The sequence below is a fragment of the Salmo salar genome, chromosome 18 (genome assembly GCF_965601325.2).
Source record: "Salmo salar chromosome 18, fSalSal1, whole genome shotgun sequence".
Taxonomy (NCBI): domain Eukaryota; kingdom Metazoa; phylum Chordata; class Actinopteri; order Salmoniformes; family Salmonidae; genus Salmo; species Salmo salar.
This window is the reverse complement of record NC_138308.1, coordinates 100,946,839-101,018,927: the sequence shown is the minus strand read 5'-3', so window position 1 is coordinate 101,018,927 and position 72,089 is coordinate 100,946,839.

Here is a 72,089-nt window from a genome sequence, read left to right as displayed (position 1 = left end):
TCATTAGCCCATGTGTTCTGTCTCGTGCCTCCATTTTGAATCATTAGTCCATGCGTACTGTCTCAAACCTCCATTTTGACTCATTAGCCAATGTGTTCTGTCTCATATCTCTATTTTGACTCATTTGTCCATGTGTTTGGTCTCGTGCCTCCATTTTGACTCATTAGCCTTTGTGTACGGTCTTGTACCTCCATTTTGACTCATTAGTCCATGTGTTCTGTCTCGTACCTCCATTTTGAGTCGTTGGCCCATGTGATCTATCTCGTGCCTCCATTTTGAATCATTAGTCCATGTGTTCTGTCTTGTTCCTCCATTTTGATTCATTAGCCCATGTGTTCTGTCTGGTGTCTCCATTTTGAATCATTAGCCCATGTGTTCTGTCTCGTACCTCCATTTTAACTCATTAGCCCATGGATTCTGTCTCGTGCCTCCATTTTGACTTATTAGTCCATGTGTTCTGTCTCGTGCCTCCATTTTCACTTTTTAGCACATGTGTACTCTCAAACCTTAATTTTGAATCATTAGCCCATATGTACTGTCTCGTACCTCCATTTTGACTCATTAGTCCATGTGTTCTGTCTCGAACCTCCATTTTGATTCATAAGCCCATGTGTTCTGTCTAGGTTCTCCATTTTGACTCATTAGTTCATGTGTTCTGTCTCGTACCTCCATTTTGATTCATTAGACCATGTGTTCTGTCTAGTGACTCCATTTTGACTCATTAGCCCATGTGTTCTGTCTCGTGCCTCCATTTTGACTCATTAGCCCATGTGTTCTGTCTTGTACCTCCATTTTGACTCATTAGCCCATGTGTTCTGTCTCATATCTCTATTTTGACTCATTTGTCCATGTGTTTGGTCTCGTGCCTCCATTTTGACTCATTAGCCTTTGTGTACGGTCTTGTACCTCCATTTTGACTCATTAGTCCATGTGTTCTGTCTCGTACCTCCATTTTGAGTCATTAGCCCATGTGATCTGTCTCGTGCCTCCATTTTGAATCATTAGTCCATGTGTTCTGTCTTGTTCCTCCATTTTGATTCATTAGCCCATGTGTTCTGTCTGGTGTCTCCATTTTGAATCATTAGCCCATGTGTTCTGTCTCGTACCTCCATTTTAACTCATTAGCCCATGTATTCTGTCTCGTGCCTCCATTTTGACTCATTAACCCATGTGTTCTGTCTCGTACCTCCATTTTGATTCATTAGACCATGTGTTCTGTCTCCTGACTCCATTTTCACTCATTAGCCCATGTGTACTGTCTCGTGCCTCCATTTTGACTCATTAGCACATGTGTACTGTCTCGTACCTCCATTTTGACTCATTAGCCCATGTGTTCTGTCTCGTGCCTCCATTTTGACTTATTAGCCCATGTGTACTGTCTAGGTTCTTCATTTTGACACATTAGCCCATGCGTACTGTCTCAAACCTCCATTTTGACTCATTAGCCAATGTGTTCTGTCTCATATCTCTATTTTGACTCATTTGTCCATGTGTTCTGTCTTGTTCCTCCATTTTGAATCATTAGTCCATGCGTACTGTCTCAAACCTCCATTTTGACTCATTAGCCAATGTGATCTGTCTCGTGCCTCCATTTTGAATCATTAGTCCATGTGTTCTGTCTTGTTCCTCCATTTTGATTCATTAGCCCATGTGTTCTGTCTCGTGCCTCCATTTTGACACATTAGCCCATGTGTTCTGTCTCGTGTCTCCATTTTGACTCATTAGCCCATGTGTACTGTCTCGTGCCTCCATTTTGACTCATTAGCCCATGTGTTCTGTCTCGTGCGTCCATTATATTTCATAAGCCCATGTGTTCTGTCTCGTGCCTCCATTTTGACTCATTACCCCATGTGTACTGACTCGTACCTCCATTTTGACTCATTAGCCCATGTGTTCTGTCTCGTGCCTCCATTTTGAATCATTAGTCCATGCGTACTGTCTCAAACCTCCATTTTGACTCATTAGCCAATGTGTTCTGTCTCATATCTCTATTTTGACTCATTAGCCCATGTGATCTGTCTCGTACCTCCATTTTGATACATTAGACCATGTGTTCTGTCTCGTGCCTCCATTTTGACTCATTAGCCCATGTGTTCTGTCTCGTGCCTCCATTTTGAATCATTAGCCCATGTGTTCTGTCTCGTGCCTCCATTTTGACACATTAGCCCATGTGTTCTGTCTCGTGCCTCCATTTTTACTCATTAGCCTATGTGTTCTGTCTCGTGCCTACATTTTGACTCATTAGCCCATGTGTACTTTCTCGTGCCTCCATTTTGACTCATTAGCCCATGTGTTCTGTCTCGTGCCTCCATTTTGGCTCATTAGCCCGTGTGTACTGTCTCGTGCCACCATTTTGACACATTAGCCCATGTGTTCTGTCTCATACCTCCATTTTGATTAATTAGCCCATGTGTTCTGTCTAGCGCCTTCATTTTGACTCATTAGCCCATGTGTACTGACTCGTACCTCCATTTTGACTCATTAGTCCATGTGTTCTGTCTTGTTCCTCCATTTTGATTCATTAGCCCATGTGTTCTGTCTCGTGCCTCCATTTTGACACATTAGCCCATGTGTTCTGTCTCGTGTCTCCATTTTGACTCATTAGCCCATGTGTACTGTCTCGTGACTCCATTTTGACTCATTAACCCATGTGTTCTGTCTCGTACCTCCATTTTGATTCATTAGACCATGTGTTCTGTCTCCTGACTCACTTTTTCACTCATTAGCCCATGTGTACTGTCTCGTGCCTCCATTTTGACTCATTAGCACATGTGTACTGTCTCGTACCTCCATTTTGACTCATTAGCCCATGTGTTCTGTCTCGTGCCTCCATTTTGACTTATTAGCCCATGTGTACTGTCTAGGTTCTTCATTTTGACACATTAGCCCATGCGTACTGTCTCAAACCTCCATTTTGACTCATTAGCCAATGTGTTCTGTCTCATATCTCTATTTTGACTCATTTGTCCATGTGTTCTGTCTTGTTCCTCCATTTTGAATCATTAGTCCATGCGTACTGTCTCAAACCTCCATTTTGACTCATTAGCCAATGTGATCTGTCTCGTGCCTCCATTTTGAATCATTAGTCCATGTGTTCTGTCTTGTTCCTCCATTTTGATTCATTAGCCCATGTGTTCTGTCTCGTGCCTCCATTTTGACACATTAGCCCATGTGTTCTGTCTCGTGTCTCCATTTTGACTCATTAGCCCATGTGTACTGTCTCGTGCCTCCATTTTGACTCATTAGCCCATGTGTTCTGTCTCGTGCGTCCATTATATTTCATAAGCCCATGTGTTCTGTCTCGTGCCTCCATTTTGACTCATTACCCCATGTGTACTGACTCGTACCTCCATTTTGACTCATTAGCCCATGTGTTCTGTCTCGTGCCTCCATTTTGAATCATTAGTCCATGCGTACTGTCTCAAACCTCCATTTTGACTCATTAGCCAATGTGTTCTGTCTCATATCTCTATTTTGACTCATTAGCCCATGTGTTCTGTCTCGTACCTCCATTTTGATACATTAGACCATGTGTTCTGTCTCGTGCCTCCATTTTGACTCATTAGCCCATGTGTTCTGTCTCGTGCCTCCATTTTGAATCATTAGCCCATGTGTTCTGTCTCGTGCCTCCATTTTGACACATTAGCCCATGTGTTCTGTCTCGTGCCTCCATTTTTACTCATTAGCCTATGTGTTCTGTCTCGTGCCTACATTTTGACACATTAGCCCATGTGTACTTTCTCGTGCCTCCATTTTGACTCATTAGCCCATGTGTTCTGTCTCGTGCCTCCATTTTGGCTCATTAGCCCGTGTGTACTGTCTCGTGCCACCATTTTGACACATTAGCCCATGTGTTCTGTCTCATACCTCCATTTTGATTAATTAGCCCATGTGTTCTGTCTAGCGCCTTCATTTTGACTCATTAGCCCATGTGTACTGACTCGTACCTCCATTTTGACTCATTAGTCCATGTGTTCTGTCTTGTTCCTCCATTTTGATTCATTAGCCCATGTGTTCTGTCTCGTGCCTCCATTTTGACACATTAGCCCATGTGTTCTGTCTCGTGTCTCCATTTTGACTCATTAGCCCATGTGTACTGTCTCGTGCCTCCATTTTGACACATTAGCCCATGTGTTCTGTCTCGTGCGTCCATTATATTTCATAAGCCCATGTGTTCTGTCTCGTGCCTCCATTTTGACTCATTACCCCATGTGTACTGACTCGTACCTCCATTTTGACTCATTAGCCCATGTGTTCTGTCTCGAGCCTCCATTTTGAATCATTAGTCCATGCCTACTGTCTCAAACCTCCATTTTGACTCATTAGCCAATGTGTTCTGTCTCATATCTCTATTTTGACTCATTTGTCCATGTGTTCTGTCTCGTGCCTCCATTTTGACTCATTAGCCTTTGTGTACGGTCTTGTACCTCCATTTTGACTCATTAGTCCATGTGTTCTGTCTCGTACCTCCATTTTGAGTCATTAGCCCATGTGATCTGTCTCGTGCCTCCATTTTGAATCATTAGTCCATGTGTTCTGTCTTGTTCCTCCATTTTGATTCATTAGCCCATGTGTTCTGTCTGGTGTCTCCATTTTGAATCATTAGCCCATGTGTTCTGTCTCGTACCTCCATTTTAACTCATTAGCCCATGTATTCTGTCTCGTGCCTCCATTTTGACTCATTAACCCATGTGTTCTGTCTCGTACCTCCATTTTGATTCATTAGACCATGTGTTCTGTCTCCTGACTCCATTTTCACTCATTAGCCCATGTGTACTGTCTCGTGCCTCCATTTTGACTCATTAGCACATGTGTACTGTCTCGTACCTCCATTTTGACTCATTAGCCCATGTGTTCTGTCTCATGCCTCCATTTTGACTTATTAGCCCATGTGTACTGTCTAGGTTCTTCATTTTGACACATTAGCCCATGCGTACTGTCTCAAACCTCCATTTTGACTCATTAGCCAATGTGTTCTGTCTCATATCTCTATTTTGACTCATTTGTCCATGTGTTCTGTCTTGTTCCTCCATTTTGAATCATTAGTCCATGCGTACTGTCTCAAACCTCCATTTTGACTCATTAGCCAATGTGATCTGTCTCGTGCCTCCATTTTGAATCATTAGTCCATGTGTTCTGTCTTGTTCCTCCATTTTGATTCATTAGCCCGTGTTCTGTCTCGTGCCTCCATTTTGACACATTAGCCCATGTGTTCTGTCTCGTGTCTCCATTTTGACTCATTAGCCCATGTGTACTGTCTCGTGCCTCCATTTTGACTCATTAGCCCATGTGTTCTGTCTCGTGCGTCCATTATATTTCATAAGCCCATGTGTTCTGTCTCGTGCCTCCATTTTGACTCATTACCCCATGTGTACTGACTCGTACCTCCATTTTGACTCATTAGCCCATGTGTTCTGTCTCGTGCCTCCATTTTGAATCATTAGTCCATGCGTACTGTCTCAAACCTCCATTTTGACTCATTAGCCAATGTGTTCTGTCTCATATCTCTATTTTGACTCATTAGCCCATGTGTTCTGTCTCGTACCTCCATTTTGATACATTAGACCATGTGTTCTGTCTCGTGCCTCCATTTTGACTCATTAGCCCATGTGTTCTGTCTCGTGCCTCCATTTTGAATCATTAGCCCATGTGTTCTGTCTCGTGCCTCCATTTTGACACATTAGCCCATGTGTTCTGTCTCGTGCCTCCATTTTTACTCATTAGCCTATGTGTTCTGTCTCGTGCCTACATTTTGACTCATTAGCCCATGTGTTCTGTCTAGCGCCTTCATTTTGACTCATTAGCCCATGTGTACTGACTCGTACCTCCATTTTGACTCATTAGTCCATGTGTTCTGTCTTGTTCCTCCATTTTGATTCATTAGCCCATGTGTTCTGTCTCGTGCCTCCATTTTGACACATTAGCCCATGTGTTCTGTCTCGTGTCTCCATTTTGACTCATTAGCCCATGTGTACTGTCTCGTGCCTCCAGTTTGACTCATTAGCCCATGTGTTCTGTCTCGTGCTTCCATTATATTTCATAAGCCCATGTGTTCTGTCTCGTGCCTCCATTTTGACTCATTACCCCATGTGTACTGACTCGTACCTCCATTTTGACTCATTAGCCCATGTGTTCTGTCTCGAGCCTCCATTTTGAATCATTAGTCCATGCCTACTGTCTCAAACCTCCATTTTGACTCATTAGCCAATGTGTTCTGTCTCATATCTCTATTTTGACTCATTTGTCCATGTGTTTGGTCTCGTGCCTCCATTTTGACTCATTAGCCTTTGTGTACGGTCTTGTACCTCCATTTTGACTCATTAGTCCATGTGTTCTGTCTCGTACCTCCATTTTGAGTCATTAGCCCATGTGATCTGTCTCGTGCCTCCATTTTGAATCATTAGTCCATGTGTTCTGTCTTGTTCCTCCATTTTGATTCATTAGCCCATGTGTTCTGTCTGGTGTCTCCATTTTGAATCATTAGCCCATGTGTTCTGTCTCGTACCTCCATTTTAACTCATTAGCCCATGTATTCTGTCTCGTGCCTCCATTTTGACTCATTAACCCATGTGTTCTGTCTCGTACCTCCATTTTGATTCATTAGACCATGTGTTCTGTCTCCTGACTCCATTTTCACTCATTAGCCCATGTGTACTGTCTCGTGCCTCCATTTTAACTCATTAGCCCATGTATTCTGTCTCGTGCCTCCATTTTGACTCATTAACCCATGTGTTCTGTCTCGTACCTCCATTTTGATTCATTAGACCATGTGTTCTGTCTCCTGACTCCATTTTCACTCATTAGCCCATGTGTACTGTCTCGTGCCTCCATTTTGACTCATTAGCACATGTGTACTGTCTCGTACCTCCATTTTGACTTATTAGCCCATGTGTACTGTCTAGGTTCTTCATTTTGACACATTAGCCCATGCGTACTGTCTCAAACCTCCATTTTGACTCATTAGCCAATGTGTTCTGTCTCATATCTCTATTTTGACTCATTTGTCCATGTGTTCTGTCTTGTTCCTCCATTTTGAATCATTAGTCCATGCGTACTGTCTCAAACCTCCATTTTGACTCATTAGCCAATGTGATCTGTCTCGTGCCTCCATTTTGAATCATTAGTCCATGTGTTCTGTCTTGTTCCTCCATTTTGATTCATTAGCCCGTGTTCTGTCTCGTGCCTCCATTTTGACACATTAGCCCATGTGTTCTGTCTCGTGTCTCCATTTTGACTCATTAGCCCATGTGTACTGTCTCGTGCCTCCATTTTGACTCATTAGCCCATGTGTTCTGTCTCGTGCGTCCATTATATTTCATAAGCCCATGTGTTCTGTCTCGTGCCTCCATTTTGACTCATTACCCCATGTGTACTGACTCGTACCTCCATTTTGACTCATTAGCCCATGTGTTCTGTCTCGTGCCTCCATTTTGAATCATTAGTCCATGCGTACTGTCTCAAACCTCCATTTTGACTCATTAGCCAATGTGTTCTGTCTCATATCTCTATTTTGACTCATTAGCCCATGTGTTCTGTCTCGTACCTCCATTTTGATACATTAGACCATGTGTTCTGTCTCGTGCCTCCATTTTGACTCATTAGCCCATGTGTTCTGTCTCGTGCCTCCATTTTGAATCATTAGCCCATGTGTTCTGTCTCGTGCCTCCATTTTGACACATTAGCCCATGTGTTCTGTCTCGTGCCTCCATTTTTACTCATTAGCCTATGTGTTCTGTCTCGTGCCTACATTTTGACTCATTAGCCCATGTGTTCTGTCTAGCGCCTTCATTTTGACTCATTAGCCCATGTGTACTGACTCGTACCTCCATTTTGACTCATTAGTCCATGTGTTCTGTCTTGTTCCTCCATTTTGATTCATTAGCCCATGTGTTCTGTCTCGTGCCTCCATTTTGACACATTAGCCCATGTGTTCTGTCTCGTGTCTCCATTTTGACTCATTAGCCCATGTGTACTGTCTCGTGCCTCCAGTTTGACTCATTAGCCCATGTGTTCTGTCTCGTGCTTCCATTATATTTCATAAGCCCATGTGTTCTGTCTCGTGCCTCCATTTTGACTCATTACCCCATGTGTACTGACTCGTACCTCCATTTTGACTCATTAGCCCATGTGTTCTGTCTCGAGCCTCCATTTTGAATCATTAGTCCATGCCTACTGTCTCAAACCTCCATTTTGACTCATTAGCCAATGTGTTCTGTCTCATATCTCTATTTTGACTCATTTGTCCATGTGTTTGGTCTCGTGCCTCCATTTTGACTCATTAGCCTTTGTGTACGGTCTTGTACCTCCATTTTGACTCATTAGTCCATGTGTTCTGTCTCGTACCTCCATTTTGAGTCATTAGCCCATGTGATCTGTCTCGTGCCTCCATTTTGAATCATTAGTCCATGTGTTCTGTCTTGTTCCTCCATTTTGATTCATTAGCCCATGTGTTCTGTCTGGTGTCTCCATTTTGAATCATTAGCCCATGTGTTCTGTCTCGTACCTCCATTTTAACTCATTAGCCCATGTGTTCTGTCTCGTACCTCCATTTTGATTCATTAGACCATGTGTTCTGTCTCCTGACTCACTTTTTCACTCATTAGCCCATGTGTACTGTCTCGTGCCTCCATTTTGACTCATTAGCACATGTGTACTGTCTCGTACCTCCATTTTGACTCATTAGCCCATGTGTTCTGTCTCGTGCCTCCATTTTGACTTATTAGCCCATGTGTACTGTCTAGGTTCTTCATTTTGACACATTAGCCCATGCGTACTGTCTCAAACCTCCATTTTGACTCATTAGCCAATGTGTTCTGTCTCATATCTCTATTTTGACTCATTTGTCCATGTGTTCTGTCTTGTTCCTCCATTTTGAATCATTAGTCCATGCGTACTGTCTCAAACCTCCATTTTGACTCATTAGCCAATGTGATCTGTCTCGTGCCTCCATTTTGAATCATTAGTCCATGTGTTCTGTCTTGTTCCTCCATTTTGATTCATTAGCCCATGTGTTCTGTCTCGTGCCTCCATTTTGACACATTAGCCCATGTGTTCTGTCTCGTGTCTCCATTTTGACTCATTAGCCCATGTGTACTGTCTCGTGCCTCCATTTTGACTCATTAGCCCATGTGTTCTGTCTCGTGCGTCCATTATATTTCATAAGCCCATGTGTTCTGTCTCGTGCCTCCATTTTGACTCATTACCCCATGTGTACTGACTCGTACCTCCATTTTGACTCATTAGCCCATGTGTTCTGTCTCGTGCCTCCATTTTGAATCATTAGTCCATGCGTACTGTCTCAAACCTCCATTTTGACTCATTAGCCAATGTGTTCTGTCTCATATCTCTATTTTGACTCATTAGCCCATGTGTTCTGTCTCGTACCTCCATTTTGATACATTAGACCATGTGTTCTGTCTCGTGCCTCCATTTTGACTCATTAGCCCATGTGTTCTGTCTCGTGCCTCCATTTTGAATCATTAGCCCATGTGTTCTGTCTCGTGCCTCCATTTTAACACATTAGCCCATGTGTTCTGTCTCGTGCCTCCATTTTTACTCATTAGCCTATGTGTTCTGTCTCGTGCCTACATTTTGACTCATTAGCCCATGTGTACTTTCTCGTGCCTCCATTTTGACTCATTAGCCCATGTGTTCTGTCTCGTGCCTCCATTTTGGCTCATTAGCCCGTGTGTACTGTCTCGTGCCACCATTTTGACACATTAGCCCATGTGTTCTGTCTCATACCTCCATTTTGATTAATTAGCCCATGTGTTCTGTCTAGCGCCTTCATTTTGACTCATTAGCCCATGTGTACTGACTCGTACCTCCATTTTGACTCATTAGTCCATGTGTTCTGTCTTGTTCCTCCATTTTGATTCATTAGCCCATGTGTTCTGTCTCGTGCCTCCATTTTGACACATTAGCCCATGTGTTCTGTCTCGTGTCTCCATTTTGACTCATTAGCCCATGTGTACTGTCTCGTGCCTCCATTTTGACTCATTAGCCCATGTGTTCTGTCTCGTGCGTCCATTATATTTCATAAGCCCATGTGTTCTGTCTCGTGCCTCCATTTTGACTCATTACCCCATGTGTACTGACTCGTACCTCCATTTTGACTCATTAGCCCATGTGTTCTGTCTCGAGCCTCCATTTTGAATCATTAGTCCATGCCTACTGTCTCAAACCTCCATTTTGACTCATTAGCCAATGTGTTCTGTCTCATATCTCTATTTTGACTCATTTGTCCATGTGTTCTGTCTCGTGCCTCCATTTTGACTCATTAGCCTTTGTGTACGGTCTTGTACCTCCATTTTGACTCATTAGTCCATGTGTTCTGTCTCGTACCTCCATTTTGAGTCATTAGCCCATGTGATCTGTCTCGTGCCTCCATTTTGAATCATTAGTCCATGTGTTCTGTCTTGTTCCTCCATTTTGATTCATTAGCCCATGTGTTCTGTCTGGTGTCTCCATTTTGAATCATTAGCCCATGTGTTCTGTCTCGTACCTCCATTTTAACTCATTAGCCCATGTATTCTGTCTCGTGCCTCCATTTTGACTCATTAACCCATGTGTTCTGTCTCGTACCTCCATTTTGATTCATTAGACCATGTGTTCTGTCTCCTGACTCCATTTTCACTCATTAGCCCATGTGTTCTGTCTCGTGCCTCCATTTTGAATCATTAGTCCATGCGTACTGTCTCAAACCTCCATTTTGACTCATTAGCCAATGTGTTCTGTCTCATATCTCTATTTTGACTCATTAGCCCATGTGTTCTGTCTCGTACCTCCATTTTGATACATTAGACCATGTGTTCTGTCTCGTGCCTCCATTTTGACTCATTAGCCCATGTGTTCTGTCTCGTGCCTCCATTTTGAATCATTAGCCCATGTGTTCTGTCTCGTGCCTCCATTTTGACACATTAGCCCATGTGTTCTGTCTCGTGCCTCCATTTTTACTCATTAGCCTATGTGTTCTGTCTCGTGCCTACATTTTGACTCATTAGCCCATGTGTACTTTCTCGTGCCTCCATTTTGACTCATTAGCCCATGTGTTCTGTCTCGTGCCTCCATTTTGGCTCATTAGCCCGTGTGTACTGTCTCGTGCCACCATTTTGACACATTAGCCCATGTGTTCTGTCTCATACCTCCATTTTGATTAATTAGCCCATGTGTTCTGTCTAGCGCCTTCATTTTGACTCATTAGCCCATGTGTACTGACTCGTACCTCCATTTTGACTCATTAGTCCATGTGTTCTGTCTTGTTCCTCCATTTTGATTCATTAGCCCATGTGTTCTGTCTCGTGCCTCCATTTTGACACATTAGCCCATGTGTTCTATCTCGTGTCTCCATTTTGACTCATTAGCCCATGTGTACTGTCTCGTGCCTCCATTTTGACTCATTAGCCCATGTGTTCTGTCTCGTGCGTCCATTATATTTCATAAGCCCATGTGTTCTGTCTCGTGCCTCCATTTTGACTCATTACCCCATGTGTACTGACTCGTACCTCCATTTTGACTCATTAGCCCATGTGTTCTGTCTCGAGCCTCCATTTTGAATCATTAGTCCATGCCTACTGTCTCAAACCTCCATTTTGACTCATTAGCCAATGTGTTCTGTCTCATATCTCTATTTTGACTCATTTGTCCATGTGTTCTGTCTCGTGCCTCCATTTTGACTCATTAGCCTTTGTGTACGGTCTTGTACCTCCATTTTGACTCATTAGTCCATGTGTTCTGTCTCGTACCTCCATTTTGAGTCATTAGCCCATGTGATCTGTCTCGTGCCTCCATTTTGAATCATTAGTCCATGTGTTCTGTCTTGTTCCTCCATTTTGATTCATTAGCCCATGTGTTCTGTCTGGTGTCTCCATTTTGAATCATTAGCCCATGTGTTCTGTCTCGTACCTCCATTTTAACTCATTAGCCCATGTATTCTGTCTCGTGCCTCCATTTTGACTCATTAACCCATGTGTTCTGTCTCGTACCTCCATTTTGATTCATTAGACCATGTGTTCTGTCTCCTGACTCCATTTTCACTCATTAGCCCATGTGTACTGTCTCGTGCCTCCATTTTGACTCATTAGCACATGTGTACTGTCTCGTACCTCCATTTTGACTCATTAGCCCATGTGTTCTGTCTCGTGCCTCCATTTTGACTTATTAGCCCATGTGTACTGTCTAGGTTCTTCATTTTGACACATTAGCCCATGCGTACTGTCTCAAACCTCCATTTTGACTCATTAGCCAATGTGTTCTGTCTCATATCTCTATTTTGACTCATTTGTCCATGTGTTCTGTCTTGTTCCTCCATTTTGAATCATTAGTCCATGCGTACTGTCTCAAACCTCCATTTTGACTCATTAGCCAATGTGATCTGTCTCGTGCCTCCATTTTGAATCATTAGTCCATGTGTTCTGTCTTGTTCCTCCATTTTGATTCATTAGCCCATGTGTTCTGTCTCGTGCCTCCATTTTGACACATTAGCCCATGTGTTCTGTCTCGTGTCTCCATTTTGACTCATTAGCCCATGTGTACTGTCTCGTGCCTCCATTTTGACTCATTAGCCCATGTGTTCTGTCTCGTGCGTCCATTATATTTCATAAGCCCATGTGTTCTGTCTCGTGCCTCCATTTTGACTCATTACCCCATGTGTACTGACTCGTACCTCCATTTTGACTCATTAGCCCATGTGTTCTGTCTCGTGCCTCCATTTTGAATCATTAGTCCATGCGTACTGTCTCAAACCTCCATTTTGACTCATTAGCCAATGTGTTCTGTCTCATATCTCTATTTTGACTCATTAGCCCATGTGTTCTGTCTCGTACCTCCATTTTGATACATTAGACCATGTGTTCTGTCTCGTGCCTCCATTTTGACTCATTAGCCCATGTGTTCTGTCTCGTGCCTCCATTTTGAATCATTAGCCCATGTGTTCTGTCTCGTGCCTCCATTTTGACACATTAGCCCATGTGTTCTGTCTCGTGCCTCCATTTTTACTCATTAGCCTATGTGTTCTGTCTCGTGCCTACATTTTGACTCATTAGCCCATGTGTACTTTCTCGTGCCTCCATTTTGACTCATTAGCCCATGTGTTCTGTCTCGTGCCTCCATTTTGGCTCATTAGCCCGTGTGTACTGTCTCGTGCCACCATTTTGACACATTAGCCCATGTGTTCTGTCTCATACCTCCATTTTGATTAATTAGCCCATGTGTTCTGTCTAGCGCCTTCATTTTGACTCATTAGCCCATGTGTACTGACTCGTACCTCCATTTTGACTCATTAGTCCATGTGTTCTGTCTTGTTCCTCCATTTTGATTCATTAGCCCATGTGTTCTGTCTCGTGCCTCCATTTTGACACATTAGCCCATGTGTTCTATCTCGTGTCTCCATTTTGACTCATTAGCCCATGTGTACTGTCTCGTGCCTCCATTTTGACTCATTAGCCCATGTGTTCTGTCTCGTGCGTCCATTATATTTCATAAGCCCATGTGTTCTGTCTCGTGCCTCCATTTTGACTCATTACCCCATGTGTACTGACTCGTACCTCCATTTTGACTCATTAGCCCATGTGTTCTGTCTCGAGCCTCCATTTTGAATCATTAGTCCATGCCTACTGTCTCAAACCTCCATTTTGACTCATTAGCCAATGTGTTCTGTCTCATATCTCTATTTTGACTCATTTGTCCATGTGTTCTGTCTCGTGCCTCCATTTTGACTCATTAGCCTTTGTGTACGGTCTTGTACCTCCATTTTGACTCATTAGTCCATGTGTTCTGTCTCGTACCTCCATTTTGAGTCATTAGCCCATGTGATCTGTCTCGTGCCTCCATTTTGACTCATTAGCACATGTGTACTGTCTCGTACCTCCATTTTGACTCATTAGCCCATGTGTTCTGTCTCGTGCCTCCATTTTGACTTATTAGCCCATGTGTACTGTCTAGGTTCTTCATTTTGACACATTAGCCCATGCGTACTGTCTCAAACCTCCATTTTGACTCATTAGCCAATGTGTTCTGTCTCATATCTCTATTTTGACTCATTTGTCCATGTGTTCTGTCTTGTTCCTCCATTTTGAATCATTAGTCCATGCGTACTGTCTCAAACCTCCATTTTGACTCATTAGCCAATGTGATCTGTCTCGTGCCTCCATTTTGAATCATTAGTCCATGTGTTCTGTCTTGTTCCTCCATTTTGATTCATTAGCCCATGTGTTCTGTCTCGTGCCTCCATTTTGACACATTAGCCCATGTGTTCTGTCTCGTGTCTCCATTTTGACTCATTAGCCCATGTGTACTGTCTCGTGCCTCCATTTTGACTCATTAGCCCATGTGTTCTGTCTCGTGCGTCCATTATATTTCATAAGCCCATGTGTTCTGTCTCGTGCCTCCATTTTGACTCATTACCCCATGTGTACTGACTCGTACCTCCATTTTGACTCATTAGCCCATGTGTTCTGTCTCGTGCCTCCATTTTGAATCATTAGTCCATGCGTACTGTCTCAAACCTCCATTTTGACTCATTAGCCAATGTGTTCTGTCTCATATCTCTATTTTGACTCATTAGCCCATGTGTTCTGTCTCGTACCTCCATTTTGATACATTAGACCATGTGTTCTGTCTCGTGCCTCCATTTTGACTCATTAGCCCATGTGTTCTGTCTCGTGCCTCCATTTTGAATCATTAGCCCATGTGTTCTGTCTCGTGCCTCCATTTTGACACATTAGCCCATGTGTTCTGTCTCGTGCCTCCATTTTTACTCATTAGCCTATGTGTTCTGTCTCGTGCCTACATTTTGACTCATTAGCCCATGTGTACTTTCTCGTGCCTCCATTTTGACTCATTAGCCCATGTGTTCTGTCTCGTGCCTCCATTTTGGCTCATTAGCCCGTGTGTACTGTCTCGTGCCACCATTTTGACACATTAGCCCATGTGTTCTGTCTCATACCTCCATTTTGATTAATTAGCCCATGTGTTCTGTCTAGCGCCTTCATTTTGACTCATTAGCCCATGTGTACTGACTCGTACCTCCATTTTGACTCATTAGTCCATGTGTTCTGTCTTGTTCCTCCATTTTGATTCATTAGCCCATGTGTTCTGTCTCGTGCCTCCATTTTGACACATTAGCCCATGTGTTCTATCTCGTGTCTCCATTTTGACTCATTAGCCCATGTGTACTGTCTCGTGCCTCCATTTTGACTCATTAGCCCATGTGTTCTGTCTCGTGCGTCCATTATATTTCATAAGCCCATGTGTTCTGTCTCGTGCCTCCATTTTGACTCATTACCCCATGTGTACTGACTCGTACCTCCATTTTGACTCATTAGCCCATGTGTTCTGTCTCGAGCCTCCATTTTGAATCATTAGTCCATGCCTACTGTCTCAAACCTCCATTTTGACTCATTAGCCAATGTGTTCTGTCTCATATCTCTATTTTGACTCATTTGTCCATGTGTTCTGTCTCGTGCCTCCATTTTGACTCATTAGCCTTTGTGTACGGTCTTGTACCTCCATTTTGACTCATTAGTCCATGTGTTCTGTCTCGTACCTCCATTTTGAGTCATTAGCCCATGTGATCTGTCTCGTGCCTCCATTTTGACTCATTAGCACATGTGTACTGTCTCGTACCTCCATTTTGACTCATTAGCCCATGTGTTCTGTCTCGTGCCTCCATTTTGACTTATTAGCCCATGTGTACTGTCTAGGTTCTTCATTTTGACACATTAGCCCATGCGTACTGTCTCAAACCTCCATTTTGACTCATTAGCCAATGTGTTCTGTCTCATATCTCTATTTTGACTCATTTGTCCATGTGTTCTGTCTTGTTCCTCCATTTTGAATCATTAGTCCATGCGTACTGTCTCAAACCTCCATTTTGACTCATTAGCCAATGTGATCTGTCTCGTGCCTCCATTTTGAATCATTAGTCCATGTGTTCTGTCTTGTTCCTCCATTTTGATTCATTAGCCCATGTGTTCTGTCTCGTGCCTCCATTTTGACACATTAGCCCATGTGTTCTGTCTCGTGTCTCCATTTTGACTCATTAGCCCATGTGTACTGTCTCGTGCCTCCATTTTGACTCATTAGCCCATGTGTTCTGTCTCGTGCGTCCATTATATTTCATAAGCCCATGTGTTCTGTCTCGTGCCTCCATTTTGACTCATTACCCCATGTGTACTGACTCGTACCTCCATTTTGACTCATTAGCCCATGTGTTCTGTCTCGTGCCTCCATTTTGAATCATTAGTCCATGCGTACTGTCTCAAACCTCCATTTTGACTCATTAGCCAATGTGTTCTGTCTCATATCTCTATTTTGACTCATTAGCCCATGTGTTCTGTCTCGTACCTCCATTTTGATACATTAGACCATGTGTTCTGTCTCGTGCCTCCATTTTGACTCATTAGCCCATGTGTTCTGTCTCGTGCCTCCATTTTGAATCATTAGCCCATGTGTTCTGTCTCGTGCCTCCATTTTGACACATTAGCCCATGTGTTCTGTCTCGTGCCTCCATTTTTACTCATTAGCCTATGTGTTCTGTCTCGTGCCTACATTTTGACTCATTAGCCCATGTGTACTTTCTCGTGCCTCCATTTTGACTCATTAGCCCATGTGTTCTGTCTCGTGCCTCCATTTTGGCTCATTAGCCCGTGTGTACTGTCTCGTGCCACCATTTTGACACATTAGCCCATGTGTTCTGTCTCATACCTCCATTTTGATTAATTAGCCCATGTGTTCTGTCTAGCGCCTTCATTTTGACTCATTAGCCCATGTGTACTGACTCGTACCTCCATTTTGACTCATTAGTCCATGTGTTCTGTCTTGTTCCTCCATTTTGATTCATTAGCCCATGTGTTCTGTCTCGTGCCTCCATTTTGACACATTAGCCCATGTGTTCTGTCTCGTGTCTCCATTTTGACTCATTAGCCCATGTGTACTGTCTCGTGCCTCCATTTTGACTCATTAGCCCATGTGTTCTGTCTCGTGCGTCCATTATATTTCATAAGCCCATGTGTTCTGTCTCGTGCCTCCATTTTGACTCATTACCCCATGTGTACTGACTCGTACCTCCATTTTGACTCATTAGCCCATGTGTTCTGTCTCGAGCCTCCATTTTGAATCATTAGTCCATGCCTACTGTCTCAAACCTCCATTTTGACTCATTAGCCAATGTGTTCTGTCTCATATCTCTATTTTGACTCATTTGTCCATGTGTTCTGTCTCGTGCCTCCATTTTGACTCATTAGCCTTTGTGTACGGTCTTGTACCTCCATTTTGACTCATTAGTCCATGTGTTCTGTCTCGTACCTCCATTTTGAGTCATTAGCCCATGTGATCTGTCTCGTGCCTCCATTTTGAATCATTAGTCCATGTGTTCTGTCTTGTTCCTCCATTTTGATTCATTAGCCCATGTGTTCTGTCTGGTGTCTCCATTTTGAATCATTAGCCCATGTGTTCTGTCTCGTACCTCCATTTTAACTCATTAGCCCATGTATTCTGTCTCGTGCCTCCATTTTGACTCATTAACCCATGTGTTCTGTCTCGTACCTCCATTTTGATTCATTAGACCATGTGTTCTGTCTCCTGACTCCATTTTCACTCATTAGCCCATGTGTACTGTCTCGTACCTCCATTTTGACTCATTAGCACATGTGTACTGTCTCGTACCTCCATTTTGACTCATTAGCCCATGTGTTCTGTCTCGTGCCTCCATTTTGACTTATTAGCCCATGTGTACTGTCTAGGTTCTTCATTTTGACACATTAGCCCATGCGTACTGTCTCAAAACTCCATTTTGACTCATTAGCCAATGTGTTCTGTCTCATATCTCTATTTTGACTCATTTGTCCATGTGTTCTGTCTTGTTCCTCCATTTTGAATCATTAGTCCATGCGTACTGTCTCAAACCTCCATTTTGACTCATTAGCCAATGTGATCTGTCTCGTGCCTCCATTTTCAATCATTAGTCCATGTGTTCTGTCTTGTTCCTCCATTTTGATTCATTAGCCCATGTGTTCTGTCTCGTGCCTCCATTTTGACACATTAGCCCATGTGTTCTGTCTCGTGTCTCCATTTTGACTCATTAGCCCATGTGTACTGTCTCGTGCCTCCATTTTGACTCATTAGCCCATGTGTTCTGTCTCGTGCGTCCATTATATTTCATAAGCCCATGTGTTCTGTCTCGTGCCTCCATTTTGACTCATTACCCCATGTGTACTGACTCGTACCTCCATTTTGACTCATTAGCCCATGTGTTCTGTCTCGTGCCTCCATTTTGAATCATTAGTCCATGCGTACTGTCTCAAACCTCCATTTTGACTCATTAGCCAATGTGTTCTGTCTCATATCTCTATTTTGACTCATTAGCCCATGTGTTCTGTCTCGTACCTCCATTTTGATACATTAGACCATGTGTTCTGTCTCGTGCCTCCATTTTGACTCATTAGCCCATGTGTTCTGTCTCGTGCCTCCATTTTGAATCATTAGCCCATGTGTTCTGTCTCGTGCCTCCATTTTGACACATTAGCCCATGTGTTCTGTCTCGTGCCTCCATTTTTACTCATTAGCCTATGTGTTCTGTCTCGTGCCTACATTTTGACTCATTAGCCCATGTGTACTTTCTCGTGCCTCCATTTTGACTCATTAGCCCATGTGTTCTGTCTCGTGCCTCCATTTTGGCTCATTAGCCCGTGTGTACTGTCTCGTGCCACCATTTTGACACATTAGCCCATGTGTTCTGTCTCATACCTCCATTTTGATTAATTAGCCCATGTGTTCTGTCTAGCGCCTTCATTTTGACTCATTAGCCCATGTGTACTGACTCGTACCTCCATTTTGACTCATTAGTCCATGTGTTCTGTCTTGTTCCTCCATTTTGATTCATTAGCCCATGTGTTCTGTCTCGTGCCTCCATTTTGACACATTAGCCCATGTGTTCTGTCTCGTGTCTCCATTTTGACTCATTAGCCCATGTGTACTGTCTCGTGCCTCCATTTTGACTCATTAGCCCATGTGTTCTGTCTCGTGCGTCCATTATATTTCATAAGCCCATGTGTTCTGTCTCGTGCCTCCATTTTGACTCATTACCCCATGTGTACTGACTCGTACCTCCATTTTGACTCATTAGCCCATGTGTTCTGTCTCGAGCCTCCATTTTGAATCATTAGTCCATGCCTACTGTCTCAAACCTCCATTTTGACTCATTAGCCAATGTGTTCTGTCTCATATCTCTATTTTGACTCATTTGTCCATGTGTTTGGTCTCGTGCCTCCATTTTGACTCATTAGCCTTTGTGTACGGTCTTGTACCTCCATTTTGACTCATTAGTCCATGTGTTCTGTCTCGTACCGCCATTTTGAGTCATTAGCCCATGTGATCTGTCTCGTGCCTCCATTTTGAATCATTAGTCCATGTGTTCTGTCTTGTTCCTCCATTTTGATTCATTAGCCCATGTGTTCTGTCTGGTGTCTCCATTTTGAATCATTAGCCCATGTGTTCTGTCTCGTACCTCCATTTTAACTCATTAGCCCATGTATTCTGTCTCGTGCCTCCATTTTGACTCATTAACCCATGTGTTCTGTCTCGTACCTCCATTTTGATTCATTAGACCATGTGTTCTGTCTCCTGACTCCATTTTCACTCATTAGCCCATGTGTACTGTCTCGTGCCTCCATTTTGACTCATTAGCACATGTGTACTGTCTCGTACCTCCATTTTGACTCATTAGCCCATGTGTTCTGTCTCGTGCCTCCATTTTGACTTATTAGCCCATGTGTACTGTCTAGGTTCTTCATTTTGACACATTAGCCCATGTGTTCTGTCTCGTGCCTCCATTTTTACTCATTAGCCTATGTGTTCTGTCTCGTGCCTACATTTTGACTCATTAGCCCATGTGTACTTTCTCGTGCCTCCATTTTGACTCATTAGCCCATGTGTTCTGTCTCGTGCCTCCATTTTGGCTCATTAGCCCGTGTGTACTGTCTCGTGCCACCATTTTGACACATTAGCCCATGTGTTCTGTCTCATACCTCCATTTTGATTAATTAGCCCATGTGTTCTGTCTAGCGCCTTCATTTTGACTCATTAGCCCATGTGTACTGACTCGTACCTCCATTTTGACTCATTAGTCCATGTGTTCTGTCTTGTTCCTCCATTTTGATTCATTAGCCCATGTGTTCTGTCTCGTGCCTCCATTTTGACACATTAGCCCATGTGTTCTGTCTCGTGTCTCCATTTTGACTCATTAGCCCATGTGTACTGTCTCGTGCCTCCATTTTGACTCATTAGCCCATGTGTTCTGTCTCGTGCGTCCATTATATTTCATAAGCCCATGTGTTCTGTCTCGTGCCTCCATTTTGACTCATTACCCCATGTGTACTGACTCGTACCTCCATTTTGACTCATTAGCCCATGTGTTCTGTCTCGAGCCTCCATTTTGAATCATTAGTCCATGCCTACTGTCTCAAACCTCCATTTTGACTCATTAGCCAATGTGTTCTGTCTCATATCTCTATTTTGACTCATTTGTCCATGTGTTTGGTCTCGTGCCTCCATTTTGACTCATTAGCCTTTGTGTACGGTCTTGTACCTCCATTTTGACTCATTAGTCCATGTGTTCTGTCTCGTACCTCCATTTTGAGTCATTAGCCCATGTGATCTGTCTCGTGCCTCCATTTTGAATCATTAGTCCATGTGTTCTGTCTTGTTCCTCCATTTTGATTCATTAGCCCATGTGTTCTGTCTGGTGTCTCCATTTTGAATCATTAGCCCATGTGTTCTGTCTCGTACCTCCATTTTAACTCATTAGCCCATGTATTCTGTCTCGTGCCTCCATTTTGACTCATTAACCCATGTGTTCTGTCTCGTACCTCCATTTTGATTCATTAGACCATGTGTTCTGTCTCCTGACTCCATTTTCACTCATTAGCCCATGTGTACTGTCTCGTGCCTCCATTTTGACTCATTAGTACATGTGTACTGTCTCGTACCTCCATTTTGACTCATTAGCCCATGTGTTCTGTCTCGTGCCTCCATTTTGACTTATTAGCCCATGTGTACTGTCTAGGTTCTTCATTTTGACACATTAGCCCATGCGTACTGTCTCAAACCTCCATTTTGACTCATTAGCCAATGTGTTCTGTCTCATATCTCTATTTTGACTCATTTGTCCATGTGTTCTGTCTTGTTCCTCCATTTTGAATCATTAGTCCATGCGTACTGTCTCAAACCTCCATTTTGACTCATTAGCCAATGTGATCTGTCTCGTGCCTCCATTTTGAATCATTAGTCCATGTGTTCTGTCTTGTTCCTCCATTTTGATTCATTAGCCCATGTGTTCTGTCTCGTGCCTCCATTTTGTCACATTAGCCCATGTGTTCTGTCTCGTGTCTCCATTTTGACTCATTAGCCCATGTGTACTGTCTCGTGCCTCCATTTTGACTCATTAGCCCATGTGTTCTGTCTCGTGCGTCCATTATATTTCATAAGCCCATGTGTTCTGTCTCGTGCCTCCATTTTGACTCATTACCCCATGTGTACTGACTCGTACCTCCATTTTGACTCATTAGCCCATGTGTTCTGTCTCGTGCCTCCATTTTGAATCATTAGTCCATGCGTACTGTCTCAAACCTCCATTTTGACTCATTAGCCAATGTGTTCTGTCTCATATCTCTATTTTGACTCATTAGCCCATGTGTTCTGTCTCGTACCTCCATTTTGATACATTAGACCATGTGTTCTGTCTCGTGCCTCCATTTTGACTCATTAGCCCATGTGTTCTGTCTCGTGCCTCCATTTTGAATCATTAGCCCATGTGTTCTGTCTCGTGCCTCCATTTTGACACATTAGCCCATGTGTTCTGTCTCGTGCCTCCATTTTTACTCATTAGCCTATGTGTTCTGTCTCGTGCCTACATTTTGACTCATTAGCCCATGTGTACTTTCTCGTGCCTCCATTTTGACTCATTAGCCCATGTGTTCTGTCTCGTGCCTCCATTTTGGCTCATTAGCCCGTGTGTACTGTCTCGTGCCACCATTTTGACACATTAGCCCATGTGTTCTGTCTCATACCTCCATTTTGATTAATTAGCCCATGTGTTCTGTCTAGCGCCTTCATTTTGACTCATTAGCCCATGTGTACTGACTCGTACCTCCATTTTGACTCATTAGTCCATGTGTTCTGTCTTGTTCCTCCATTTTGATTCATTAGCCCATGTGTTCTGTCTCGTGCCTCCATTTTGACACATTAGCCCATGTGTTCTGTCTCGTGTCTCCATTTTGACTCATTAGCCCATGTGTACTGTCTCGTGCCTCCATTTTGACTCATTAGCCCATGTGTTCTGTCTCGTGCGTCCATTATATTTCATAAGCCCATGTGTTCTGTCTCGTGCCTCCATTTTGACTCATTACCCCATGTGTACTGACTCGTACCTCCATTTTGACTCATTAGCCCATGTGTTCTGTCTCGAGCCTCCATTTTGAATCATTAGTCCATGCCTATTGTCTCAAACCTCCATTTTGACTCATTAGCCAATGTGTTCTGTCTCATATCTCTATTTTGACTCATTTGTCCATGTGTTTGGTCTCGTGCCTCCATTTTGACTCATTAGCCTTTGTGTACGGTCTTGTACCTCCATTTTGACTCATTAGTCCATGTGTTCTGTCTCGTACCTCCATTTTGAGTCATTAGCCCATGTGATCTGTCTCGTGCCTCCATTTTGAATCATTAGTCCATGTGTTCTGTCTTGTTCCTCCATTTTGATTCATTAGCCCATGTGTTCTGTCTGGTGTCTCCATTTTGAATCATTAGCCCATGTGTTCTGTCTCGTACCTCCATTTTAACTCATTAGCCCATGTATTCTGTCTCGTGCCTCCATTTTGACTCATTAACCCATGTGTTCTGTCTCGTACCTCCATTTTGATTCATTAGACCATGTGTTCTGTCTCCTGACTCCATTTTCACTCATTAGCCCATGTGTACTGTCTCGTGCCTCCATTTTGACTCATTAGCACATGTGTACTGTCTCGTACCTCCATTTTGACTCATTAGCCCATGTGTTCTGTCTCGTGCCTCCATTTTGACTTATTAGCCCATGTGTACTGTCTAGGTTCTTCATTTTGACACATTAGCCCATGTGTTCTGTCTCGTGCCTCCATTTTTACTCATTAGCCTATGTGTTCTGTCTCGTGCCTACATTTTGACTCATTAGCCCATGTGTACTTTCTCGTGCCTCCATTTTGACTCATTAGCCCATGTGTTCTGTCTCGTGCCTCCATTTTGGCTCATTAGCCCGTGTGTACTGTCTCGTGCCACCATTTTGACACATTAGCCCATGTGTTCTGTCTCATACCTCCATTTTGATTAATTAGCCCATGTGTTCTGTCTAGCGCCTTCATTTTGACTCATTAGCCCATGTGTACTGACTCGTACCTCCATTTTGACTCATTAGTCCATGTGTTCTGTCTTGTTCCTCCATTTTGATTCATTAGCCCATGTGTTCTGTCTCGTGCCTCCATTTTGACACATTAGCCCATGTGTTCTGTCTCGTGTCTCCATTTTGACTCATTAGCCCATGTGTACTGTCTCGTGCCTCCATTTTGACTCATTAGCCCATGTGTTCTGTCTCGTGCGTCCATTATATTTCATAAGCCCATGTGTTCTGTCTCGTGCCTCCATTTTGACTCATTACCCCATGTGTACTGACTCGTACCTCCATTTTGACTCATTAGCCCATGTGTTCTGTCTCGAGCCTCCATTTTGAATCATTAGTCCATGCCTACTGTCTCAAACCTCCATTTTGACTCATTAGCCAATGTGTTCTGTCTCATATCTCTATTTTGACTCATTTGTCCATGTGTTTGGTCTCGTGCCTCCATTTTGACTCATTAGCCTTTGTGTACGGTCTTGTACCTCCATTTTGACTCATTAGTCCATGTGTTCTGTCTCGTACCTCCATTTTGAGTCATTAGCCCATGTGATCTGTCTCGTGCCTCCATTTTGAATCATTAGTCCATGTGTTCTGTCTTGTTCCTCCATTTTGATTCATTAGCCCATGTGTTCTGTCTGGTGTCTCCATTTTGAATCATTAGCCCATGTGTTCTGTCTCGTACCTCCATTTTAACTCATTAGCCCATGTATTCTGTCTCGTGCCTCCATTTTGACTCATTAACCCATGTGTTCTGTCTCGTACCTCCATTTTGATTCATTAGACCATGTGTTCTGTCTCCTGACTCCATTTTCACTCATTAGCCCATGTGTACTGTCTCGTGCCTCCATTTTGACTCATTAGCACATGTGTACTGTCTCGTACCTCCATTTTGACTCATTAGCCCATGTGTTCTGTCTCGTGCCTCCATTTTGACTTATTAGCCCATGTGTACTGTCTAGGTTCTTCATTTTGACACATTAGCCCATGCGTACTGTCTCAAACCTCCATTTTGACTCATTAGCCAATGTGTTCTGTCTCATATCTCTATTTTGACTCATTTGTCCATGTGTTCTGTCTTGTTCCTCCATTTTGAATCATTAGTCCATGCGTACTGTCTCAAACCTCCATTTTGACTCATTAGCCAATGTGATCTGTCTCGTGCCTCCATTTTGAATCATTAGTCCATGTGTTCTGTCTTGTTCCTCCATTTTGATTCATTAGCCCATGTGTTCTGTCTCGTGCCTCCATTTTGTCACATTAGCCCATGTGTTCTGTCTCGTGTCTCCATTTTGACTCATTAGCCCATGTGTACTGTCTCGTGCCTCCATTTTGACTCATTAGCCCATGTGTTCTGTCTCGTGCGTCCATTATATTTCATAAGCCCATGTGTTCTGTCTCGTGCCTCCATTTTGACTCATTACCCCATGTGTACTGACTCGTACCTCCATTTTGACTCATTAGCCCATGTGTTCTGTCTTGTGCCTCCATTTTGAATCATTAGTCCATGAGTACTGTCTCAAACCTCCATTTTGACTCATTAGCCAATGTGTTCTGTCTCATATCTCTATTTTGACTCATTAGCCCATGTGTTCTGTCTCGTACCTCCATTTTGATACATTAGACCATGTGTTCTGTCTCGTGCCTCCATTTTGACTCATTAGCCCATGTGTTCTGTCTCGTGCCTCCATTTTGAATCATTAGCCCATGTGTTCTGTCTCGTGCCTCCATTTTGACACATTAGCCCATGTGTTCTGTCTCGTGCCTCCATTTTGACACATTAGCCCATGTGTTCTGTCTCGTGCCTCCATTTTTACTCATTAGCCTATGTGTTCTGTCTCGTGCCTACATTTTGTCTCATTAGCCCATGTGTACTTTCTCGTGCCTCCATTTTGACTCATTAGCCCATGTGTTCTGTCTCGTGCCTCCATTTTGGCTCATTAGCCCGTGTGTACTGTCTCGTGCCACCATTTTGACACATTAGCCCATGTGTTCTGTATCATACCTCCATTTTGATTAATTAGCCCATGTTTTCTGTCTAGCGCCTTCATTTTGACTCATTAGCCCATGTGTACTGACTCGTACCTCCATTTTGACTCATTAGCCCATGTGTTCTGTCTCGTGCCTCCATTTTGAATCATTAGTCCATGCGTACTGTCTCAAACCTCCATTTTGACTCATTAGCCAATGTGTTCTGTCTCATATCTCTATTTTGACTCATTTGTCCATTTGTTTGGTCTCGTGCCTCCATTTTGACTCATTAGCCTTTGTGTACGGTCTTGTTCCTCCATTTTGATTAATTAGCCCATGTGTTCTGTCTCGTGCCTCCATTTTGAATCATTAGCCCATGTGTTCTGTCTCGTGCCTCCATTTTGACTCATTAGCCTATGTGTTCTGTCTCGTGCCTCCATTTTGACTCATTAGCCCATGTGTTCTGTCTCGTGCCTCCATTTTGACTCATTAGCCCATGTGTTCTTTCACGTGCCTCCATTTTGACTCATTAGCCCTTGTGTTCTGTCTCGTGCCTCCATTTTGACTCATTAACCCATGTGTTCTGTCTCGTGCCTCCATTTTGACTCATTAGCACATGTGTTCTGTCTCGTGCCTCCAATTTGACTCATTAGCCCATGTGTAATGTCTCGTGCCTCCATTTTGAATCATTAGTCCATGCGTACTGTCTCGTGCCTCCATTTTGACTCATTAACCCATGTGTTCTGACTAGCGCCTTCATTTTGACTCATTAGCACATGTGTTCTGTCTCGTTACTCCATTTTGACTCATTAGCACATGTGTTCTGGTTTCTGACTCCATTTTGACTCATTAGCCCATGCGTACTGTCTCAAACCTCCATTTTGACTCATTAGCCAATGTGATCTGTCTCGTGCCTCCATTTTGAATCATTAGTCCATGTGTTCTGTCTTGTTCCTCCATTTTGATTCATTAGCCCATGTGTTCTGTCTCGTGCCTCCATTTTGACATATTAGCCCATGTGTTCTGTCTCGTGTCTCCATTTTGACTCATTAGCCCATGTGTACTGTCTCGTGCTTCCATTTTGACTCATTAGCCCATGTGTTCTGTCTCGTGCGTCCATTTTATTTCATAAGCCCATGTGTTCTGTCTCGTGCCTCCATTTTGACTCATTAACCCCATGTGTACTGACTCGTACCTCCATTTTGACTCATTAGCCCATGTGTTCTGTCTCGAGCCTCCATTTTGAATCATTAGTCCATGCCTACTGTCTCAAACCTCCATTTTGACTCATTAGCCAATGTGTTCTGTCTCATATCTCTATTTTGACTCATTTGTCCATGTGTTTGGTCTCGTGCCTCCATTTTGACTCATTAGCCTTTGTGTACGGTCTTGTACCTCCATTTTGACTCATTAGTCCATGTGTTCTGTCTCGTACCTCCATTTTGAGTCATTAGCCCATGTGATCTGTCTCGTGCCTCCATTTTGAATCATTAGTCCATGTGTTCTGTCTTGTTCCTCCATTTTGATTCATTAGCCCATGTGTTCTGTCTGGTGTCTCCATTTTGAATCATTAGCCCATGTGTTCTGTCTCGTACCTCCATTTTAACTCATTAGCCCATGTATTCTGTCTCGTGCCTCCATTTTGACTCATTAACCCATGTGTTCTGTCTCGTACCTCCATTTTGATTCATTAGACCATGTGTTCTGTCTCCTGACTCCATTTTCACTCATTAGCCCATGTGTACTGTCTCGTGCCTCCATTTTGACTCATTAGCACATGTGTACTGTCTCGTACCTCCATTTTGACTCATTAGCCCATGTGTTCTGTCTCGTGCCTCCATTTTGACTTATTAGCCCATGTGTACTGTCTAGGTTCTTCATTTTGACACATTAGCCCATGCGTACTGTCTCAAACCTCCATTTTGACTCATTAGCCAATGTGTTCTGTCTCATATCTCTATTTTGACTCATTTGTCCATGTGTTCTGTCTTGTTCCTCCATTTTGAATCATTAGTCCATGCGTACTGTCTCAAACCTCCATTTTGACTCATTAGCCAATGTGATCTGTCTCGTGCCTCCATTTTGAATCATTAGTCCATGTGTTCTGTCTTGTTCCTCCATTTTGATTCATTAGCCAATGTGATTTGTCTCGTGCCTCCATTTTGAATCATTAGTCCATGTGTTCTGTCTCGTGCCTCCATTTTTACATATTAGCCCATGTGTTCTGTCTCGTGTCTCCATTTTGACTCATTAGCCCATGTGTACTGTCTCGTGCTTCCATTTTGACTCATAAGCCCATGTGTTCTGTCTCGTGCGTCCATTTTATTTCATAAGCCCATGTGTTCTGTCTCGTGCCTCCATTTTGACTCATTACCCCATGTGTACTGACTCGTACCTCCATTTTGACTCATTAGCCCATGTGTTCTGTCTCGAGCCTCCATTTTGAATCATTAGTCCATGCCTACTGTCTCAAACCTCCATTTTGACTCATTAGCCAATGTGTTCTGTCTCATATCTCTATTTTGACTCATTTGTCCATGTGTTTGGTCTCGTGCCTCCATTTTGACTCATTAGCCTTTGTGTACGGTCTTGTACCTCCATTTTGACTCATTAGTCCATGTGTTCTGTCTCGTACCTCCATTTTGAGTCATTAGCCCATGTGATCTGTCTCGTGCCTCCATTTTGAATCATTAGTCCATGTGTTCTGTCTTGTTCCTCCATTTTGATTCATTAGCCCATGTGTTCTGTCTGGTGTCTCCATTTTGAATCATTAGCCCATGTGTTCTGTCTCGTACCTCCATTTTAACTCATTAGCCCATGTATTCTGTCTCGTGCCTCCATTTTGACTCATTAACCCATGTGTTCTGTCTCGTACCTCCATTTTGATTCATTAGCCCATGTGTTCTGTCTGGTGTCTCCATTTTGAATCATTAGCCCATGTGTTCTGTCTCGTACCTCCATTTTAACTCATTAGCCCATGTATTCTGTCTCGTGCCTCCATTTTGACTCATTAACCCATGTGTTCTGTCTCGTACCTCCATTTTGATTCATTAGACCATGTGTTCTGTCTCCTGACTCCATTTTCACTCATTACCCCATGTGTACTGACTCGTACCTCCATTTTGACTCATTAGCCCATGTGTTCTGTCTCGAGCCTCCATTTTGAATCATTAGTCCATGCCTACTGTCTCAAACCTCCATTTTGACTCATTAGCCAATGTGTTCTGTCTCATATCTCTATTTTGACTCATTTGTCCATGTGTTTGGTCTCGTGCCTCCATTTTGACTCATTAGCCTTTGTGTACGGTCTTGTACCTCCATTTTGACTCATTAGTCCATGTGTTCTGTCTCGTACCTCCATTTTGAGTCATTAGCCCATGTGATCTGTCTCGTGCCTCCATTTTGAATCATTAGTCCATGTGTTCTGTCTTGTTCCTCCATTTTGATTCATTAGCCCATGTGTTCTGTCTGGTGTCTCCATTTTGAATCATTAGCCCATGTGTTCTGTCTCGTACCTCCATTTTAACTCATTAGCCCATGTATTCTGTCTCGTGCCTCCATTTTGACTCATTAACCCATGTGTTCTGTCTCGTACCTCCATTTTGATTCATTAGACCATGTGTTCTGTCTCCTGACTCCATTTTCACTCATTAGCCCATGTGTACTGTCTCGTGCCTCCATTTTGACTCATTAGCACATGTGTACTGTCTCGTACCTCCATTTTGACTCATTAGCCCATGTGTTCTGTCTCGTGCCTCCATTTTGACTTATTAGCCCATGTGTACTGTCTAGGTTCTTCATTTTGACACATTAGCCCATGCGTACTGTCTCAAACCTCCATTTTGACTCATTAGCCAATGTGTTCTGTCTCATATCTCTATTTTGACTCATTTGTCCATGTGTTCTGTCTTGTTCCTCCATTTTGAATCATTAGTCCATGCGTACTGTCTCAAACCTCCATTTTGACTCATTAGCCAATGTGATCTGTCTCGTGCCTCCATTTTGAATCATTAGTCCATGTGTTCTGTCTTGTTCCTCCATTTTGATTCATTAGCCCATGTGTTCTGTCTCGTGCCTCCATTTTGTCACATTAGCCCATGTGTTCTGTCTCGTGTCTCCATTTTGACTCATTAGCCCATGTGTACTGTCTCGTGCCTCCATTTTGACTCATTAGCCCATGTGTTCTGTCTCGTGCGTCCATTATATTTCATAAGCCCATGTGTTCTGTCTCGTGCCTCCATTTTGACTCATTACCCCATGTGTACTGACTCGTACCTCCATTTTGACTCATTAGCCCATGTGTTCTGTCTTGTGCCTCCATTTTGAATCATTAGTCCATGAGTACTGTCTCAAACCTCCATTTTGACTCATTAGCCAATGTGTTCTGTCTCATATCTCTATTTTGACTCATTAGCCCATGTGTTCTGTCTCGTACCTCCATTTTGATACATTAGACCATGTGTTCTGTCTCGTGCCTCCATTTTGACTCATTAGCCCATGTGTTCTGTCTCGTGCCTCCATTTTGAATCATTAGCCCATGTGTTCTGTCTCGTGCCTCCATTTTGACACATTAGCCCATGTGTTCTGTCTCGTGCCTCCATTTTGACACATTAGCCCATGTGTTCTGTCTCGTGCCTCCATTTTTACTCATTAGCCTATGTGTTCTGTCTCGTGCCTACATTTTGTCTCATTAGCCCATGTGTACTTTCTCGTGCCTCCATTTTGACTCATTAGCCCATGTGTTCTGTCTCGTGCCTCCATTTTGGCTCATTAGCCCGTGTGTACTGTCTCGTGCCACCATTTTGACACATTAGCCCATGTGTTCTGTATCATACCTCCATTTTGATTAATTAGCCCATGTTTTCTGTCTAGCGCCTTCATTTTGACTCATTAGCCCATGTGTACTGACTCGTACCTCCATTTTGACTCATTAGCCCATGTGTTCTGTCTCGTGCCTCCATTTTGAATCATTAGTCCATGCGTACTGTCTCAAACCTCCATTTTGACTCATTAGCCAATGTGTTCTGTCTCATATCTCTATTTTGACTCATTTGTCCATTTGTTTGGTCTCGTGCCTCCATTTTGACTCATTAGCCTTTGTGTACGGTCTTGTTCCTCCATTTTGATTAATTAGCCCATGTGTTCTGTCTCGTGCCTCCATTTTGAATCATTAGCCCATGTGTTCTGTCTCGTGCCTCCATTTTGACTCATTAGCCTATGTGTTCTGTCTCGTGCCTCCATTTTGACTCATTAGCCCATGTGTTCTGTCTCGTGCCTCCATTTTGACTCATTAGCCCATGTGTTCTTTCACGTGCCTCCATTTTGACTCATTAGCCCTTGTGTTCTGTCTCGTGCCTCCATTTTGACTCATTAACCCATGTGTTCTGTCTCGTGCCTCCATTTTGACTCATTAGCACATGTGTTCTGTCTCGTGCCTCCAATTTGACTCATTAGCCCATGTGTAATGTCTCGTGCCTCCATTTTGAATCATTAGTCCATGCGTACTGTCTCGTGCCTCCATTTTGACTCATTAACCCATGTGTTCTGACTAGCGCCTTCATTTTGACTCATTAGCACATGTGTTCTGTCTCGTTACTCCATTTTGACTCATTAGCACATGTGTTCTGGTTTCTGACTCCATTTTGACTCATTAGCCCATGCGTACTGTCTCAAACCTCCATTTTGACTCATTAGCCAATGTGATCTGTCTCGTGCCTCCATTTTGAATCATTAGTCCATGTGTTCTGTCTTGTTCCTCCATTTTGATTCATTAGCCCATGTGTTCTGTCTCGTGCCTCCATTTTGACATATTAGCCCATGTGTTCTGTCTCGTGTCTCCATTTTGACTCATTAGCCCATGTGTACTGTCTCGTGCTTCCATTTTGACTCATTAGCCCATGTGTTCTGTCTCGTGCGTCCATTTTATTTCATAAGCCCATGTGTTCTGTCTCGTGCCTCCATTTTGACTCATTAACCCCATGTGTACTGACTCGTACCTCCATTTTGACTCATTAGCCCATGTGTTCTGTCTCGAGCCTCCATTTTGAATCATTAGTCCATGCCTACTGTCTCAAACCTCCATTTTGACTCATTAGCCAATGTGTTCTGTCTCATATCTCTATTTTGACTCATTTGTCCATGTGTTTGGTCTCGTGCCTCCATTTTGACTCATTAGCCTTTGTGTACGGTCTTGTACCTCCATTTTGACTCATTAGTCCATGTGTTCTGTCTCGTACCTCCATTTTGAGTCATTAGCCCATGTGATCTGTCTCGTGCCTCCATTTTGAATCATTAGTCCATGTGTTCTGTCTTGTTCCTCCATTTTGATTCATTAGCCCATGTGTTCTGTCTGGTGTCTCCATTTTGAATCATTAGCCCATGTGTTCTGTCTCGTACCTCCATTTTAACTCATTAGCCCATGTATTCTGTCTCGTGCCTCCATTTTGACTCATTAACCCATGTGTTCTGTCTCGTACCTCCATTTTGATTCATTAGACCATGTGTTCTGTCTCCTGACTCCATTTTCACTCATTAGCCCATGTGTACTGTCTCGTGCCTCCATTTTGACTCATTAGCACATGTGTACTGTCTCGTACCTCCATTTTGACTCATTAGCCCATGTGTTCTGTCTCGTGCCTCCATTTTGACTTATTAGCCCATGTGTACTGTCTAGGTTCTTCATTTTGACACATTAGCCCATGCGTACTGTCTCAAACCTCCATTTTGACTCATTAGCCAATGTGTTCTGTCTCATATCTCTATTTTGACTCATTTGTCCATGTGTTCTGTCTTGTTCCTCCATTTTGAATCATTAGTCCATGCGTACTGTCTCAAACCTCCATTTTGACTCATTAGCCAATGTGATCTGTCTCGTGCCTCCATTTTGAATCATTAGTCCATGTGTTCTGTCTTGTTCCTCCATTTTGATTCATTAGCCAATGTGATTTGTCTCGTGCCTCCATTTTGAATCATTAGTCCATGTGTTCTGTCTCGTGCCTCCATTTTTACATATTAGCCCATGTGTTCTGTCTCGTGTCTCCATTTTGACTCATTAGCCCATGTGTACTGTCTCGTGCTTCCATTTTGACTCATAAGCCCATGTGTTCTGTCTCGTGCGTCCATTTTATTTCATAAGCCCATGTGTTCTGTCTCGTGCCTCCATTTTGACTCATTACCCCATGTGTACTGACTCGTACCTCCATTTTGACTCATTAGCCCATGTGTTCTGTCTCGAGCCTCCATTTTGAATCATTAGTCCATGCCTACTGTCTCAAACCTCCATTTTGACTCATTAGCCAATGTGTTCTGTCTCATATCTCTATTTTGACTCATTTGTCCATGTGTTTGGTCTCGTGCCTCCATTTTGACTCATTAGCCTTTGTGTACGGTCTTGTACCTCCATTTTGACTCATTAGTCCATGTGTTCTGTCTCGTACCTCCATTTTGAGTCATTAGCCCATGTGATCTGTCTCGTGCCTCCATTTTGAATCATTAGTCCATGTGTTCTGTCTTGTTCCTCCATTTTGATTCATTAGCCCATGTGTTCTGTCTGGTGTCTCCATTTTGAATCATTAGCCCATGTGTTCTGTCTCGTACCTCCATTTTAACTCATTAGCCCATGTATTCTGTCTCGTGCCTCCATTTTGACTCATTAACCCATGTGTTCTGTCTCGTACCTCCATTTTGATTCATTAGCCCATGTGTTCTGTCTGGTGTCTCCATTTTGAATCATTAGCCCATGTGTTCTGTCTCGTACCTCCATTTTAACTCATTAGCCCATGTATTCTGTCTCGTGCCTCCATTTTGACTCATTAACCCATGTGTTCTGTCTCGTACCTCCATTTTGATTCATTAGACCATGTGTTCTGTCTCCTGACTCCATTTTCACTCATTAGCCCATGTGTACTGTCTCGTGCCTCCATTTTGACTCATTAGCACATGTGTACTGTCTCGTACCTCCATTTTGACTCATTAGCCCATGTGTTCTGTCTCGTGCCTCCATTTTGACTTATTAGCCCATGTGTACTGTCTAGGTTCTTCATTTTGACACATTAGCCCATGCGTACTGTCTCAAACCTCCATTTTGACTCATTAGCCAATGTGTTCTGTCTCATATCTCTATTTTGACTCATTTGTCCATGTGTTCTGTCTTGTTCCTCCATTTTGAATCATTAGTCCATGCGTACTGTCTCAAACCTCCATTTTGACTCATTAGCCAATGTGATCTGTCTCGTGCCTCCATTTTGAATCATTAGTCCATGTGTTCTGTCTTGTTCCTCCATTTTGATTCATTAGCCAATGTGATCTGTCTCGTGCCTCCATTTTGAATCATTAGTCCATGTGTTCTGTCTTGTTCCTCCATTTTGATTCATTAGCCCATGTGTTCTGTCTCGTGCCTCCATTTTGACATATTAGCCCATGTGTTCTGTCTCGTGTCTCCATTTTGACTCATTAGCCCATGTGTACTGTCTCGTGCTTCCATTTTGACTCATTAGCCCATGTGTTCTGTCTCGTGCGTCCATTTTATTTCATAAGCCCATGTGTTCTGTCTCGTGCCTCCATTTTGACTCATTACCCCATGTGTACTGACTCGTACCTCCATTTTGACTCATTAGCCCATGTGTTCTGTCTTGAGCCTCCATTTTGAATCATTAGTCCATGCCTACTGTCTCAAACCTCAATTTTGACTCATTAGCCAATGTGTTCTGTCTCATATCTCTATTTTGACTCATTTGTCCATGTGTTTGGTCTCGTGCCTCCATTTTGACTCATTAGCCTTTGTGTACGGTCTTGTACCTCCATTTTGACTCATTAGTCCATGTGTTCTGTCTCGTACCTCCATTTTGAGTCATTAGCCCATGTGATCTGTCTCGTGCCTCCATTTTGAATCATTAGTCCATGTGTTCTGTCTTGTTCCGCCATTTTGATTCATTAGCCCATGTGTTCTGTCTGGTGTCTCCATTTTGAATCATTAGCCCATGTGTTCTGTCTCGTACCTCCATTTTAACTCATTAGCCCATGTATTCTGTCTCGTGCCTCCATTTTGACTCATTAACCCATGTGTTCTGTCTCGTACCTCCATTTTGATTCATTAGACCATGTGTTCTGTCTCCTGACTCCATTTTCACTCATTAGCCCATGTGTACTGTCTCGTGCCTCCATTTTGACTCATTAGCACATGTGTACTGTCTCGTACCTCCATTTTGACTCATTAGCCCATGTGTTCTGTCTCGTGCCTCCATTTTGACTTATTAGCCCATGTGTACTGTCTAGGTTCTTCATTTTGACACATTAGCCCATGCGTACTGTCTCAAACCTCCATTTTGACTCATTAGCCAATGTGTTCTGTCTCATATCTCTATTTTGACTCATTTGTCCATGTGTTCTGTCTTGTTCCTCCATTTTGAATCATTAGTCCATGCGTACTGTCTCAAACCTCCATTTTGACTCATTAGCCAATGTGATCTGTCTCGTGCCTCCATTTTGAATCATTAGTCCATGTGTTCTGTCTTGTTCCTCCATTTTGATTCATTAGCCCATGTGTTCTGTCTCGTGCCTCCATTTTGACACATTAGCCCATGTGTTCTGTCTCGTGTCTCCATTTTGACTCATTAGCCCATGTGTACTGTCTCGTGCCTCCATTTTGACTCATTAGCCCATGTGTTCTGTCTCGTGCGTCCATTATATTTCATAAGCCCATGTGTTCTGTCTCGTGCCTCCATTTTGACTCATTACCCCATGTGTACTGACTCCTACCTCCATTTTGACTCATTAGCCCATGTGTTCTGTCTCGAGCCTCCATTTTGAATCATTAGTCCATGCCTACTGTCTCAAACCTCCATTTTGACTCATTAGCCAATGTGTTCTGTCTCATATCTCTATTTTGACTCATTTGTCCATGTGTTTGGTCTTGTACCTCCATTTTGACTCATTAGTCCATGTGTTCTGTCTCGTACCTCCATTTTGAGTCATTAGCCCATGTGATCTGTCTCGTGCCTCCATTTTGAATCATTAGTCCATGTGTTCTGTCTTGTTCCTCCATTTTGATTCATTAGCCCATGTGTTCTGTCTGGTGTCTCCATTTTGAATCATTAGCCCATGTGTTCTGTCTCGTACCTCCATTTTAACTCATTAGCCCATGTATTCTGTCTCGTGCATCCATTTTGACTCATTAACCCATGTGTTCTGTCTCGTACCTCCATTTTGATTCATTAGACCATGTGTTCTGTCTCCTGACTCCATTTTCACTCATTAGCCCATGTGTACTGTCTCGTGCCTCCATTTTGACTCATTAGCACATGTGTACTGTCTCGTACCTCCATTTTGACTCATTAGCCCATGTGTTCTGTCTCGTGCCTCCATTTTGACTTATTAGCCCATGTGTACTGTCTAGGTTCTTCATTTTGACACATTAGCCCATGTGTTCTGTCTCATACCTCCATTTTGACTCATTAGCCAATGTGTTCTGTCTCATATCTCTATTTTGACTCATTTGTCCATGTGTTCTGTCTTGTTCCTCCATTTTGAATCATTAGTCCATGCGTACTGTCTCAAACCTCCATTTTGACTCATTAGCCAATGTGTTCTGTCTTGTTCCTCCATTTTGATTCATTAGCCCATGTGTTCTGTCTCGTGCCTCCATTTTGACACATTAGCCCATGTGTTCTGTCTCGTGTCTCCATTTTGACTCATTAGCCAATGTGTACTGTCTCGTGCCTCCATTTTGACTCATTAGCCCATGTGTTCTGTCTCGTGCCTCCATTTTGAATCATTAGTCCATGCGTACTGTCTCAAACCTCCATTTTGACTCATTAGCCAATGTGTTCTGTCTCATATCTCTATTTTGACTCATTAGCCCATGTGTTCTGTCTCGTACCTCCATTTTGATACATTAGACCATGTGTTCTGTCTCGTGCCTCCATTTTGACTCATTAGCCCATGTGTTCTGTCTTGTGCCTCCATTTTGACTCATTAGCCTATGTGTTCTGTCTCGTGCCTACATTTTGACTCATTAGCCCATGTGTACTTTCTCGTGCCTCCATTTTGACTCATTAGCCCATGTGTTCTGTCTCGTGCCTCCATTTTGGCTCATTAGCCCATGTGTACTGTCTCGTGCCACCATTTTGACACATTAGCCCATGTGTTCTGTCTCATACCTCCATTTTGATTAATTAGCCCATGTGTTCTGTCTAGCGCCTTCATTTTGACTCATTAGCCCATGTGTACTGACTCGTGCCTCCATTTTGACTCATTAGCCCATGTGTTCTGTCTCGTGCCTCCATTTTGAATCATTAGTCCATGCGTACTGTCTCAAACCTCCATTTTGACTCATTAGCCAATGTGTTCTGTCTCATATCTCTATTTTGACTCATTTGTCCATTTGTTTGGTCTCGTGCCTCCATTTTTACTCATTAGCCTTTGTGTACGGTCTTGTTCCTCCATTTTGATTAATTAGCCCATGTGTTCTGTCTCGTGCCTCCATTTTGAATCATTAGCCCATGTGTTCTGTCTCGTGCCTCCATTTTCACTCATTAGCCTATGTGTTCTGTCTCGTGCCTCCATTTTGACTCATTAGCCCATGTGTTCTGTCTCGTGCTTCCATTTTGACTCATTAGCCCATGTGTTCTGTCTCGTGCCTCCATTTTGACTCATTAGCCCATGTGTTCTTTCACGTGCCTCCATTTTGACTCATTAGCCCATGTGTTCTGTCTCGTGCCTCCATTTTGACTCATTAACCCATGTGTTCTGTCTCGTGCCTCCATTTTGACTCATTAGCACATGTGTTCTGTCTCGTGCCTCCAATTTGACTCATTAGCCCATGTGTAATGTCTCGTGCCTCCATTTTGAATCATTAGTCCATGCGTAATGTCTCGTGCCTCCATTTTGACTCATTAACCCATGTGTTCTGACTAGCGCCTTCTTTTTGACTCATTAGCACATGTGTTCTGTCTCGTGCCTCCAATTTGACTCATTAGCCAATGTGTTCTGTCTCGTGCCTCCATTTTGAATCATTAGTCCATGCGTACTGTCTCAAACCTCCATTTTGACTCATTAGCCAATGTGTTCTGTCTCATATCTCTATTTTGACTCATTTGTCCATGTGTATGGTCTCGTGCCTCCATTTTGACTCATTAGCCTTTGTGTATGGTCTAGTACCTCCATTTTGACTCATTAGTCCATGTGTTCTGTCTCGTACCTCATTTTTGAGTCATTAGCCCATGAGATCTGTCTGGTGTCTCCATTTTGAATCATTAGCCCATGTGTTCTGTCTCGTGCCTCCATTTTTACTCATTAGCCCATGTGTACTGTCTCGTACCTCCATTTTGACTCATTAGCCCATGTGTTCTGTCTCGTGCCTCCATTTTGACTCATTAGCCCATGTGTTCTGTCTCGTGCCTCCATTTTGAATCATTAGCCCATGTGTTCTGTCTCGTGCCTCCATTTTGACACATTAGCCCATGTGTTCTGTATCGTGCCTCCATTTTTACTCATTAGCCTATGTGTTCTGTCTCATGCCTACATTTTGACTCATTAGCCCATGTGTTCTGTCTCGTGCCTCCATTTTGGCTCATTAGCCCATGTGTACTGTCTCGTGCCACCATTTTGACACATTAGCCCATGTGTTCTGTCTCATACCTCCATTTTGATTAATTAGCCCATGTGTTCTGTCTAGCGCCTTCATTTTGACTCATTAGCCCATGTGTTCCGTCTCGTGCCTTCATTTTGACTCATTAGCCCATGTGTTCTGTCTCGTGCCTCCATTTTTACTCATTAGCCCATGTGTACTGTCTCGTACCTCCATTTTGACTCATTAGCCCATGTGTTCTGTCTCGTGACTCCATTTTGACTCATTAGCCAATGTGTTCTGTCTCATATCTCTATTTTGACTCATTTGTCCATGTGTTGTGTCTTGTTCCTCCATTTTGAATCATTATTCCATGCGTACTGTCTCAAACCTCCATTTTGACTCATTAGCCAATGTGGTCTGTCTCGTGCCTCCATTTTGAATCATTAGTCCATGTGTTCTGTCTTGTTCCTCCATTTTGATTCATTAGCCCATGTGTTCTGTCTCGTGCCTCCATTTTGACTCATTAGCCCATGTGTTCTGTCTCGTGTCTCCATTTTGACTCATTAGCCCATGTGTACTGTCTCGTGCCTCCATTTTGACTCATTAGCCCATGTGTTCTGTCTCGTGCGTCCATTTTATTTCATAAGCCCATGTGTTCTGTCTCGTACCTCCATTTTGACTCATTAGCCCATGTGTTCTGTCTCGTGCCTCCATTTTGAATCATTAGTCCATGCGTACTGTCTCAAACCTCCATTTTGACTCATTAGCCAATGTGTTCTGTCTCATATCTCTATTTTGACTCATTTGTCCATGTGTTTGGTCTCGTGCCTCCATTTTGACTCATTAGCCTTTGTTGTACGGTCTTGTACATCCATTTTGACTCATTAGTCCATGTGTTCTGTCTTGTTCCTCCATTTTGATTCATTAGCCCATGTGTTCTGTCTGGTGTCTCCATTTTGAATCATTAGCCCATGTGTTCTGTCTCGTACCTCCATTTTGACTTATTAGCCCATGTGTACTGTCTAGGTTCTTCATTTTGACACATTAGTCCATGTGTTCTGTCTCGTGCCTCCATTTTGACTCATTAACCCATGTGTTCTGTCTCCTGACTCCATTTTCACTCATTAGTCCATGTGTTCTGTCTCGTACCTCCATTTTGATTCATTAGACCATGTGTTCTGTCTCCTGACTCCATTTTCACTCATTAGCCCATGTGTACTGTCTCGTGCCTCCATTTTGACTCATTAGCCCATGTGTTTGGTCTTGTACCTCCATTTTGACTCATTAGTCCATGTGTTCTGTCTCGTGCCTCCATTTTGACTCATTAGCCCATGTGTTCTGTCTCGTGCCTCCATTTTGACTCATTAGCACATGTGTTCTGTCTCGTACCTCCATTTTGAGTCATTAGCCCATGTGTTCTGTCTCGTGACTCCATTTTGACTCATTAGCCCATGTGTACTGTCTCGTGACTCCATTTTTACTCATTAGCCCATGTGATCTGTCTTGTGCCTCCATTTTCAATCATTAGTCCATGTGTTCTGTCTTGTTCCTCCATTTTGATTCATTAGCCCATGTGTTCTGTCTAGTGCCTCCATTTTGAATCATTAGCCCATGTGTTCTGTCTCGTACCTCCATTTTAACTCATTAGCCCATGTATTCTGTCTCGTGCCTCCATTTTGACTCATTAGCCCATGTGTACTGTCTCGTGCCACCATTTTGACACATTAGCCCATGTGTTCTGTCTCATACCTCCATTTTGATTAATTAGCCCATGTGTTCTGTCTAGCGCCTTCATTTTGACTCATTAGCACATGTGTTCTGTCTTCTGACTCCATTTTGACTCATTAGCCCATGTGTTCTGTCTCGTGCCTCCATTTTGAATCATTAGTCCATGCGTACTGTCTCAAACCTCCATTTTCACTCATTAGCCAATGTGTTCTGTCTCATATCTCTATTTTGACTCATTTGTCCATGTGTTTGGTCTTGTACCTCCATTTTGACTCATTAGTCCATGTGTTCTGTCTCGTACCTCCATTTTGAATCATTAGCCCATGTGTTCTGTCTAGCGCCTTCATTTTGACTCATTAGCACATGTGTTCTGTCTTCTGACTCCATTTTGACTTTTAGCCCATGTGTTCTGTCTCGTGCCTCCATTTTGAATCATTAGTCCATGCGTACTGTCTCAAACCTCCATTTTCACTCATTAGACAATGTGTTCTGTCTCATATCTCTATTTTGACTCATTTGTCAATGTGTTTGGTCTTGTACCTCCATTTTGACTCATTAGTCCATGTGTTCTGTCTCGTACCTCCATTTTGAGTCATTAGCCCATGTGATCTGTCTCGTGCCTCCATTTTGAATCATTAGCCCATTTGTTCGGTCTGTTGTCTCCATTTTGAATCATTAGCCCATGTGTTCTGTCTCGTACCTCCATTTTAACTCATTAGCCCATGTGTACTGTCTAGGTTCTTCATTTTGACTCATTAGCCCATGTGTACTGTCTAGGTTCTTCATTTTGACACATTAGTTCATGTGTTCTGTCTCATACCTCCATTTTGATTCATTAGCCCATGTGTTCTGTCTCGTGACTCCATTTTGACTCATTAGCCCATGTGTACTGTCTTATACCTCCATTTTGACTCATTAGGCCATGTGTTCTGTCTCGTGACTCCATTTTGACTCATTAGCCCATGTGTTCTGTCTCGTGACTCCATTTTGACTCATTAGCCAATGTGTTCTGTCTCATATCTCTATTTTGACTCATTTGTCCATGTGTTGTGTCTTGTTCCTCCATTTTGAATCATTATTCCATGCGTACTGTCTCAAACCTCCATTTTGACTCATTAGCCAATGTGGTCTGTCTCGTGCCTCCATTTTGAATCATTAGTCCATGTGTTCTGTCTTGTTCCTCCATTTTGATTCATTAGCCCATGTGTTCTGTCTCGTGCCTCCATTTTGACTCATTAGCCCATGTGTTCTGTCTCGTGTCTCCATTTTGACTCATTAGCCCATGTGTACTGTCTCGTGCCTCCATTTTGACTCATTAGCCCATGTGTTCTGTCTCGTGCGTCCATTTTATTTCATAAGCCCATGTGTTCTGTCTCGTGCCTCCATTTTGACTCATTAGCCCATGTGTTCTGTCTTCTGACTCCATTTTGACTCATTAGCCCATGTGTTCTGTCTCGTGCCTCCATTTTGAATCATTAGTCCATGCGTACTGTCTCAAACCTCCATTTTGACTCATTAGCCAATGTGTTCTGTCTCATATCTCTATTTTGACTCATTTGTCCATGTGTTTGGTCTCGTGCCTCCATTTTGACTCATTAGCCTTTGTTGTACGGTCTTGTACATCCATTTTGACTCATTAGTCCATGTGTTCTGTCTTGTTCCTCCATTTTGATTCATTAGCCCATGTGTTCTGTCTGGTGTCTCCATTTTGAATCATTAGCCCATGTGTTCTGTCTCGTACCTCCATTTTGACTTATTAGCCCATGTGTACTGTCTAGGTTCTTCATTTTGACACATTAGTCCATGTGTTCTGTCTCGTGCCTCCATTTTGACTCATTAACCCATGTGTTCTGTCTCCTGACTCCATTTTCACTCATTAGTCCATGTGTTCTGTCTCGTACCTCCATTTTGATTCATTAGACCATGTGTTCTGTCTCCTGACTCCATTTTCACTCATTAGCCCATGTGTACTGTCTCGTGCCTCCATTTTGACTCATTAGCCCATGTGTTTGGTCTTGTACCTCCATTTTGACTCATTAGTCCATGTGTTCTGTCTCGTGCCTCCATTTTGACTCATTAGCCCATGTGTTCTGTCTCGTGCCTCCATTTTGACTCATTAGCACATGTGTTCTGTCTCGTACCTCCATTTTGAGTCATTAGCCCATGTGTTCTGTCTCGTGACTCCATTTTGACTCATTAGCCCATGTGTACTGTCTCGTGACTCCATTTTTACTCATTAGCCCATGTGATCTGTCTTGTGCCTCCATTTTCAATCATTAGTCCATGTGTTCTGTCTTGTTCCTCCATTTTGATTCATTAGCCCATGTGTTCTGTCTAGTGCCTCCATTTTGAATCATTAGCCCATGTGTTCTGTCTCGTACCTCCATTTTAACTCATTAGCCCATGTATTCTGTCTCGTGCCTCCATTTTGACTCATTAGCCCATGTGTACTGTCTCGTGCCACCATTTTGACACATTAGCCCATGTGTTCTGTCTCATACCTCCATTTTGATTAATTAGCCCATGTGTTCTGTCTAGCGCCTTCATTTTGACTCATTAGCACATGTGTTCTGTCTTCTGACTCCATTTTGACTCATTAGCCCATGTGTTCTGTCTCGTGCCTCCATTTTGAATCATTAGTCCATGCGTACTGTCTCAAACCTCCATTTTCACTCATTAGCCAATGTGTTCTGTCTCATATCTCTATTTTGACTCATTTGTCCATGTGTTTGGTCTTGTACCTCCATTTTGACTCATTAGTCCATGTGTTCTGTCTCGTACCTCCATTTTGAGTCATTAGCCCATGTGATCTGTCTCGTGCCTCCATTTTGAATCATTAGCCCATGTGTTCTGTCTAGCGCCTTCATTTTGACTCATTAGCACATGTGTTCTGTCTTCTGACTCCATTTTGACTTTTAGCCCATGTGTTCTGTCTCGTGCCTCCATTTTGAATCATTAGTCCATGCGTACTGTCTCAAACCTCCATTTTCACTCATTAGCCAATGTGTTCTGTCTCATATCTCTATTTTGACTCATTTGTCAATGTGTTTGGTCTTGTACCTCCATTTTGACTCATTAGTCCATGTGTTCTGTCTCGTACCTCCATTTTGAGTCATTAGCCCATGTGATCTGTCTCGTGCCTCCATTTTGAATCATTAGCCCATTTGTTCGGTCTGTTGTCTCCATTTTGAATCATTAGCCCATGTGTTCTGTCTCGTACCTCCATTTTAACTCATTAGCCCATGTGTACTGTCTAGGTTCTTCATTTTGACTCATTAGCCCATGTGTACTGTCTAGGTTCTTCATTTTGACACATTAGTTCATGTGTTCTGTCTCATACCTCCATTTTGATTCATTAGCCCATGTGTTCTGTCTCGTGACTCCATTTTGACTCATTAGCCCATGTGTACTGTCTTATACCTCCATTTTGACTCATTAGGCCATGTGTTCTGTCTCGTGCCTCCATTTTGACTCATTAACCCATGTGTTCTGTCTCGTGCCTCCATTTTGACTCATTAGCACATGTGTTCTGTCTCGTACCTCCATTTTGAGTCATTGCCCATGTGATCTGTTTCGTGCCTCCATTTTCAATCAATTGTCCATGTGTTCTGTCTTGTTCCTCCATTTTGATTAATTAGCCCATGTGTTCTGTCTCGTGCCTCTATTTTGAATCATTAGCCCATGTGTTCTGTCTCGTACCTCCATTTTAACTCATTAGCCCATGTATTCTGTCTCGTGCCTCCATTTTGACTCATTAGCCCATGTGTTCTGTCTCGTACCTCCATTTTGATTCATTAGCCCATGTGTTCTGTCTCGTGACTCCATTTTGACTCATTAGCCCATGTGTACTGTCTCGTGCTCCATTTTGACTCATTAGCCCATGTGTTCTGTCTCGTGCCTCCATTTTGACTCATTAGCCTATGTGTTCTGTCTCGTGCATCCATTTTGACTCATTAGCCCATGTGTTCTGTCTCGTGCCTCCATTTTGACTCATTAGCCCATGTGTTCTGTCACGTGCCTCCATTTTGACTCATTAGCCCATGTGTTCTGTCTCGTGCCTCAATTTTGACTCATTAACCTATGTGTTCTGTCTCGTGACTCCATTTTGACTCATTAGCCCATGTGTTCTGTCTCGTGACTCCATTTTGACTCATTAGCCAATGTGTTCTGTCTCATATCTCTATTTTGACTCATTTGTCCTTGTGTTGTGTCTTGTTCCTCCATTTTGAATCATTATTCCATGCGTACTGTCTCAAACCTTCCGGTCACAACTTGCAGACTTGTTTACGCTGCTGTGCGTTTTTGTTGCCGATCTTACTTTGATTCCTGACGGTTTTTTACTTTTTCATTACCGTATATTTTTACTTTTTCCCTCACTCAACTTTTTTCATTCAACTTTTTCACCCCGGAGGTTTTATCTGGACATGGTTCGTCAGGACTTCAAACAGCCGAAGCTAAGTAACATTAACATGATGCCTTCTAATTGCAGTCGTTGTACTTATAATATACAGGAGAACGATCGCCTTACGGCAAGGATAGCTGTGCTGCAAGCCCAGCTTCAGACGCGATCGTTAGGCAAGGGTAATTTCAGTGTAGGAAAGGATGAAACAGCGTCTGTGCCACCAGTAAGTACAGATAGTAACGTTAGTATAAACCCCCTCGCACGGTCCCCGCAGCCGGACATCTTTCTCATGGCTTCTGGAGGGAAACGCTGTAGGAATGCTCAACCGGTGTCGCTTATTCAGCCGACAGAAACTTTCAACCGGTTCTCCCCATTAAGCGAGTCGGAGTCGGAGGCCGAGACTTCTCTGGTCTCTACTCCTCCCGTTGTGGGGTCTGAGACGCCGACGGCTCCCACCATTAGCTCTGACAAATTGAAAACCCTAGTCATTGGCGACTCCATTACCCGCAGTATTAGACTTAAAACTAATCATCCAGCGATCATACACTGTTTACCAGGGGGCAGGGCTACCGACGTTAAGGCTAATCTAAAGACGGTGCTGGCTAAAGCTAAAACTGGCGAGTGTAGAGAGTATAGAGATATTGTTATCCACGTCGGCACCAACGATGTTAGGATGAAACAGTCAGAGGTCACCAAGCGCAACATAGCTTCAGCGTGTAAATCAGCTAGAAAGATGTGTCGGCATCGATTAATTGTCTCTGGCCCCCTCCCAGTTAGGGGGAGTGATGAGCTCCACAGCAGAGTCTCACAACTCAATCGCTGGTTGAAAACTGTTTTCTGCCCCTCCCAAAAGATAGAATTTGTAGATAATTGGCCCTCTTTCTGGGACTCACCCACAAACAGGACCAAGCCTGGCCTGTTGAGGAGTGACGGACTCCATCCTAGCTGGAGGGGTGCTCTCATCTTATCTACGAACATAGACAGGGCTCTAACTCCTCTAGCTCCACAATGAAATAGGGTGCAGGCCAGGCAGCAGGCTGTTAGCCAGCCTGCCAGCTTAGTGGAGTCTGCCACTAGCACAGTCAGTGTAGTCAGCTCAGCTTTCCCCATTGAGACCGTGTCTGTGCCTCGATCTAGGTTGGGCAAAATTAAAAATGGCGGTGTTCGCTTTAGCAATCTCACTAGTATAAAGACCTCCTCCATTCCTGCCATTATTGAAAGAGATTGTGATACCTCACATCTCAAAATTGGGTTACTTAATGTTAGATCCCTCACTTCCAAGGCAGTTATAGTCAATGAACTAATCACTGATAATAATCTTGATGTGATTGGCCTGACTGAAACATGGCTTAAGCCTGATGAATTTACTGTGTTAAATGAGGCCTCACCCCCAGGTTACATTAGTGACCATACCCCCCGTGCATCCGGCAAAGGCGGAGGTGTTGCTAACATTTACGATAGCAAATTTCAATTTACAAAAAAAAAAACAACAATGACGTTTTCGTCTTTTGAGCTTCTAGTCATGAAATCTATGCAGCCTACTCACTCACTTTTTATAGCTACTGTTTATAGGCCTCCTGGGCCATATGCAGTGTTCCTCACTGAGTTCCCTGAATTCCTATCGGATCTTGTAGTCATAGCAGATAATATTCTAATTTTTGGTGACTTTAACATTCACATGGAAAAGTCCACAGACCCACTCCAAAAGGCTTTCGGAGCCATCATCGACTCAGTGGGTTTTGTCCAACATGTCTCTGGACCTACTCACTGCCACAGTCATACTCTGGACCTAGTTTTGTCCCATGGAATAAATGTTGTGGATCTAAATGTTTTTCCTCATAATCCTGGACTATCGGACCACCATTTTATTACGTTTGCAATTGCAACAAATAATCTGCTCAGACCCCAACCAAGGAGCATTAAAAGTCGTGCTATAAATTCTCAGACAACCCAAAGATTCCTTGATGCCCTTCCAGACTGCCTCTGCCTACCCAAGGACGTCAGAGGACAAAAATCAGTTAACCACCTAACCGAGGAACTCAATTTAACCTTGCGCAATACCCTAGATGCAGTTGCACCCCTAAAAACTAAAAACATCTGTCATAAGAAACTAGCTCCCTGGTATACAGAAAATACACGAGCTCTGAAGCAAGCTTCCAGAAAATTGGAACGGAAATGGCGCCACACCAAACTGGAAGTCTTCCGACTAGCTTGGAAAGACAGTACCGTGCAGTATCGAAGAGCCCTTACTGCTGCTCGATCATCCTATTTTTCCAACTTAATTGAGGAAAATAAGAACAATCCGAAATTTCTTTTTGATACTGTCGCAAAGCTAACTAAAAAGCAGCCTTCGCAAATGGAGGATGGCTTTCACTTCAGCAGTAATAAATTTATGAACTTCTTTGAGGAAAAGATCATGATCATTAGAAAGCAAATTACAGACTCCTCTTTAAATCTGGGTATTCCTCCAAAGCTCCATTGTCCTGAGTCTGCACAACTCTGCCAGGACCTAGGATCAAGGGAGATACTAAAGTGTTTTAGTACTATATCTCTTGACGCAATGATGAAAATAATCATGGCCTCCAAACCCTCAAGCTGCATACTGGACCCTATTCCAACTAAACTACTGAAAGAGCTGCTTCCTGTGCTTGGCCCTCCTATGTTGAACATAATAAACGGCTCTCTATCCACCGGATGTGTACCAAGCTCACTAAAAGTGGCAGTAATAAAGCCTCTCTTGAAAAAGCCGAATCTTGATCCAGAAATTATAAAAAACTATCGGCCTATATCGAATCTTCCATTCCTCTCCAAAATTTTAGAAAAAGCTGTTGCACAGCAACTGACTGCCTTCCTGAAGACAAACAATGTATACGAAACGCTTCAGTCTGGTTTTAGACCCCATCATAGCACTGAGACTGCACTTGTGAAGGTGGTAAATGACCTTTTAATGACGTCAGACCGAGGCTCTGCATCTGTCCTCGTGCTCCTAGATCTTAGTGCCGCTTTTGATACCATCGATCACCACATTCTTTTGGAGAGATTGGAAACCCAAATTGGTCTACATGGACAAGTTCTGGCCTGGTTTAGATCTTATCTGTCGGAAAGATATCAGTTTGTCTCTGTGAATGGTTTGTCCTCTGACAAATCAATTGTAAATTTCGGTGTTCCTCAAGGTTCCGTTTTAGGACCACTATTGTTTTCACTATATATTTTACCTCTTGGGGATGTCATTCGAAAACATAATGTTAAATTTCACTGCTATGCAGACGACACACAGCTGTACATTTCAATGAAACATGGTGAAGCCCCAAAATTGCCCTCGCTAGAAGCCTGTGTTTCAGACATAAAGAAGTGGATGGCTGCAAACTTTCTACTTTTAAACTCGGACAAAACAGAGATGCTTGTTCTAGGTCCCAAGAAACAAAGAGATCTTCTGTTGAATCTGACAATTAATCTGGATGGTTGTACAGTCGTCTCAAATAAAACTGTGAAGGACCTCGGCGTTACTCTGGACCCTGATCTCTCTTTTGAAGAACATATCAAGACTGTTTCAAGGACAGCTTTTTTCCATCTACGTAACATTGCAAAAATCAGAAATTTTCTGTCCAAAAATGACGCAGAAAAATTTATCCATGCTTTTGTTACTTCTAGGCTGGACTACTGCAATGCTCTACTTTCCGGCTACCCGGATAAAGCACTAAATAAACTTCAGTTAGTGCTAAATACGGCTGCTAGAATCCTGACTAGAACCAAAAAATTTGATCATATTACTCCAGTGTTAGCCTCCCTACACTGGCTTCCTGTTAAGGCAAGGGCTGATTTCAAGGTTTTACTGCTAACCTACAAAGCATTACATGGGCTTGCTCCTACCTATCTTTCCGATTTGGTCCTGCCGTACATACCTACACGTACGCTACGGTCACAAGACGCAGGCCTCCTAATTGTCCCTAGAATTTCTAAGCAAACGGCTGGAGGTAGGGCTTTCTCCTATAGAGCTCCATTTTTATGGAATGGTCTGCCTACCAATGTGAGAGACGCAGACTCAGTCTCAACCTTTAAGTCTTTACTGAAGACTTATCTCTTCAGTAGGTCCTATGATTAAGTATAGTCTGGCCCAGGAGTGTGAAGGTGAACGGAAAGGCTGGAGCAACGAACCGCCCTTGCTGTCTCTGCCTTGCCGGTTCCCCTCTTTCCACTGGGATTCTCTGCCTCTAACCCTTTTACAGAGGCTGAGTCACTGGCCTACTGGTGTTCTTCCATGCCGTCCATGGGAGGGGTGCGTCACTTGAGTGGGTTGAGTCACTGACGTGGTCTTCCTGTCTGGGTTGGCGCCCCCCCCCCCCCCTTGGGTTGTGCCATGGCGGAGATCGTTGTGGGCTATACTCGGCCTTGTCTTAGGACGGTAAGTTGGTGGTTGGAGACATCCCTCTAGTGGTGTGGGGGCTGTGCTTTGGCAAAGTGGGTGGGGTTATATCCTGCCTGTTTGGCCCTGTCCGGGGGTATCATCGGATGGGGCCACAGTGTCTTCTGATCCCTCCTGTCTCAGCCTCCAGTAGTTATGCTGCAGTAGTTTATGTGTCGGGGGGCTAGGGTCAGTCTGTTACATCTGGAGTATTTCTCTTGTCTTATCCGGTGTCCTGTGTGTATTTAAATATGCTCTCTCTAATTCTCTCTTTCTCTCTTTCTGTCTTTCTCTCGGAGGACCTGAGCCCTAGGACCATGCCTCAGGACTACCTGGTATGATGAATCCTTGCTGTCCCCAGTCCACCTGGCCGTGCTGCTGCTCCAGTTTCAACTGTTCTGCCTGCGGCTATGGAACCCTGACCTGTTCACCGGACGTGCTTGTTGCACCCTCGACAACTACTATGATTATTATTAATTGACCATGCTGGTCATTTATGAACATTTTAACATTTTAACATTTTGACCATGTTCTGTTATAATATCCACCCTGCACAGCCAGAAGAGGACTGGCCACCCCTCATAGCCTGGTTCCTCTCTAGGTTTCTTCCTAGGTTTTTGGCCTTTCTAGGGAGTTTTTCCTAGGGAGTTTTTCCTAGCCACCGTGCTTCTTTCACATGCTTTGCTTGCTGTTTGGGGTTTTAGGCTGGGTTTCTGTACAGCACTTTGAGAATATCAGCTGATGTACGAAGGGCTATATAAAAAAAAATTTGAATTTGAAACCTCCATTTTGACTCATTAGCCAATGTGGTCTATCTCGTGCCTCCATTTTGAATCATTAGTCCATGTGTTCTGTCTTGTTCCTCCATTTTGATTCATTAGCCCATGTGTTCTGGCTCGTGCCTCCATTTTGACTCATTAGCCCATGTGTTCTGTCTCGTGTCTCCATTTTGACTCATTAGCCCATGTGTTCTGTCTTGTTCCTCCATTTTGATTAATTAGCCCATGTGTGCTGTCTGTGCCTCCATTTTGAATCATTAGTCCATGTGTTCTGTCTCGTACCTCCATTTTAACTCATTAGCCCATGTATTCTGTCTCGTGCCTCCATTTTGACTCATTAGCCCATGTCTTCTGTCTCGTACCTCCATTTTGATTCATTAGCCCATGTGTTCTGTCTCGTGACTCCATTTTGACTCATTAGCCCATGTGTACTGTCTCGTGCCACCATTTTGACACATTAGCCCATGTGTTCTGTCTCATACCTCCATTTTGATTAATTAGCCCATGTGTTCTGTCTAGCGCCTTCATTTTGACTCATTAGCACATGTGTTCTGTCTTCTGACTCCATTTTGACTCATTAGCCCATGTGTTCTGTCTCGTGCCTCCATTTTGAATCATTAGTCCATGCGTACTGTCTCAAACCTCCATTTTCACTCATTAGCCAATGTGTTCTGTCTAATATCTCTATTTTGACTCATTTGTCCATGTGTTTGGTCTTGTACCTCCATTTTGACTCATTAGTCCATGTGTTCTGTCTCGTACCTCCATTTTGAGTCATTAGCCCATGTGATCTGTCTCGTGCCTCCATTTTGAATCATTAGCCCATGTGTTCTGTCTAGCGCCTTCATTTTGACACATTAGCACATGTGTTCTGTCTTCTGACTCCATTTTGACTCATTAGCCCATGTGTTCTGTCTCGTGCCTCCATTTTGAATCATTAGTCCATGCGTACTGTCTCAAACCTCCATTTTCACTCATTAGCCAATGTGTTCTGTCTCATATCTCTATTTTGACTCATTTGTCCATGTGTTTGGTCTTGTACCTCCATTTTGACTCATTAGTCCATGTGTTCTGTCTCGTACCTCCATTTTGAGTCATTAGCCCATGTGATCTGTCTCGTGCCTCCATTTTGAATCATTAGCCCATTTGTTCGGTCTGTTGTCTCCATTTTGAATCATTAGCCCATGTGTTCTGTCTCGTACCTCCATTTTAACTCATTAGCCCATGTGTACTGTCTAGGTTCTTCATTTTGACTCATTAGCCCATGTGTACTGTCTAGGTTCTTCATTTTGACACATTAGTTCATGTGTTCTGTCTCATACCTCCATTTTGATTCATTAGCCCATGTGTTCTGTCTCGTGACTCCATTTTGACTCATTAGCCCATGTGTACTGTCTTGTACCTCCATTTTGACTTATTAGGCCATGTGTTCTGTCTCGTACCTCCATTTTGATTCATTAGCCCATCTGTTCTGTCTCGTGACTCCATTTTGACTCATTAGCCCATGTGTACTGTCTTGTACCTCCATTTTGACTTATTAGGCCATGTGTTCTGTCTCGTGCCTCCATTTTGACTCATTAACCCATGTGTTCTGTCTCGTGCCTCCATTTTGACTCATTAGCACATGTGTTCTGTCTCGTACCTCCATTTTGAGTAATTGCCCATGTGATCTGTCTCGTGCCTCCATTTTCAATCATTAGTCCATGTATTCTGTCTTGTTCCTCCATTTTGATTAATTAGCCCATGTGTTCTGTCTCGTGCCTCTATTTTGAATCATTAGCCCATGTGTTCTGTCTCGTACCTCCATTTTAACTCATTAGCCCATGTATTCTGTCTCGTGCCTCCATTTTGACTCATTAGCCCATGTGTTCTGTCTCGTACCTCCATTTTGATTCATTAGCCCATGTGTTCTGTCTCGTGCCTCCATTTTGACTCATTAGCCTATGTGTTCTGTCTCGTGCATCCATTTTGACTCATTAGCCCATGTGTTCTGTCTCGTGCCTCCATTTTGACTCATTAGCCCATGTGTTCTGTCACGTGCCTCCATTTTGACTCATTAGCCCATGTGTTCTGTCTCGTGCCTCAATTTTGACTCAATGACCTATGTGTTCTGTCTCGTGACTCCATTTTGACTCATTAGCCCATGTGTTCTGTCTCGTGACTCCATTTTGACTCATTAGCCAATGTGTTCTGTCTCATATCTCTATTTTGACTCATTTGTCCATGTGTTGTGTCTTGTTCCTCCATTTTGAATCATTATTCCATGCGTACTGTCTCAAACCTCCATTTTGACTCATTAGCCAATGTGGTCTGTCTCGTGCCTCCATTTTGAATCATTAGTCCATGTGTTCTGTCTTGTTCCTCCATTTTGATTCATTAGCCCATGTGTTCTGTCTCGTGCCTCCATTTTGACTCATTAGCCCATGTGTTCTGTCTCGTGTCTCCATTTTGACTCATTAGCCCAAATGTACTGTCTCGTGCCTCCATTTTGACTCATTAGCCCATGTGTTCTGTCTCGTGCGTCCATTTTATTTCATAAGCCCATGTGTTCTGTCTCGTGCCTCCATTTTGACTCATTAGCCCATGTGTTCTGTCTTCTGACTCCATTTTGACTCATTAGCCCATGTGTTCTGTCTCGTGCCTCCATTTTGAATCATTAGTCCATGCGTACTGTCTCAAACCTCCATTTTGACTCATTAGCCAATGTGTTCTGTCTCATATCTCTATTTTGACTCATTTGTCCATGTGTTTGGTCTCGTGCCTCCATTTTGACTCATTAGCCTTTGTTGTACGGTCTTGTACCTCCATTTTGACTCATTAGTCCATGTGTTCTGTCTTGTTCCTCCATTTTGATTCATTAGCCCATGTGTTCTGTCTGGTGTCTCCATTTTGAATCATTAGCCCATGTGTTCTGTCTCGTACCTCCATTTTGACTTATTAGCCCATGTGTACTGTCTAGGTTCTTCATTTTGACACATTAGTCCATGTGTACTGTCTCGTGCCTCCATTTTGACTCATTAACCCATGTGTTCTGTCTCGTACCTCCATTTTGATTCATTAGACCATGTGTTCTGTCTCCTGACTCCATTTTCACTCATTAGCCCATGTGTACTGTCTCGTGCCTCCATTTTGACTCATTAGCCCATGTGTTTGGTCTTGTACCTCCATTTTGACTCATTAGTCCATGTGTTCTGTCTCGTACCTCCATTTTGAGTCATTAGCCCATGTGATCTGTCTCGTGCCACCATTTTGAATCATTAGCCCATTTGTTCGGTCTGGTGTCTCCATTTTGAATCATTAGCCCATGTGTTCTGTCTCGTACCTCCATTTTAACTCATTAGCCCATGTGTACTGTGTCGTGCCTCCATTTTGACTCATTATCCCATGTGTACTGTCTAGGTTCTTCATTTTGACACATTAGTCCATGTGCTCTGTCTCGTACCTCCATTTTGACTCATTAGGCCATGTGTTCTGTCTCGTGCCTCCATTTTGACTCATTAGCCCATGTGTTCTGTCTCGTGCCTCCATTTTGACTCATTAGCACATGTGTTCTGTCTCGTACCTCCATTTTGAGTCATTAGCCCATGTGATCTGTCTCGTGCCTCCATTTTCAATCATTAGTCCATGTGTTCTGTCTTGTTCCTCCATTTTGATTAATTAGCCCATGTGTTCTGTCTAGTGCCTCCATTTTAACTCATTAGCCCATGTATTCTGTCTCGTGCCTCCATTTTGACTCATTAGCCCATGTGTTCTGTCTCGTACCTCCATTTTGATTCATTAGCCCATGTGTTCTGTCTCGCGACTCCATTTTGACTCATTAGCCCATGTGTACTGTCTCGTGACTCCATTTTGACTCATTAGCCCATGTGATCTGTCTTGTGCCTCCATTTTCAATCATTAGTCCATGTGTTCTGTCTTGTTCCTCCATTTTGATTAATTAGCCCATGTGTTCTGTCTAGCGCCTTCATTTTGACTCATTAGCACATGTGTTCTGTCTTCTGACTCCATTCTGACTCATTAGCCCATGTGTTCTGTCTCGTGCCTCCATTTTGAATCATTAGTCCATGCGTACTGTCTCAAACCTCCATTTTGATTAATTAGCCCATGTGTTCTGTCTAGCGCCTTCATTTTGACTCATTAGCACATGTGTTCTGTCTTCTGACTCCATTCTGACTCATTAGCCCATGTGTTCTGTCTCGTGCCTCCATTTTGAATCATTAGTCCATGCGTACTGTCTCAAACCTCCATTTTCACTCATTAGCAAATGTGTTCTGTCTCATATCTCTATTTTGACTCATTTGTCCATGTGTTTGGTCTTGTACCTCCATTTTGACTCATTAGCCCATGTGTTCTGTCTCGTACCTCCATTTTGAGTCATTAGCCCATGTGATCTGTCTCGTGCCTCCATTTTGAATCATTAGCCCATTTGTTCGGTCTGGTGTCTCCATTTTGAATCATTAGCCCATGTGTTCTGTCTCGTACCTCCATTTTAACTCATTAGCCCATGTGTACTGTCTAGGTTCTTCATTTTGACTCATTAGCCCATGTGTACTGTCTAGGTTCTTCATTTTGACACATTAGTTCATGTGTTCTGTCTCATACCTCCATTTTGATTCATTAGCCCATGTGTTCTGTCTCGTGACTCCATTTTGACTCATTAGCCCATGTGTACTGTCTTGTACCTCCATTTTGACTCATTAGGCCATGTGTTCTGTCTCGTGCCTCCATTTTGACTCATTAACCCATGTGTTCTGTCTCGTGCCTCCATTTTGACTCATTAGCACATGTGTTCTGTCTCGTACCTCCATTTTGAGTCATTAGCCCATGTGATCTGTCTCGTGCCTCCATTTTCAATCATTAGTCCATGTGTACTGTCTTGTTCCTCCATTTTGATTAATTAGCCCATGTGTTCTGTCTCATGCCTCCATTTTGAATCATTAGCCCATGTGTTCTGTCTCGTACCTCCATTTTAACTCATTAGCCCATGTATTCTGTCTCGTGCCTCCATTTTGACAAATTAGCCCATGTGTTCTGTCTCGTACCTCCATTTTGATTCATTAGCCCATGTGTTCTGTCTCGTGACTCCATTTTGACTCATTAGCCCATGTGTACTGTCTCGTGCCTCCATTTTGACTCATTAGCCCATGTGTTCTGTCTCGTGCCTCCATTTTGACTCATTAGCCTATGTGTTCTGTCTCGTGCCTCCATTTTGACTCATTAGCCCATGTGTTCTGTCTCGTGCCTCCATTTTGACTCATTAGCCCATGTGTTCTGTCACGTGCCTCCATTTTGACTCATTAGCCCATGTGTTCTGTCTCGTGCCTCAATTTTGACTCATTAACCTATGTGTTCTGTCTCGTGACTCCATTTTGACTCATTAGCCCATGTGTTCTGTCTCGTGCCTCCATTTTGAATCATTAGTCCATGCGTACTGTCTCAAACCTCCATTTTGACTTGTTAGCCAATGTGGTCTGTCTCATATCTCTATTTTGACTCATTTGTCCATGTGTTTGGTCTCGTGCCTCCATTTTGACTCATTAGACTTTGTGTACGGTCTTGTACCTCCATTTTGACTCATTAGTCCATGTGTTCTGTCTCGTACCTCCATTTTGAGTCATTAGCCCATGTGATCTGTCTCGTGCCTCCATTTTGACTCATTAGCCCATGTGTTCGGTCTGGTGTCTCCATTTTGAATCATTAGCCCATGTGTTCTGTCTCGTACCTCCATTTTAACTCATTAGCCCATGTGTACTGTCTAGGTTCTTCATTTTGAATCATTAGTCCATGTGTTCTGTCTTGTTCCTCCATTTTGATTCATTAGTCCATGTGTTCTGTCTCGTACCTCCATTTTGATTCATTAGCCCATGTGTTCTGTCTCGTGACTCCATTTTGACTCATTAGCCCATGTGTACTGTCTCGTACCTCCATTTTGACTCATTAGGCCATGTGTTCTGTCTCGTGTCTCCATTTTGACTCATTAACCCATGGGTTCTGTCTCGTGCCTCCATTTTGACTCATTAGCACATGTGTTCTGTCTCGTGCCTCCAATTTGACTCATTAGCCAATGTGTTCTGTCTCGTGCCTCCATTTTGAATCATTAGTCCATGCGTACTGTCTCAAACCTCCATTTTGACTCATTAGCCAATGTGTTCTGTCTCATATCTCTATTTTGACTCATATGTCCATGTGTTTGGTCTCGTGCCTCCATTTTGAATCATTAGCCTTTGTGTACGGTCTTGTACCTCCATTTTGACTCATTAGTCCATGTGTTCTGTCTCGTACCTCCATTTTGAGTCATTAGCCCATGTGTACTGTCTAGGTTCTTCATTTTGACACATTAGTCCATGTGTTCTGTCTCGTACCTCCATTTTGATTCATTAGCCCATGTGTTCTGTCTCGTGACTCCATTTTGACTCATTAGCCCATGTGTTCTGTCTCATACCTCCATTTTCACTCATTAGCAAATGTGTTCTGTCTCATATCTCTATTTTGACTCATTTGTCCATGTGTTTGGTCTTGTACCTCCATTTTGACTCATTAGTCCATGTGTTCTGTCTCGTACCTCCATTTTGAGTCATTAGCCCATGTGATCTGTCTCGTGCCTCCATTTTGAATCATTAGCCCATTTGTTCGGTCTGGTGTCTCCATTTTGAATCATTAGCCCATGTGTTCTGTCTCGTACCTCCATTTTAACTCATTAGCCCATGTGTACTGTCTAGGTTCTTCATTTTGACTCATTAGCCCATGTGTACTGTCTAGGTTCTTCATTTTGACACATTAGTTCATGTGTTCTGTCTCATACCTCCATTTTGATTCATTAGCCCATGTGTTCTGTCTCGTGTCTCCATTTTGACTCATTAGCCCATGTGTACTGTCTTGTACCTCCATTTTGACTCATTAGGCCGTGTGTTCTGTCTCGTGCCTCCATTTTGACTCATTAACCCATGTGTTCTGTCTCGTGCCTCCATTTTGACTCATTAGCACATGTGTTCTGTCTCGTACCTCCATTTTGAGTCATTAGCCCATGTGATCTGTCTCGTGCCTCCATTTTCAATCATTAGTCCATGTGTTCTGTCTTGTTCCTCCATTTTGATTAATTAGCCCATGTGTTCTGTCTCATGCCTCCATTTTGAATCATTAGCCCATGTGTTCTGTCTCGTACCTCCATTTTAACTCATTGGCCCATGTATTCTGTCTCGTGCCTCCATTTTGACAAATTAGCCCATGTGTTCTGTCTCGTACCTCCATTTTGATTCATTAGCCCATGTGTTCTGTCTCGTACCTCCATTTTAACTCATTAGCCCATGTATTCTGTCTCGTGCCTCCATTTTGACTCATTAGCCCATGTGTACTGTCTCGTGCCACCATTTTGACACATTAGCCCATGTGTTCTGTCTCATACCTCCATTTTGATTAATTAGCCCATGTGTTCTGTCTAGCGCCTTCATTTTGACTCATTAGCACATGTGTTCTGTCTTCTGACTCCATTTTGACTCATTAGCCCATGTGTTCTGTCTCGTGCCTCCATTTTGAATCATTAGTCCATGCGTACTGTCTCAAACCTCCATTTTCACTCATTAGCAAATGTGTTCTGTCTCATATCTCTATTTTGACTCATTTGTCTATGTGTTTGGTCTTGTACCTCCATTTTGACTCATTAATCCATGTGTTCTGTCTCGTACCTCCATTTTGAGTCATTAGCCCATGTGATCCGTCTCGTGCCTCCATTTTGAATCATTAGCCCATTTGTTCGGTCTGGTGTCTCCATTTTGAATCATTAGCCCATGTGTTCTGTCTCGTACCTCCATTTTAACTCATTAGCCCATGTGTACTGTCTAGGTTCTTCATTTTGACTCATTAGCCCATGTGTACTGTCTAGGTTCTTCATTTTGACACATTAGTTCATGTGTTCTGTCTCATACCTCCATTTTGATTCATTAGCCCATGTGTTCTGTCTCGTGACTCCATTTTGACTCATTAGCCCATGTGTACTGTCTTGTACCTCCATTTTGACTCATTAGGCCATGTGTTCTGTCTCGTGCCTCCATTTTGACTCATTAACCCATGTGTTCTGTCTCGTGCCTCCATTTTGACTCATTAGCACATGTGTTCTGTCTCGTACCTCCATTTTGAGTCATTAGCCCATGTGATCTGTCTCGTGCCTCCATTTTCAATCATTAGTCCATGTGTTCTGTCTTGTTCCTCCATTTTGATTAATTAGCCCATGTGTTCTGTCTCATGCCTCCATTTTGAATCATTAGCCCATGTGTTCTGTCTCGTACCTCCATTTTAACTCATTAGCCCATGTATTCTGTCTCGTGCCTCCATTTTGACAAATTAGCCCATGTGTTCTGTCTCGTACCTCCATTTTGATTCATTAGCCCATGTGTTCTGTCTCGTGACTCCATTTTGACTCATTAGCCCATGTGTACTGTCTCGTGCCTCCATTTTGACTCATTAGCCCATGTGTTCTGTCTCGTGCCTCCATTTTGACTCATTAGCCTATGTGTTCTGTCTCGTGCCTCCATTTTGACTCATTAGCCCATGTGTTCTGTCTCGTGCCTCCATTTTGACTCATTAGCCCATGTGTTCTGTCACGTGCCTCCATTTTGACTCATTAGCCCATGTGTTCTGTCTCGTGCCTCAATTTTGACTCATTAACCTATGTGTTCTGTCTCGTGACTCCATTTTGACTCATTAGCCCATGTGTTCTGTCTCGTGCCTCCATTTTGAATCATTAGTCCATGCGTACTGTCTCAAACCTCCATTTTGACTTGTTAGCCAATGTGGTCTGTCTCATATCTCTATTTTGACTCATTTGTCCATGTGTTTGGTCTCGTGCCTCCATTTTGACTAATTAGCCTTTGTGTACGGTCTTGTACCTCCATTTTGACTCATTAGTCCATGTGTTCTGTCTCGTACCTCCATTTTGAGTCATTAGCCCATGTGATCTGTCTCGTGCCTCCATTTTGAATCATTAGCCCATGTGTTCGGTCTGGTGTCTCCATTTTGAATCATTAGCCCATGTGTTCTGTCTCGTACCTCCATTTTAACTCATTAGCCCATGTGTACTGTCTAGGTTCTTCATTTTAACTCATTAGCCCATGTGTTCTGTCTAGGTTCTTCATTTTGACACATTAGTCCATGTGTTCTGTCTCGTACCTCCATTTTGAGTCATTAGCCCATGTGTACTGTCTAGGTTCTTCATTTTGACACATTAGTCCATGTGTTCTGTCTCGTACCTCCATTTTGATTCATTAGCCCATGTGTTCTGTCTCGTGACTCCATTTTGACTCATTAGCCCATGTGTACTGTCTCGTGCCACCATTTTGACACATTAGCCCATGTGTTCTGTCTCATACCTCCATTTTGATTAATTAGCCCATGTGTTCTGTCTAGCACCTTCATTTTGACTCATTAGCACATGTGTACTGTCTCGTACCTCCATTTTGACTCATTAGCCCATGTGTTGTGTCTCGTGCCTCCATTTTGAATCATTAGTCCATGCGTACTGTCTCAAACCTCCATTTTGATTCATTAGCCCATGTGTTCTGTCTCGTACCTCCATTTTGACTCATTAGTCCGTGCGTACTGTCTCGTACCTCCATTTTGACTAATTAGCACATGTGTTCTGTCTTATGACTCCATTTTGACTCATTAGCCCATGTGTTCTGTCTCGTGCCTCCATTTTGAATCATTAGTCCATGCGTACTGTCTCAAACCTCCATTTTGACTCATTAGCCAATGTGTTCTGTCTCATATCTCTATTTTGACTCATTTGTCCATGTGTTCGGTCTGGTGTCTCCATTTTGAATCAATAGCCCATGTATTCTGTCTCGTGCCTCCATTTTGACTTATTAGCCCATGTGTACTGTCTAGGTTCTTCATTTTGACACATTAGTCCATGTGTTCTGTCTCGTGCCTCCATTTTGACTCATTAACCCATGTGTTCTGTCTCGTACCTCCATTTTGATTCATAAGCCCATGTGTTCAGTCTAGGTTCTCCATTTTGAATCATTAGCCCATGTGTACTCTCTAGGTTCTTCATTTTGACACATTAGTCCATGTGTTCTGTCTCGTACCTCCATTTTGATTCATTAGACCATGTGTTCTGTCTCGTGCCTCCATTTTGATTCATTAGACCATGTGTTCTGTATCCTGACTCCATTTTGATTCATTAACCTATGTGTTCTGTCTCGTGCATCCATTTTCACTCATTAGCCCATGTGTACTGTCTCGTGCCTCCATTTTCACTCATTAGCACATGTGTTCTGTCTCGTGCCTCCATTTTGACTCATTAGCCCATGTGTTCTGTCTCGTGCCTCCATTTTGACTCATTAGCCCATGTGTTCTGTCTCGTGCCTCCATTTTTACTCATTAGCCCATGTGTTCTGTCTCGTGTCTCTATTTTGACTCATTAGCCCATGTGTTCTGTCTCGTGCCTCCATTTTGACTCATTAGTCCATGTGTTCTGTCTCGTGCCTCCATTTTGACTCATTAGCCCATGTGTTCTGTCTCGTGCCTCCATTTTTACTCATTAGCCCATGTGTTCTGTCTCGTGTCTCTATTTTGACTCATTAGCCCATGTGTTCTGTCTCGTGCCTCCATTTTGAATCATTAGTCTATGGGTACTGTATCGTACCTCCATTTTGACTCATTAGCCCATGTGTTCTGTCTTCTGACTCCATTTTGACTTATTAGTCCATGTGTTCTGTCTCGTGCCTCCATTTTCACTTGTAGCCCATGTGTACTCTCAAACCTTCATTTTGAATCATTAGCCCATATGTACTGTCTCGTACCTCCATTTTGACTCATTAGTCCATGTGTTCTGTCTCGTACCTCCATTTTGATTCATAAGCCCATGTGTTCTGTCTAGGTTCTCCATTTTGACTCATTAGTTCATGTGTTCTGTCTCGTACCTCCATTTTGATTCATTAGACCATGTGTTCTGTCTCGTGACTCCATTTTGACTCATTAGCCCATGTGTTCTGTCTCGTGCCTCCATTTTGACTCATTAGCCCATGTGTTCTGTCTCGTGCCTCCATTTTGAATCATTAGTCCATGTGTACTGTCTCAAACCTCAATTTTGACTCATTAGTCCATGTGTTCTGTCTCGTACCTCCATTTTGAGTCATTAGCCCATGTGATCTGTCTCGTGCCTCCATTTTGAATCATTAGTCCATGTGTTCTGTCTTGTTCCTCCATTTTGATTCATTAGCCCATGTGTTCTGTCTAGGTTCTTCATTTTGACTCATTAGCCCATGTGTTCTGTCTCGTGCCTCCATTTTGACTTATTAGCCCATGTGTACTGTCTAGGTTCTTCATTTTGACACATTAGTCCATGTGTTCTGTCTCGTGCCTCCATTTTGACTCATTAACCCATGTGTTCTGTCTCGTACCTCCATTTTGATTCATAAGCCCATGTGTTCAGTCTAGGTTCTCCATTTTGAATCATTAGCCCATGTGTACTGTCTAGGTTCTTCATTTTGACACATTAGTCCATGTGTTCTGTCTCGTACCTACATTTTGATTCATTAGCCCATGTGTTCTGTCTCGTGCCTCCATTTTGATTCATTAGACCATGTGTTCTGTCTCCTGACTCCATTTTGATTCATTAGCCCATGTGTTCTGTCTCGTGCCTCCATTTTCACTCATTAGCCCATGTGTACTGTCTCGTTCCTCCATTTTGACTCATTAGCCCATGTGTTCTGTCTCGTGCCTCCAATTTGACTCATTAGCCCATGTGTTCTGTCTCGTGCCTCCATTTTTACTCATTAGCCCATGTGTTCTGTCTCGTGCCTCCATTTTGACTCATTAGCCCATGTGTACTGTCTAGGTTCTTCATTTTGACACATTAGTCCATGTGTTCTGTCTCGTGCCTCCATTTTGACTCATTAACCCATGTGTTCTGTCTCGTACCTCCATTTTGATTCATAAGCCCATGTGTTCAGTCTAGGTTCTCCATTTTGAATCATTAGCCCATGTGTACTGTCTAGGTTCTTCATTTTGACACATTAGTCCATGTGTTCTGTCTCGTACCTCCATTTTGATTCATTAGACCATGTGTTCTGTCTCGTGCCTCCATTTTGATTCATTAGACCATGTGTTCTGTCTCCTGACTCCATTTTGATTCATTAACCTCTATGGGCTAGGTGGGACGCTAGCGTGCCACCCGTGGTGCACTCCATCAACAGCAGGTGCATTTCAAGAGCGGCAAATTTGAATCCAAATAAATGTCAAAATTCAAATTTTTCAAACATACAACTATTTTACACCCTTTGAAAGATAAACATCTCCTTAATCTAACCACGTTTTACGATTTCAAAAAGGTTTTACGGCGAAAGCATAAATTTAGAGTATGTTAGGACAGTACATTTACAAGAGTTGTGTGTAATGTTTTGTCAAGTCAAAGACAGGGTCACCAAAACCATAAAACCAGCTAAAATGATGCACTAACCTTTTACAATCTCCATCAGATGACACTCCTAGGACATTATGTTAGACAATGCATGCATTTTTAGTTCTATCAAGTTCATATTTATATCCAAAAACAGCGTTTTACTATGGCATTGATGTTGAGGAAATCGTTTCCCTCCAATAACCGGCAGTCAAGTCAGCGTCACAAATTAAATAATTAAAATTAGAAAACATTGGTAAAATATTATATTGTCATTTAAAGAATTATAGATTTACATCTCTTGAACGCAATCAACTTGCCAGATTTAAAAATAACCTTACTGGGAAATCACACTTTGCAATAATCTGAGCACTGCGCCCAGAAAAATACGCGTTGCGATACAGACTAGACGTCATGTTGGGGAGATCTAAAATCGAAAATACTATGTAAATAATCCATTACCTTTGATTCTCTTCATCAGATGTCACTTCCAGGTATCACAGGTCCATAACGAATGTAGTTTTGTTCAAAAAAGCTCATCATTTATGTCCAAAAATCTCCGTCTTGTTAGCACATGATCTAAGCCAGCCGGACTTCTCGTCATGAACGAGGGGAAAAAATATATTTACGTTCGTTCAAACATGTCAAACGTTGTATAGCATAAATCATTAGGGCCTTTTTTAACCAGAACATGAATAATATTCAAGGTGGACGAATGCATACTCTTTTATAACGTATTGGAACGAGGGTACCCAACATGAACTCGCGCGCCAGGTGTCTAATGGGACATCATCGTTCCATGGCTCTTGTTCGGTCAGATCTCCCTCCAGAAGACTCAAAACACTTTGTAAAGGCTGGTGACATCTAGTGGAAGCAATAGGAAGTGCCAAAATATTTCTCAGCCCCTGTGTTTTTCAATGGGATAGGTTTAAAGTCAATACAACACATCAGGTATCCACTTCCTGTCAGAAAATGTCTCAGGGTTTTGCCTGCCAAATGAGTTCTGTTATACTCACAGACACCATTCAAACAGTTTTAGAAACTTTAGAGTGTTTTCTATCCATATATAATAAGTATATGCATATTCTAGTTACTGGGTAGGATTAGTAACCAGATTAAATCGGGTACATTTTTTTATCCAGACGTGCAAATGCTGCCCCCTAGCCCTAACAGGTTAACCTATGTGTTCTGTCTCGTGCCTCCATTTTCACTCATTAGCCCATGTGTACTGTCTCGTGCCTCCATTTTCACTCATTAGCACATGTGTACTGTCTCGTACCTCCATTTTGATTCATTAGCCCATGTGTTCTGTCTCGTGCCTCCATTTTGACTCATTAGCCCATGTGTTCTGTCTCGTGCCTCCATTTTGACTCACTAGCCCATGTGTACTGTCTAGGTTCTTCATTTTGACACATTAGTCCATGTGTTCTGTCTCGTACCTCCATTTTGACTCATTAGCCCATGTGTACTGTCTCGTGCCTCCATTTTGACTCATTAGCCCATGTGTTCTGTCTCGTGCCTCCATTTTGACTCATTAGCCCATGTGTTCTGTCTCGTGCCTCCATTTTTACTCATTAGCCCATGTGTTCTGTCTCGTGTCTCTATTTTGACTCATTAGTCCATGTGTTCTGTCTCGTGCCTCCATTTTGACTCATTAGCCCATGTGTTCTGTCTCGTGCCTCCATTTTTACTCATTAGCCCATGTGTTCTGTCTCGTGTCTCTATTTTGACTCATTAGCCCATGTGTTCTGTCTCGTGCCTCAATTTTGAATCATTAGTCTATGGGTACTGTATCGTACCTCCATTATGACTCATTAGCCCATGTGTTCTGTCTTCTGACTCCATTTTGACTTATTAGTCCATGTGTTCTGTCTCGTGCCTCCATTTTCACTTGTAGCCCATGTGTACTCTCAAACCTTCATTTTGAATCATTAGCCCATATGTACTGTCTCGTACCTCCATTTTGACTCATTAGTCCATGTGTTCTGTCTCGTACCTCCATTTTGATTCATAAGCCCATGTGTTCTGTCTAGGTTCTCCATTTTGACTCATTAGTTCATGTGTTGTGTCTCGTACCTCCATTTTGATTCAATAGACCATGTGTTCTGTCTCGTGACTCCATTTTGACTCATTAGCCCATGTGTTCTGTCTCGTGCCTCCATTTTGACTCATTAGCCCATGTGTTCCGTCTCGTACCTCCATTTTGACTCATTAGCCCATGTGTTCTGTCTCGTGCCTCCATTTTGAATCATTAGTCCATGCGTACTGTCTAGGTTCTTCATTTTGACACATTAGTTCATGTGTTCTGTCTCATACCTACATTTTGATTCATTAGCCCATGTGTTCTGTCTCGTGACTCCATTTTGACTCATTAGCCCATGTGTACTGTCTTGTACCTCCATTTTGACTCATTAGGCCATGTGTTCTGTCTCGTGCCTCCATTTTGACTCATTAACCCATGTGTTCTGTCTCGTGCCTCCATTTTGACTCATTAGCACATGTGTTCTGTCTCATATCTCTATTTTGACTCATTTGTCCATGTGTTTGGTCTTGTACCTCCATTTTGACTCATTAGTCCATGTGTTCTGTCTCGTACCTCCATTTTGAGTCATTAGCCCATGTGATCTGTCTCGTGCCTCCATTTTGAATCATTAGCCCATTTGTTCGGTCTGGTGTCTCCATTTTGAATCATTAGCCCATGTGTTCTGTCTCGTACCTCCATTTTAACTCATTAGCCCATGTGTACTGTCTAGGTTCTTCATTTTGACTCATTAGCCCATGTGTAGTGTCTAGGTTCTTCATTTTGACACATTAGTTCATGTGTTCTGTCTCATACCTCCATTTTGATTCATTAGCCCATGTGTTCTGTCTCGTGACTCCATTTTGACTCATTAGCCCATGTGTACTGTCTTGTACCTCCATTTTGACTCATTAGGCCATGTGTTCTGTCTCGTGCCTCCATTTTGACTCATTAACCCATGTGTTCTGTCTCGTGCCTCCATTTTGACTCATTAGCACATGTGTTCTGTCTCGTACCTCCATTTTGAGTCATTAGCCCATGTGATCTGTCTCGTGCCTCCATTTTCAATCATTAGTCCATGTGTTCTGTCTTGTTCCTCCATTTTGATTAATTAGCCCATGTGTTCTGTCTCATGCCTCCATTTTGAATCATTAGCCCATGTGTTCTGTCTCGTACCTCCATTTTAACTCATTAGCCCATGTATTCTGTCTCGTGCCTCCATTTTGACAAATTAGCCCATGTGTTCTGTCTCGTACCTCCATTTTGATTCATTAGCCCATGTGTTCTGTCTCGTGACTCCATTTTGACTCATTAGCCCATGTGTACTGTCTCGTGCCTCCATTTTGACTCATTAGCCCATGTGTTCTGTCTCGTGCCTCCATTTTGACTCATTAGCCTATGTGTTCTGTCTCGTGCCTCCATTTTGACTCATTAGCCCATGTGTTCTGTCTCGTGCCTCCATTTTGACTCATTAGCCCATGTGTTCTGTCACGTGCCTCCATTTTGACTCATTAGCCCATGTGTTCTGTCTCGTGCCTCAATTTTGACTCATTAACCTATGTGTTCTGTCTCGTGACTCCATTTTGACTCATTAGCCCATGTGTTCTGTCTCGTGCCTCCATTTTGAATCATTAGTCCATGCGTACTGTCTCAAACCTCCATTTTGACTTGTTAGCCAATGTGGTCTGTCTCATATCTCTATTTTGACTCATTTGTCCATGTGTTTGGTCTCGTGCCTCCATTTTGACTCATTAGCCTTTGTGTACGGTCTTGTACCTCCATTTTGACTCATTAGTCCATGTGTTCTGTCTCGTACCTCCATTTTGAGTCATTAGCCCATGTGATCTGTCTCGTGCCTCCATTTTGAATCATTAGCCCATGTGTTCGGTCTGGTGTCTCCATTTTGAATCATTAGCCCATGTGTTCTGTCTCGTACCTCCATTTTAACTCATTAGCCCATGTGTACTGTCTAGGTTCTTCATTTTAACTCATTAGCCCATGTGTTCTGTCTAGGTTCTTCATTTTGACACATTAGTCCATGTGTTCTGTCTCGTACCTCCATTTTGATTCATTAGCCCATGTGTTCTGTCTCGTGACTCCATTTTGACTCATTAGCCCATGTGTACTGTCTCGTACCTCCATTTTGACTCATTAGGCCATGTGTTCTGTCTCGTGTCTCCATTTTGACTCATTAACCCATGGGTTCTGTCTCGTGCCTCCATTTTGACTCATTAGCACATGTGTTCTGTCTCGTGCCTCCAATTTGACTCATTAGCCAATGTGTTCTGTCTCGTGCCTCCATTTTGAATCATTAGTCCATGCGTACTGTCTCAAACCTCCATTTTGACTCATTAGCCAATGTGTTCTGTCTCATATCTCTATTTTGACTCATATGTCCATGTGTTTGGTCTCGTACCTCCATTTTGACTCATTAGTCCATGTGTTCTGTCTCGTACCTCCATTTTGATTCATAAGCCCATGTGTTCTGTCTAGGTTCTCCATTTTGACTCATTAGTTCATGTGTTCTGTCTCGTACCTCCATTTTGATTCATTAGACCATGTGTTCTGTCTCGTGACTCCATTTTGACTCATTAGCCCATGTGTTCTGTCTCGTGCCTCCATTTTGACTCATTAGCCCATGTGTTCTGTCTCGTGCCTCCATTTTGAATCATTAGTCCATGTGTACTGTCTCAAACCTCAATTTTGACTCATTAGTCCATGTGTTCTGTCTCGTACCTCCATTTTGAGTCATTAGCCCATGTGATCTGTCTCGTGCCTCCATTTTGAATCATTAGTCCATGTGTTCTGTCTTGTTCCTCCATTTTGATTCATTAGCCCATGTGTTCTGTCTAGGTTCTTCATTTTGACACATTAGCCCATGTGTACTGTCTCGTGCCTCCATTTTCACTTTTTAGCCCATGTGTACTGTCTAGGTTCTCCATTTTGAGTCATTAGTCCATGTGTTCTGTCTCGTACCTCCATTTTGATTCATTAGACCATGTGTTCTGTCTCGTGACTCCATTTTGACTCATTAGCCCATGTGTTCTGTCTCGTGTCTCCATTTTGACTTATTAGCCCATGTGTACTGTCTAGGTTCTTCATTTTGACACATTAGTCCATGTGTTCTGTCTCGTGCCTCCATTTTGACTCATTAACCCATGTGTTCTGTCTCGTACCTCCATTTTGATTCATAAGCCCATGTGTTCAGTCTAGGTTCTCCATTTTGAATCATTAGCCCATGTGTACTGTCTAGGTTCTTCATTTTGACACATTAGTCCATGTGTTCTGTCTCGTACCTCCATTTTGATTCATTAGCCCATGTGTTCTGTCTCGTGCCTCCATTTTGATTCATTAGCCCATGTGTTCTGTCTCCTGACTCCATTTTGATTCATTAGCCCATGTGTTCTGTCTCGTGCCTCCATTTTCACTCATTAGCCCATGTGTACTGTCTCGTTCCTCCATTTTGACTCATTAGCCCATGTGTTCTGTCTCGTGCCTCCAATTTGACTCATTAGCCCATGTGTTCTGTCTCGTGCCTCCATTTTTACTCATTAGCCCATGTGTTCTGTCTCGTGCCTCCATTTTGACTCATTAGCCCATGTGTACTGTCTAGGTTCTTCATTTTGACACATTAGTCCATGTGTTCTGTCTCGTGCCTCCATTTTGACTCATTAACCCATGTGTTCTGTCTCGTACCTCCATTTTGATTCATAAGCCCATGTGTTCAGTCTAGGTTCTCCATTTTGAATCATTAGCCCATGTGTACTGTCTAGGTTCTTCATTTTGACACATTAGTCCATGTGTTCTGTCTCGTACCTCCATTTTGATTCATTAGACCATGTGTTCTGTCTCGTGCCTCCATTTTGATTCATTAGACCATGTGTTCTGTCTCCTGACTCCATTTTGATTCATTAACCTCTATGGGCTAGGTGGGACGCTAGCGTGCCACCCGTGGTGCACTCCATCAACAGCAGGTGCATTTCAAGAGCGGCAAATTTGAATCCAAATAAATGTCAAAATTCAAATTTTTCAAACATACAACTATTTTACACCCTTTGAAAGATAAACATCTCCTTAATCTAACCACGTTTTACGATTTCAAAAAGGTTTTACGGCGAAAGCATAAATTTAGAGTATGTTAGGACAGTACATTTACAAGAGTTGTGTGTAATGTTTTGTCAAGTCAAAGACAGGGTCACCAAAACCATAAAACCAGCTAAAATGATGCACTAACCTTTTACAATCTCCATCAGATGACACTCCTAGGACATTATGTTAGACAATGCATGCATTTTTAGTTCTATCAAGTTCATATTTATATCCAAAAACAGCGTTTTACTATGGCATTGATGTTGAGGAAATCGTTTCCCTCCAATAACCGGCAGTCAAGTCAGCGTCACAAATTAAATAATTAAAATTAGAAAACATTGGTAAAATATTATATTGTCATTTAAAGAATTATAGATTTACATCTCTTGAACGCAATCAACTTGCCAGATTTAAAAATAACCTTACTGGGAAATCACACATTGCAATAATCTGAGCACTGCGCCCAGAAAAATACGCGTTGCGATACAGACTAGACGTCATGTTGGGGAGATCTAAAATCGAAAATACTATGTAAATAATCCATTACCTTTGATTCTCTTCATCAGATGTCACTTCCAGGTATCACAGGTCCATAACGAATGTAGTTTTGTTCAAAAAAGCTCATCATTTATGTCCAAAAATCTCCGTCTTGTTAGCACATGATCTAAGCCAGCCGGACTTCTCGTCATGAACGAGGGGAAAAAATATATTTACGTTCGTTCAAACATGTCAAACGTTGTATAGCATAAATCATTAGGGCCTTTTTTAACCAGAACATGAATAATATTCAAGGTGGACGAATGCATACTCTTTTATAACGTATTGGAACGAGGGTACCCAACATGAACTCGCGCGCCAGGTGTCTAATGGGACATCATCGTTCCATGGCTCTTGTTCGGTCAGATCTCCCTCCAGAAGACTCAAAACACTTTGTAAAGGCTGGTGACATCTAGTGGAAGCAATAGGAAGTGCCAAAATATTCCTCAGCCCCTGTGTTTTTCAATGGGATAGGTTTAAAGTCAATACAACACATCAGGTATCCACTTCCTGTCAGAAAATGTCTCAGGGTTTTGCCTGCCAAATGAGTTCTGTTATACTCACAGACACCATTCAAACAGTTTTAGAAACTTTAGAGTGTTTTCTATCCATATATAATAAGTATATGCATATTCTAGTTACTGGGTAGGATTAGTAACCAGATTAAATCGGGTACATTTTTTTATCCAGACGTGCAAATGCTGCCCCCTAGCCCTAACAGGTTAACCTATGTGTTCTGTCTCGTGCCTCCATTTTCACTCATTAGCCCATGTGTACTGTCTCGTGCCTCCATTTTCACTCATTAGCACATGTGTACTGTCTCGTACCTCCATTTTGATTCATTAGCCCATGTGTTCTGTCTCGTGCCTCCATTTTGACTCATTAGCCCATGTGTTCTGTCTCGTGCCTCCATTTTGACTCACTAGCCCATGTGTACTGTCTAGGTTCTTCATTTTGACACATTAGTCCATGTGTTCTGTCTCGTACCTCCATTTTGACTCATTAGCCCATGTGTACTGTCTCGTGCCTCCATTTTGACTCATTAGCCCATGTGTTCTGTCTCGTGCCTCCATTTTGACTCATTAGCCCATGTGTTCTGTCTCGTGCCTCCATTTTTACTCATTAGCCCATGTGTTCTGTCTCGTGTCTCTATTTTGACTCATTAGTCCATGTGTTCTGTCTCGTGCCTCCATTTTGACTCATTAGCCCATGTGTTCTGTCTCGTGCCTCCATTTTTACTCATTAGCCCATGTGTTCTGTCTCGTGTCTCTATTTTGACTCATTAGCCCATGTGTTCTGTCTCGTGCCTCAATTTTGAATCATTAGTCTATGGGTACTGTATCGTACCTCCATTATGACTCATTAGCCCATGTGTTCTGTCTTCTGACTCCATTTTGACTTATTAGTCCATGTGTTCTGTCTCGTGCCTCCATTTTCACTTGTAGCCCATGTGTACTCTCAAACCTTCATTTTGAATCATTAGCCCATATGTACTGTCTCGTACCTCCATTTTGACTCATTAGTCCATGTGTTCTGTCTCGTACCTCCATTTTGATTCATAAGCCCATGTGTTCTGTCTAGGTTCTCCATTTTGACTCATTAGTTCATGTGTTCTGTCTCGTACCTCCATTTTGAATCATTAGACCATGTGTTCTGTCTCGTGACTCCATTTTGACTCATTAGCCCATGTGTTCTGTCTCGTGCCTCCATTTTGACTCATTAGCCCATGTGTTCCGTCTCGTACCTCCATTTTGACTCATTAGCCCATGTGTTCTGTCTCGTGCCTCCATTTTGAATCATTAGTCCATGCGTACTGTCTAGGTTCTTCATTTTGACACATTAGTTCATGTGTTCTGTCTCATACCTCCATTTTGATTCATTAGCCCATGTGTTCTGTCTCGTGACTCCATTTTGACTCATTAGCCCATGTGTACTGTCTTGTACCTCCATTTTGACTCATTAGGCCATGTGTTCTGTCTCGTGCCTCCATTTTGACTCATTAACCCATGTGTTCTGTCTCGTGCCTCCATTTTGACTCATTAGCACATGTGTTCTGTCTCATATCTCTATTTTGACTCATTTGTCCATGTGTTTGGTCTTGTACCTCCATTTTGACTCATTAGTCCATGTGTTCTGTCTCGTACCTCCATTTTGAGTCATTAGCCCATGTGATCTGTCTCGTGCCTCCATTTTGAATCATTAGCCCATTTGTTCGGTCTGGTGTCTCCATTTTGAATCATTAGCCCATGTGTTCTGTCTCGTACCTCCATTTTAACTCATTAGCCCATGTGTACTGTCTAGGTTCTTCATTTTGACTCATTAGCCCATGTGTACTGTCTAGGTTCTTCATTTTGACACATTAGTTCATGTGTTCTGTCTCATACCTCCATTTTGATTCATTAGCCCATGTGTTCTGTCTCGTGACTCCATTTTGACTCATTAGCCCATGTGTACTGTCTTGTACCTCCATTTTGACTCATTAGGCCATGTGTTCTGTCTCGTGCCTCCATTTTGACTCATTAACCCATGTGTTCTGTCTCGTGCCTCCATTTTGACTCATTAGCACATGTGTTCTGTCTCGTACCTCCATTTTGAGTCATTAGCCCATGTGATCTGTCTCGTGCCTCCATTTTCAATCATTAGTCCATGTGTTCTGTCTTGTTCCTCCATTTTGATTAATTAGCCCATGTGTTCTGTCTCATGCCTCCATTTTGAATCATTAGCCCATGTGTTCTGTCTCGTACCTCCATTTTAACTCATTAGCCCATGTATTCTGTCTCGTGCCTCCATTTTGACAAATTAGCCCATGTGTTCTGTCTCGTACCTCCATTTTGATTCATTAGCCCATGTGTTCTGTCTCGTGACTCCATTTTGACTCATTAGCCCATGTGTACTGTCTCGTGCCTCCATTTTCACTCATTAGCCCATGTGTTCTGTCTCGTGCCTCCATTTTGACTCATTAGCCTATGTGTTCTGTCTCGTGCCTCCATTTTGACTCATTAGCCCATGTGTTCTGTCTCGTGCCTCCATTTTGACTCATTAGCCCATGTGTTCTGTCACGTGCCTCCATTTTGACTCATTAGCCCATGTGTTCTGTCTCGTGCCTCAATTTTGACTCATTAACCTATGTGTTCTGTCTCGTGACTCCATTTTGACTCATTAGCCCATGTGTTCTGTCTCGTGCCTCCATTTTGAATCATTAGTCCATGCGTACTGTCTCAAACCTCCATTTTGACTTGTTAGCCAATGTGGTCTGTCTCATATCTCTATTTTGAATCATTTGTCCATGTGTTTGGTCTCGTGCCTCCATTTTGACTCATTAGCCTTTGTGTACGGTCTTGTACCTCCATTTTGACTCATTAGTCCATGTGTTCTGTCTCGTACCTCCATTTTGAGTCATTAGCCCATGTGATCTGTCTCGTGCCTCCATTTTGAATCATTAGCCCATGTGTTCGGTCTGGTGTCTCCATTTTGAATCATTAGCCCATGTGTTCTGTCTCGTACCTCCATTTTAACTCATTAGCCCATGTGTACTGTCTAGGTTCTTCATTTTAACTCATTAGCCCATGTGTTCTGTCTAGGTTCTTCATTTTGACACATTAGTCCATGTGTTCTGTCTCGTACCTCCATTTTGATTCATTAGCCCATGTGTTCTGTCTCGTGACTCCATTTTGACTCATTAGCCCATGTGTACTGTCTCGTACCTCCATTTTGAATCATTAGGCCATGTGTTCTGTCTCGTGTCTCCATTTTGACTCATTAACCCATGGGTTCTGT